The 71,713-nt window shown below is 38.0% G+C and overlaps 6 protein-coding genes across 6 annotated transcripts; 2 read left to right on the top strand and 4 right to left on the bottom strand.

Annotated features, from left to right (window-relative positions):
* The first annotated feature begins 15,980 nt into the window (after window positions 1-15,980).
* LOC146905360 (uncharacterized) lies at window positions 15,981-21,057 on the top strand. Its single transcript, XM_085728525.1, has 3 exons — window positions 15,981-17,344; window positions 20,708-20,801; window positions 20,977-21,057. Exons 1-3 carry the CDS (start codon window positions 15,981-15,983, stop codon window positions 21,055-21,057), a joined length of 1,539 nt encoding a protein of 512 aa, XP_085584651.1.
* Window positions 21,058-31,485: 10,428 nt separating this feature from the next.
* On the bottom strand, window positions 31,486-32,188 carry LOC146905359 (striatin-like protein). Its single transcript, XM_085723796.1, has one exon. The coding sequence runs from the start codon at window positions 32,186-32,188 to the stop codon at window positions 31,493-31,495; it is 696 nt and encodes a 231-aa protein (XP_085579922.1). The 3' UTR covers window positions 31,486-31,492.
* An 8,254-nt stretch (window positions 32,189-40,442) lies between these two features.
* Window positions 40,443-40,958, bottom strand: LOC146905358 (uncharacterized). The gene has a single exon (XM_085728524.1). It carries the CDS (start codon window positions 40,956-40,958, stop codon window positions 40,443-40,445), a length of 516 nt encoding a protein of 171 aa, XP_085584650.1.
* A 3,960-nt stretch (window positions 40,959-44,918) lies between these two features.
* LOC146905357 (uncharacterized) lies at window positions 44,919-47,219 on the top strand. The gene is made up of 2 exons (XM_085728523.1): window positions 44,919-46,515; window positions 47,125-47,219. The coding sequence occupies exons 1-2, from the start codon at window positions 44,919-44,921 to the stop codon at window positions 47,217-47,219; spliced, it is 1,692 nt and encodes a 563-aa protein (XP_085584649.1).
* Window positions 47,220-49,338: 2,119 nt separating this feature from the next.
* LOC146905356 (uncharacterized) lies at window positions 49,339-50,274 on the bottom strand. Its single transcript, XM_085728522.1, has one exon. The coding sequence runs from the start codon at window positions 50,272-50,274 to the stop codon at window positions 49,339-49,341; it is 936 nt and encodes a 311-aa protein (XP_085584648.1).
* A 1,555-nt stretch (window positions 50,275-51,829) lies between these two features.
* Window positions 51,830-53,833, bottom strand: LOC146905355 (uncharacterized). The gene is made up of 2 exons (XM_085728521.1): window positions 52,452-53,833; window positions 51,830-52,223 (listed from the first exon to the last, which is right to left on the bottom strand). The coding sequence occupies exons 1-2, from the start codon at window positions 53,831-53,833 to the stop codon at window positions 51,830-51,832; spliced, it is 1,776 nt and encodes a 591-aa protein (XP_085584647.1).
* Between the last annotated feature and the right edge of the window lie 17,880 nt (window positions 53,834-71,713).

Raw genomic sequence — 71,713 nt, 5'->3', positions numbered from 1 at the left:
AGTAAAATATTTTTTTTTTTGGATTTCGTCTTAGTAATTTGAAGATTTTTGGTTTTGGACCTTCATGAATAGCAATATGTGATGAATAAATATTCAATCAAACTTAAAAGATACCGAAGTGCTCACCTAAAAATACCACATATTCAATCAAACTTAATGTTGTGCACAAAATCTACACCAGGAGCACAAAGGCAGATACCAAAAACAAAACAAAAAAAAAGGACCATCCACCTAATGCATGCAGAATTGGATCATGGATAATTGAATAATTGAGAAAAAGAGAGGTGGAATTACCTTATGGAAGGTATCACGAAGAGATGGATCTAGAAGGGATTGATTGAGAGATTGAAGATCGATGATCAAGTCATTGACCTCGATCTCCATCTCTCAATGTTGAATTTGAGCAAAACCAAATGCTTAATTGAAAATGTAGTTGAATGTTGAAACGTGAGCTGAACCAATTTTTTATTCCTTCTCCGATACTGTAATTATTGTAGCGTATATATTCTCCCCTCACGTTAGTAAACGGCAAATTACGTTCATTTAACGTCGGGCCGGATCGGGCCGAACCGGAAAAAATGAACCGGGTATTAACAATGAAACTTTGAGAGTTTTGATGATAACAAGGTATTAAAAATTGTCAATTGGATAAGCTAATATTTGTTCAAATGTACATGACCATAAACAAAATTTGACATCTTAAATAGGTTCTGGATGAACAAAAGAGAGCTAAGGAATCAACAAAAAGGAAGCTTAAAGGAAGCAAGTTCATCAGAAGCATCTCATCAGAAGCAAGTTCATCACCAGAAGCTGAAGTTCACCAGGAGATGCAAGACTTAAAGCTTCAAGGGTTGTTCAATGGATTTAAACTCATCTAAGCATTGCAGAAGAGTAGAAGTGTAAAGCAACGGTCATTTTGAGAGGATTGGAATGCATTGGATGCTTATCTTCAAAAAGTGTTGACAAAGTACAATTGTACGAAGTGTACAACCACTACCTCCACTACTCTGTTTTTTGTTTCTGCTACAAGAAAAGAAAAACAGCTCTGCCTGCAACGATGTTCCTTCACAATGGGAATGGATTTGAAATTGATCCTTCATAGGACAACTACCATATCAGGCAAAAGATCATTGGTGATTGATCAAAGCTTCAAACGACTCTTTTTGACGTGCTGGCAATTTCACAACGTCTCTTTCACACCTCTACTGATGGATCTGAGTACTCAGCAGCTGGTGGCAACTTTTCTAACATTGTGTGGATGAAAGAAAATGTAATGTTGAACAAGGTGTTCCAACATTACGTTGGGTCAATTTGAGTACAATTGATATTCTCAAGAATATTATTCTGAATAGTGGGACAAAGAAAGTTGATGAAGGAGTTTCTAGTGTATATCTTTTATGATTGTGACCATCCTCTTAACAAGGAGGTCCATAAAGCCTATGTTAGAAGAGAATATGCCCTCACAACACCATCAGCAAGTTTCTTGGGGTTGAAGAGATCAATATACCTGAGCTAGAGGTGTCTGATAATCAGGTGTGCAAGAAGATAACTGCCAATCAGATCAAAGTGTGGCCTGAGAAGATAAAGATTTTCTCTATGAAATATGCTATTCTCAACAGGATTGCTGCAGCAAACTGGTTCCCTACCACTCATTCCATTGATATTGCCACATGGTTGGGTAAGTTTGTTTATGTCATATGTTCTATGGCTAAAATGGATTTTTGTGCTTATATCTTTGAACAAACTGTTAAGCATGCCGAACCTGATGTTGTTAAGTCCCCCATAGCTTTTCTACCTTGTTGAGTAGTATTATTTTAGACCAGCACCCTAGTATTAAGACTGCCATTGTTATTGCTAAGAAGAGGGAATCTCCTCTCATGTTGCACTATAAGTTGTTTGGTGCGGATTATGTTCCAAACATTGTTGGAACATCTGGAAGTGCTCTTGCTGCAGGTTTGATATCTTATGGAGGTAGATGGTTGAAAGTATTATGTTCTGTCATTTCTGCATTTTTGTTGCATGGTAGTATTCTATTTGTGTGCACTCTGGAAAATTCATGTTTTTCCTGATGCCATGTTGATGTGCCCAATGATGTTGAAACATCTCATCTGTCTAAATTTCGTTTTGGCTCATGAAGTTCTTCCTGTAGCATGTCTTTGGTCTGTAATCCTTATGGTATTTTGTACTTTGATTGACCTTCTGGTTCTATGCATTTTTTGGACGATATGGTATTATGCTAATTTGTGGTCTTCTGGTACCTCCTGAAGTATATATGCATGAAGAATTTAAGAAAGACTTATAGAATTCTTGATCAATCAAGGATACATAAAAGGAGGGACAGACAAGACTTTGTTTGTCAAAGAAGAAAAGGGGAGACTTATGATAGCCCAGATATATGTAGATGATATTGTGTTTGGAGGAATGTCGAACCAGATAGTCCAACGTTTTGTTTATCAAATGCAATCTGAATTTGGAATGAGTCTTGTAGTCAAACAGATGGAAGACACCATATTTATTTCCCAGAGTAAGTATGCAAAGAACACAGTAAATAAGTTTGGCATGGACAACACTAGTCACAAGAGAACACCAGCTGCCACTCACTTGAAGTTGTCAAAAGATGTAAAAGGGGTTGATGTTGATCAAATCATGTACTGAAGCATGATTGGAAGTCTGTTATATCTTACTGCAAGCAGACCTGATATAACCTTTGATGTAGGGGTTTGTGCCAGATATCAAGCTGAGCCAAAAGATGAGTCATCTGACTCAAGTGAAAAGGATTCTGAAGTACATCAATGTGACCAATGACTATGGCATTCTATACTCTCACAGTGAAATTCCAAATTAATTGGATATTGTGATGCTGACTGGGCAGGCAGTGCAAATGACAGAAAAGTACTTTTGGAGGTTACTTCTTTCTTGGGAATAATCTTATTTCTTGATTCAACAAGAAACTAAATTATGTGTCTCTATCAACAACAGAAGCAGAATATATAGCAGCTAGGAGTAGTTGTTCACAACTTGTTTGGATGAAACAGATGCTGAAGAAGTATTATGTTGAAATAGATGTTCTAACCTTATACTGTGACAATCTCAGTGCTATCAACATTTCTAAGAATCCTATTCAATATAGCAGTTCAAAGCACATTGACATTAGACATCATTCATCAGAGATCTTGTTGAAGAAAAGGTTGTGACACTTGAGCACATTGACACAGCGGAGCTACTGGAAGACATTTTTACCAAGGCTTTAGATGCCAAACAATTTGAAAAAGGCAAGTTTGGAGTTTTCCTGCATGAGGAGGCCTGATCATCTGTGTGTTGAGACGTGCTGTCCAATTCTACTTATTTGCACGTCTTTGTATTGTGGAGTATACAAGCAATGATGTACTCCTGATGTTCTCAACAATTTTTATTTGGCATATTTTATGGCTAAAAAGGGGGAGAAAAAATGGGTATCTATACTCCCTATGTCTTTATGTATATGTGCTCTTCTGCATATATCTATATGCCTGTGTGTGTATGCCAGAATGTTATGACTGTTATTCATGTTGTTGCATTTATTTTGCAACTATTTCAGGTTATATGTAGATGTTGGCACTCATGTTGCAACATCTTGATGGTCTTAATGATGATCTGAGAATCTGTTCTCAGTATTTTTGAATGTACATGTTCCTTGCTGATGTTCTTTGGAATGTTGGGACATGTCTAAGAAGACTAGTGTAGATGTTAGCACTTGTGCTAGAACATCTCTATGATGCTTCTGAGAATCATTTTTTCTCAGATGATGTACATGTTCCCTGAAGCTGATAAATAGAAGGTTGGAACATGTCTGTGAGACCCTGTGCAGATGTTGACACTAAAGCTGCAGCATCTTGACGAAATTTTGAGAATTTATTTTTCTTAGAATTCTAAGTGTACATGTTCCCTGCTACTTCTTTATACTATGGAACATGTCTGGATGACTTTTTAAAGTCTTAGTTTGTGTGACCTTTGATAGGTCTGCTAGCATGTATCTGCTGATAGGTTTGCTAGCTAGTGAATATTCCTTGAAAGATGTTATGCCCAGATCCTGAAGTTGTTATGTCTATGCATTAGAAGTTTTTATCTGTTCAAAATATCTGTATGCATGTATTCAGGGGGAGTAATGGAATATTCCTGTAAGTAGTCACTCATAAGATCATATATTCAGGGGGAGTGATACTTCTATGTGTGCTTGTGCTAGTCCAAGTTGGGTGAAGGATGTTGAGTCAGAAGTTTAAACATCTGTGTCTGTCACTTGTAAGTATGGGAATTTATTTTTCCCTTGCTTCTAAATGCTGTTGATGACAGTAATCTGAAGATATCCAAGTCTGTCACTTGTAAGTATAGGAATTTTTGTTTTTGTGCTTCTATGGTTGGTTGGTGACAATACTCTGTAGGTATGAGAAATTTATTTTCCCCTTGCCTCTATGTGTGGCAGGTGCTCCTGTCTGACGTACTGAAGGATGTCGGAACATCCTATGTCTGTAGCATTGGAACTTAGTTTTCCTCTGCTCTTGAGAGAACTTGCATCTCTCTACTTCTGTGTGGGAATTTTTTTTCCCTGAATGTAGCATAGGAATTTATTTTTCCTCTACTCTAGTGGTGAAGGATGTTGGAACATCCTCTGTACATGAACTTATGTTCCCTAGTTGTAGCTTAGGAATTTATTTTTCCTTAGCTCTTGAGCTATGCTATTGATCTGATTCGCTGCTGCTTGTCTCTGATCTAGTGTAATTCCTCTGCCAGCTGAAGCTGTGATTGAAGACTCGTGAGGTATTCTATGTATGCACACTCTTGCTATCTTTAGAGTGATACTACATGCTTCTCCTTCTTCTTGAATATGTGTTCGTGATGACTTGAGGAAGTGTATCTTAGGTATCTTTTTAGATTCTGTGTGCTAGCTGTTTCTTCATAGGTGTGTGTTCATGCTCTTGGAGAAATGGTATTCTGTATCTCTCTGTTTTATAAGTATTAGCCTTAATTGTTTTAGCCAAAAATTTGCCAAAGGGGGGGATTGTTGGGTATTTGTGTTGGCTGCATTGTTGCTAAAACAAATATTCTCGTTCTGTAAGTTGGAACCAATGTTCTAACATGTGGTTAGGCATCTCTGCAAGATGTTGGATAAATGTGTTGGATGATGATTCAACATGTCCATTTGCAGTTGTGATACTTTTCTTCATGGTTGCGGATGAAGAAATGTATGTGTGGTATCTCTCTACCTTGTCTGAATGGCCTCATGTTATTTTAACAACAAATAAATCCAAATGGGGAGATTGTTGGGTATTTGGGTATTGGCTTCATTGTTGCTAAAACAAATACTCGTGTATGTTGGATACGATGTTCCAACATCTTGGCACGGTTCAGTGTGCCCTGTTTGCGCTGCTTGGTGAACAAGAAATAAGGCGTGGTTTTTTTTTTAATCTCAAAAAAAAAAAAGAAACCACGCCCCATTTCTTGTTCACCAAGCAGCGCGTTATTGCCCAGAATCAGCTGGAAGATTTGTTTCTAAATTATAAACAATATTGTAGGATTCCTTGGTGGTGTGCTTGGTGGTTCCTACAAATGTTCCTACTTTTTAGGAGTTACCATAATTGTAAAATATATTTTCATAAGAGATTTTGGAAAATATATTTTCTACAGAATATTTGTTTCAATATATTTCTGAAGAGAATATTTGATACAAATATATGTTTAGCCTATGACGAAAATGCCCATGCTTTGAAAGGCTATATAAGGAAGACTTGTACCCTAGTTTTATTCACCAATTCAAGAATATTGGATTGAGTCTTTAGGGTTTCAACTCGTGCTATGTTTTTGAGCCTCTCTTTTTATCACCTTGATGCATTGAGATGGACCTTTAGTTGAGTTGTAATGTATCAAAACCATCGATTTGTAAAAGAATAGATTTTTAGGGTTTTGAGTCGTCTTCCATGTATTCTGCTCTTGTATCATGTTGATGCAAGTTTAGAATATCTACTGTGTGCCTTACTTGTATCGCCTGTGATGCTTGTTTAGGACTGTCTGTGTGAGTTTGATACTCTTGTACTACACCAAAATTGTGAAACAAGGTGTTAGGTAGTGTGTTTGAATTATTTAGTATGTTTAGAAATGAAGAGACGTGTTATCTTTCGCTAGGAACTTTAAACAAGTTTCACTTTTGTTCTTTTGAAGCTGATACATTTTTCTCCATTTTCAGCTATTAATAAATTAGTTCTTTGGAATATATTAACATAGGAAATTTGGAATATTTTTGTAAATCATTTAAAAAAAATGCAGTATTTTCTTAAAAGAACGAAGTAGATGAAATGTCTTGGATTTTTAAAAAATCTGGGATGTTACAAGTAACCATCTGACAGCCCCAAAATGATGAGAACCTATGCACCAAAAACTATCCCTCACTAATTGATGTATTGCTTTTGTAGGTAATAATAGAAAAAAAAAGGATCATATAGTAGATCATTATCTCATTCACCAATTAGGTAATAAAGATGCACACGTTAGATATTAACACATAATACTACAATTAACACCACTAAAAGTCTGGGCATAAATTGAAAATCGCGACATAGTCATGAATACATTTCACACCAACTAAATTCAAACAATTTGGGCATTAAGTAATTAACACATTGTAGTGTAGGCAGAAATTGAAACTTAGTCATTAATGCAACTTTAAATACCAATGTTAACAAGCATCAAATAAAATAACAAGCTACCATGACCCATTTTCCCCTTGTCCATCTTACAGTCAGATGCTTTGATTTCGTACACGGTCATCAAGGAATTTCCTGCTTGATATTGTCTTTCAACTCATATTCTACATATTAGATAAACAAATATATCAGTATGTTGCAACTTAATTTCTCTTCAACAAACACATTAATAAAATTTATTAAACATACCATGACAATGTTACACTCATCTTCATCTTCATCAAAATTTTCACCCTCATAAAGAAAAGACTCCATAAACATATTTTGTGATTGAAGAAGTGATTCACTCCTGATGTGACACAACTGCCGGTTGTGACCAACAACAATACCACATAAACCACACTTATTTTCTCTTCACTTAAACTTGTTAGATCCCTTTACTGATAACGGTGCACACCCACCACCCTTCTGTCTCATCTGTGGTGGATTTACTACTGAACAATCTATTTGTAAACCCACCCCATACTGGGAAACTTCTTCATCCCTAGCCACTGAAATTTGTACGTGTTTCTACCATTTCTATTGAACTACACAAATATTCTGGGTTTCTACATTCAAAAGCTGCATTCACCATTCTTTTACATCTTTCTACAAACGTAATATATGATGTTCTAAATGCAGGGTTGCACAGACATGGATTATTTGCATTCGAGGCGTTGACTACATCCTTTGCACCTTTGGTCCATCTATGTAGCACAACACAATAAGGCATGTTAACAATATTCAAGATAATCAAAATAGACGTCACATGCTCACAAGCAGTGCCTAACGTCTCAAGTCTCTGACATGTACATTCAAAGTAGAGTCTTCGTTAACAATAAGAAACAACTTATTCAATATCTTGTCTAGGATATTTATTCACAGTGTAGTTAAAAACAGAACCACTTTGCGGTACCCTCTCTACCTTACAATGACATGCTCTGTCCAGCACGAAACGAACATGCCTAAAAATTGCTTTTGTGTACAACTTAGAAGCAATTCTCTCTAGATGTCGGTGTTGCGTTTAAAGGACAACTTCATAAAAAGAAGATGAAAAATCAGCCTCAATATCTCGGAATCTCATGTAATTCAACCAACGGAAAAGTTGTTGTAAAACATCTCTCAAATTAGTAGGAACCGAGACATATTTTCAAAATTCAGAATGCAAACCTTTTGCATCTAGAAGATTTCCCAATACCCGCAAAAAATTTACCTCGAATACGAGCAGTGTAACACATGATAGTCGGATATGGCAAGTGTACCAAATCGTTTACCAAGTAATAAAGTGATAAGTAGAATATCATATCCACGGATTGTCGTTTCGTCCAAACAATTTGCGTTACTTATTTTTGTAATTTGACGGTATAAAAGATAGGTTGCAATTTTTATCTATTTGTAACAGAGCAATTTTACCTATTTTTGGAAGCTGTAAATTAAGCAGCGGTTAGGATTCTTCGAATCCCCCTGTCTATATTGTTGGATATATTAAATAACAATAATGTCGCCTTTATTTATCTTCGGTAGACTATACAAGTGATGAGGCTGATGGGACGTTACTAACCTACTTTGGTCTATCTCTCCGATGGCTAACTGCACCTGCTGATCGCACAGTGATCCATACGTGTGGGGTCTTGCTAATTCAAAGGTAATTGAAACATAAAATTAGATTGGCTTTTTTGTGTTTCCCAAGGCAATGAAGGCCAGGGTCCCTTAGGTCTACCCAGCTATGAATCTTAGGACACTTATAGCACATTCTCTCTACGCTTTCTTAGTAGTTCAACAAATGGGCATACCTAATCTACGTCTACCTTACTAAGGGTTTCAAGAGAATGGTTCTATTAGTCTACGACTTATTTCCTTCAGTTAGACACTTGTTCCCTTATTACTAACCAGTTAATCCCTAGGTTCGGTAGGGCACCACCCAGTCTTAATAGTTTCACCTACTAAGTACCTACAACTAGGGTCAACAATCTTTTCAGTATCTTTGGCCAGTTAATAGTCACTTACTTCATAGATAGATAATTATCAGTAAAAGGATATAAATATCAAGATATAAGCATCTAGTTAGTGACAACAGTATTAGGCCCTGTCACAATCTAAGTACCTAATCTATGGTTGCATCTATCACAGAAATAAATTATTTCCTAATAAAACGTAATAGCGAACGAAAAATAAATAAATTATAAACGACATTAAATTAAATAAATATCCAACAAAAATAAACAGGGGTTCATCTTAGAACTCTAACCTAAAAAGATTTAGTTAAACATGGTAACTAAAAACAAATTACTAAAGATAAAAACATACCATAGAAAGCTGCCTTCCTCTTGAACTACCACAGTTCTGAACGAGAATTTCTGAATGAGGAAGACTGGTATTTATAGTGAGAGTTTTTACCTAGGTTTGGGCTAAAAGTGTGGGCTTTACCCAAAATAAAAGCAGGAAAAGACGCTTATGCCCCGCATTTTCAGATGCACGGGGAACATTTTTAGTGTGCCTAGCGCATGAGTGAGGGCAAAGCCATGCCCTAGGCGCATGACTCATGTGCTATGCGCATGACATCTCTTCCTGGACCCAAATTCTCCGATTTTCCGTCGTTTTAGGTCTTCATCTTCAAATAACTTGCCTCGGAACTTGGGAACAAAATTCCTCTCATTTGTAAGTCTCTTGAGGCCTCTTCAATCTTCATTATTTGTTTATTTGAATCTTCACAATTCTTCAAATGTTCGTGATTTACCGATTTGCATGATTTCTTCGTGAATTACTTAAAAAACCCCCCTAAAATTGCTATGTTTCGGGAAAACTAGAATTACATACTCAAATATAGAAAACATTACAAAAGTCTCGAAATCATAGGCAATTGTTCTAATACTCCTCCTTTTTGCTGCTAAATCCTATTGAAAATATCTGAAAAACATGCTAAGAATAACATAAATAATACAAATCATACAAAGGATTTAGATGCTACTTCTTCTATGAGTTCAAACATGCATAAGTAATTTTTCAAAACATCGAAGCGGAATAATATCATAATATCTCATCAACAACTAAATAAAATCTCCAAGTAGCCATGTCACATAACTCACAATACATCACCAAAATAAATCTGACATCTTAAAATAATGAGTGATAAAATCTCATCAAGTCATAAAACATCAACAACAGACATACACTCTAATCAGAGCGCGACACTAAGACTCCAAAGCAAAGAAACGAGGTAGCTCCAAAGTTAGCCTCCAACATACTCACAAGCAAAGTAAAGAAACTAATCCTGCACGCCGTCTACCCATCCATACGAATTAGTTAGGCGATCAACCAAACAACCACTGGGGTTAGATAACATTCAACAATCAAAATATAATCAAATGAAACTAAAATGACATAACTAATTTCAAATGATTAAACTACGATTAGTTAAATCATTCACAACAACTCAACATCATTAATAATCGTCAAGCATACAAGTATAACAATATAACAAGTCCACTTTCACATCTTCACATATTCACCAAATTTCACCAAGTATAAAAATCATCAAGTTTCGCCAATGCACATATACACCAAGCACAATCACAAGTATGACACTTATCAATTTTATGCAATGCGCTCTAGACACGACTCTATATGCATGTGGTACCGGTCATCGCCTATGGTTATAACTGTATCATATACATAGCCTCTTGATACGAAACCGTATCACAATCATCGCCTCTTGAATACAAAGTATTCTAGTCATCGCCTCTGGACACTTATGAATGCATGAACATATGACTCAATAATGCATACGTTCATTCAACCAATCATCACCATTAACATCAACATTTTTCATACATGCGTTCATCACCAATATCATCACCATTTTGCTTGTAAGAATTCGTCAAAACATCATCATCATAATCATGATCATCATCATAATCATCATAATAATCATCATCAAAACATCAACATAAATCACCATCAACAACTACCACCTTAAAGAAACAATACCATTTCAAATTTACATTTTTGCATAAACGAAGGACAAGCAACACCATCATGACATCCATCATATTAAACACCTAATCATCATTGATTCATCATCATTCCATCATATAAGCATGAATATAAACCAATTACAAGATTTGAAACCATAAATCCCAATTTCAGTAAAATTTGTCTCTCTTTCACAAGATCGCCTAACTTCCATTTTTATCCATAAAATAAAGTTCCATGTTCTTACATGTCATCAAAAACATCCCTACATATCATCTAACATCTAGGGTAATCATTCAAAGCATTTTGGTTTCACAAAGTTCGTTTAATTTCGCAAAAACTCAAGGTTCGTCTCATTTTTAACTTGTTTAAAAACTAAATTCAATCCTTATGATCATCAATGTTTAGACACCCCTAGAAGTCCAATTATACATCAATACCTTAGGTTTAGGTGTTTGGGATCCATTGGCATACTTAATAGTACACGAAAACACAAGAAAACAGCTTTTCCGGGCACTGCAGGACTGGCACGGTCGTGTCATCAGCAGACACGATCGTGTGACCTAATCAGAAGGTTCAGACATGGTCGTGTAACCTAGACACATGGCCGTGTCACCTATGCAAGCCAACAAAATTCGCTTTTATGTTTTCGCGCGTAAAATCTCGTTTTCAAATCCGATTTCGATTCCTTTTTTCACCAACGCATCCCTAACACTTGGACCATTCAAACTACACTTTAAAACTTGATATTTCAACTTAAAACAACTTATTCAAACTCTCCCCAAAATGACTTATTTTCAAAAGTGCTTAAAAATGACTTTTACTCAAAAACCTGATTCTTATCCAGAACGATTTCTCACCAAAACAAAGTTATTAAAAACAGAAATTCCATCACCCTAATTCATTCTAACTATTTCACCAATTCATTGAAAATCACTAAAATCAAACTTCTTCATTTTCAACCCATATTCACAAAAACTCATAAAACAACAACTTAATCACAACAACACAATTTGCAACACCAAAAGTATGAATTAGCATCAACACACAATTCAACAACATTCTAACTATAAATTCTTGAGTTCATCAACAATCAACAACCACAACATCACTTTTCATCATTTTGATGAGTCAATAATTAGTTATTTTTATATAATATTTAGTTTCGTTTGATTTAGATTTAAGTTGATTTTATTTTAATATTATTTCCTTTTTGAACTATTTTACTTCAATTGCATATTGTCATACCCCAAATTTTGACCACTTTGCTCTGCTTTTACCCATTTTTGTCTATATTTCAAAACGGCTTAATTTCTTTTTTTTATTCGCTTTAACCAGTTAAAATTTCTTCAGTCGTTGTTTAGTAATTTAAAGTCTTTTATCTTGCAAGTAAAATTTTGTTCGCGCTTTATCTAGTTGAAATCGCTTTATTTGTTTTTTAGACATTTTAAATTTTTACGCGTGCTTTTAAAGTCTTTTATTCATTTCTTTGATAAATAGACCTTTTTAGGTAAATTCCTTTTGTCCGTATGATTAAACTGTTTAAAAAGTTTTGTTCGTGTTTTAAAACCACCGCGAGTTTTAGTCGTCTCAGTCGAAGTTTCGACAGCTTTAAATTTTATTACATTTTTTTATCACTTTTATATTATTTTACAATTCTATTTTATTTTATTTCATTTTAACCATTTATTCTTTTTGCTTTTAATGTCATTTTTATTTTGTTTTATTAATAACTTGTTTTGTCTTAAGTCCATGTGTCCTTTGTTAATTGGTCCAAAAAGCATCTAATTCTTTCCTTTGTCTCCAAGTTTCTTCAAGGGTAACTTGGTCTTTAGTCCATTCATCTTTCATAACCTAGTTTTTTTTACTATAAGTAGTGTTGCCAATCATTGGCAAAAGGGGGGCTGCACAGAAATCACTATTCATTGACACTGACAACAGCTGCAGCAGAGTCTAAAAACCCACACAAACACCATCCAAATCGGCAGTCATCGAAAAAATGAATCAAATTACAAAATTCTCATGAACTCAGTATAAACATTCCATGAGTAATTCCCAGAAAATGCATATCACATAAACTCACATAACCAATTCAACCAAAAACCACAAATCAAACACAACATCGTTTCAAGGTTCATCATTCCAAATCCATTTTCATAACAATCCAACACAAACACTATAAACCTCAACCAACAACTCCTTTTCGGATCTATACCTCCAACAACACAAATTCGCTTCTGTTTCGGATCTGAACCAAAAAGGGAGAAAGAACCGCATCTCAAGCAAATCAGCGTGGCTTTTCACCACCAGTCGGAACCGAATCGGAACCAAGTCGGAGCTGAAGTTTCGAGTTAGAGGAGAAAGAGTAGACCGAATCAAAGTTAAAGAAGCCGATCTGTAACGATCTAAAAGGAGGACGTGAGCAAACCGGATCGAACTGAAGCGGGGTTACGTGGAGAGGAACGAAGCAGAATTTGTTTCAAGGAAGAAGACACGTTTGAAGTCTGTGAGTTGTTTTTATGCTTTGTCATGATTTCCTTTTGAAACTTATATGCTAGATCCAGGACATGTTATGGCTTTTCTTTGAAAACTAAGTGCAGATTTGAATAGAGGAGGTGAAATAGAGTGGTTTGGTATAAAAAGTTTTCAAAAAGAGAGTAAAAAATTACTCCGGCACGGCGGTGCTCCGGCAAACCACCGCGCCGGAGGTACTCCGGCCACTTCATGTTCATCTTCTCCGATAGTGATAGTTATAGAGAGAAGAGAGTCTGAAACTGTTTTGTAGGGAGAGTTTTGAATCGTGAAAATGTTTTTACAAGAAGGAGCAACCCTTTTATACTTGCATCTAACCCATGGCTTTAACCCGCTCCAGTTTTTTTTGACCCATACCCATGCCCATTTTCAAGACTGGTTCAGGCTTAACCCATAGGCCCACTCTCTCTACATCTACAAGGTTCATTTTCTGCTTTTTGTTGCTAATACTACTTGCTGAACATACCTTCAGTGTGCTACTGCATTCCCTTTGTTTCTTTGAAAACCGTTTTCCTTACATATTAATTTTGTTCATACTTTCATGCATTTCTATTCAAGTTATTTTCCATATCATGCTTTATTTTGCTACATAGTTTGCTTAATTTCATGCATTTTAATTCAAAATATCGTTTATGTCATGCATCATTTTATTTTATTATATAATTTGTCATCACATTGCATTTGCAAATCAAATAATTTTTAATTTTTTTTTCGTCATGTAGTTGCCTTTATTACATGGCTATCTAATTCTTAGTAGTTTGTTTTCCATGCATTTCAACTTAAATATTCTTCCCATGCATTCGGCTTGTTTACTTCTTGATATTTGTTTTCATGCATTTTAGTTCGATTTTTTTTTTCTTCTTTATCATGCATATTCTAAGTTCTGGCCATTTATTTTTAATCATAAACTTTAGTGTGTATGATAGGCTTTGATGTAATTTATTTTGCACATTTTTATTTCTTGCCTTAGAAATCATCTAGGAAGGGTATGTAATAGCGTAGTAATTGCACACACCGACACAAGCACCGACACTACACCATTTTATTTGTTGCTCTACTCTCGCTTTATTTTTTCGCGTCGTTACGCTAGCTTTCCGTTAGCTTAGAAAAATCTTTTTATCTCAAAGATCTAATAAGCAAAAGTCAAATTATTTTCTTAATAAACCTTGGATCCAAATCCAAGAGATTTTTCCTTTATTTTCTTAATCAAATTCCTAAATGAATCTTAATTAAACTTAAACTAAATTTCATAAATAAAATGAAACAACCTCACTTCTATTTTATTCTTCTATACCTTGAGGTCTCGCAACCCTTCTTAAAACCATTTTCAAAATAATTAAAATCAACCTAACCCACAAAAAAATATTTTTTAAGAGAGAACTACGGCGGTTTTGATCCCTTTTAAGGGTACGTAGGCAGAGGCTTTATTCCTTTCAAATCGATCAAATGAAAATAACAAAAACTCCCACTTCTTCTCCCTCCATTCTTTCACTTCAACTTTAAACAACAAACTTTCAAATAAAAATAAAGTTAGAAAGAGGTTCTCACGGAGTACCGTGAACGACTCGGGTGCCTAACACCTTCCCGAATCGTAACCGACCCCCGGATCCAAAAAAAGGGTTTTTCAATCTCATTTTTCCCTTCCCAAGAATAAAATCGAGCAAGTCCGGTAGATTGAAGGTTCAAGTCCAATCAATGGATTGACACCCGAAAATCTTGGTCTACAAAATGGCGACTTCACTGGGGATCCTATGCGGGTTAAGCCCACCTTTCTTCCTTTATTTTTGCTTTACTATTTTGTAAATATTTTTACTTTGTTACGTGAGGGGTGAGAAAAATAAAAGTCCTACTCCCGGACTTGAGTGAAACATAAGATAGGACGGAGTACGATCATAGTGCCATACCAGGAGCGGTCCTGCCTATGTGTGCATGTGATATAACTCCACTCAACGTGGGTTCAAGAGTAAATATACGTCACCATGAGCAGTCGTGATTGGCGATATTATTTTTGAAACCCATCAAGCGTTGAGAACCTTTAGATTACCTTTAACCCATCTTGGCCTTTCTAGGACGTAATGCGGTGGCTAAACCAAGAGCGGTCTTGACTTTAGTCGTCACGCGATACTACACTCAAACTAGACTTCCTTACGAATACTGTTGGTCTATGAGCAGTCCTACGCACCGATAAGTTCATGAGGGTAGTTTTAATTTGGGAACTTGGTAGAACCCTTGTTACGAGTGAAATTCAAACCATAGTCCTTACCAAATGGCATTACCTTAAACTCCAACATTATGAATCTAGCCCCCATGTATTCTATGTATTCTAGCATTACCATACATACATGCATTCATCCATAATTTTTTTTTTTCATCCATTAAAAATGTTGAAGGATTTAGTTAAGTTTTTTGTAAACATCAAAGGAATGGACCTTGTAAGAATGAACACCAAGCAATACAATTTGAAAAAAAAATCTTAACTAAGCTTTTGCTTTTATTGAAGAACTTTGTCCTTGGTTTCGTTCTTACCTTTTGAAAAAGGAACCGATTGTGATATCTTTACAATTTTCAAATGAAACCATGTTCATCTACAATGTTTACAAATTAGCTTCGATAAGTCCTTCAAAAAAATTCACATTTTTGCATAAAACATATCATGCATCATTTAGCATTCATAGTTTCTAGCATGTGTCTCATACTTTGGTTCTTTCTACAAAAGGCCAATCCATCAGTCTACCCGCATCTACAACACTCGAGCAAATCAGAATGGATCATCTTGAACAAGAGAACTACAAGCTTCGTGAAGAGGTGACAACCCTCCGGGCCGAGAATGAGATTTTGAGGAACTTAGTGTCTTTGATGACGGTTGCGCAGAGTCAGCCACTATCTCTTCTAGTTGGCAGCACTCAAGCTCAGACGGTTGCTTCCACTACCCCAATTTCAACAGTGTTTGCTAGTACTCCTCAACATGCTATGCTGGAAGGTTATCTCTGGAGTACACCTTTAAGTTCTAGTGAAGTATTCCATCCTGGTGTCTCTAAGGTTCAAGCTCCTTTTGTGCAACAGACAACGTCTATCCCTCAATCAGGCCCTTTGATCCCTCAAGCCACTATGACTTGCTCATCACCGTTGATTCATACTACTCAGCAGGGCCCTGGGCCAATCTATCACTCAGAAAATGTGGTTGCATACGACCGGATAGCTGAACTGGAAGAAAAGTTTGACAGAACACAATTGGAATTGAAAGCTCTTCGTGGGAAAGAACTGTTTGGGAAAAATGCTTATGATCTTTGCTTGGTTCCCAATGTCGTGATACCACCCAAATTCAAGGTCCCTGATTTTGAGAAATACAAAGGGAACATTTACCCTGAGCGTCATTTGGTAATGTACGTGAGAAAGATGTCTGCTCAAGTAGGCAATGATGAGCTCCTTATCCACTGTTTCCAAGATAGTTTGACTGGTGCCGCACTGATATGGTATATGAGTCTGAGCAAGGATGATATCAAAACTTTCAGTGATTTGTGTGAGGCTTTCGTTCAGCGGTATAACTACAACTTGCACTTGGCCCCAAACAGAAAGGAACTACAGGCCATGACTCAGAATGATAATGAATCCTTCAAAGCTTATGCCCAACGTTGGAGAGATTTCGCTGAACAAGTTCGTCCACGTCTAGTAGAGAAAGAATTGACCGAGATTTTCCTGGAAACACTGTATCCGTTCTATTTTGAGCATATGCTTGCAAGTGCATCTGGCGATTTCGTGGGTATGATGACCGCGGGCATGCGTATTGAAGATTGGGTTCGAAAAGGACATTTGATCAAAGAAGTTGTTCCCACTAATGGTTCAGAAGAGGAAGACCAGGAAATGAGTGTGGCAGAAAGTCAGCCTCAACAACAGTATCTGGCTTATCATCCTGTGGCCGCTGTTATGCCTGTCACAAATGCTCTGCAAAGTTCGGGTTATCAACCCCAATTTCAGCAATATCAACAACAACCCCGTCAACAGACTCAGAAAGCACCACAGTATGATCCGATTCCTATGAAGTATGAAAGGTTGCTTCCCTATTTGCTTGAGAGGAATCTTGTCCAGACCAGGCCACCTCCTCCAACACCGAAGAAATTGCCAAAGCGGTGGAGACCTGACCTCTTTTGTACTTTCCATCAAGGGGCACAAGGTCATGATGTTGAGCACTGTTTCTCTTTGAAAATGGAAGTCCAGAAGCTGGTCAAAGATGATCTCATACCTTTTGAAGAGTTTGGAATTTGAATATGCAAGTTAATCTGCTATCGGATCTTGGAGCCTGATGTTGATACATGGAATGTTTAGCTGCAATTGGGTCGTTGCTGATGTTTATTTCTACTACTCATTTGTTCAATTAATATGTTTGTTTGTTGCTTTATGTTTTTCAAAAAAAAATCCTTTTGTCCCACCCGAGACGGAAGTGAACTTGTTTAGGGCTTTTTGCTTTATGTATTGTCATCATTAATTAAAAGGTCGTTTTGATCCCGACTTTGTTTTTATTTTGTGCTTTTTCTGGAAAAATGGTAATACAAAAAAACCAAAAAAATTCTTTTTCTTTAAATCATTTCCACATGTATGCATAATCAAAATGTTTATATCAATAATCAAATCATGCATTAATAAACCCGTTGAACACTTGAACCATGTGCTCTCTCTCGACTTTGAGTTCCTAGTATCTGAGGTTGAAGAGGAGGATGATGAAGAAGTTTTCAATGAGATTTCTCGCCTACTGGGGCATCTTGGCCATCGAAACTGCAAATATCGAGAAAGATTGTCCTGAAGAGGACTTTCATACACAAAGACTGGCACGAGATGCTTCCATCTGCCTTGCAGGGATATTGTACTTCAAGTGCACAGTTTAACAGGGGCAACCCCCCCACCATCCCTCAATATATAAAGGCAGTACTCTACAGGGAGGTCAAAGTCCTGTCGACAGAGGTTCCAATGAAAGCTAAGCTTGGTTGAATTCAAAAGTGTTATTGTCGTGTGCCACCGACAGTTATATCATGTATTTGACAAAGAAGGCTCGTCCCCGTGAAAGTCAAGAAAGTGGCTTTGTGCTAAAAAATGTGTTACCTGATTCCAGGGGCAATGTATGCCTAATTACCAAGGATAGTGATGAATTTGTGTGCCTTATGAATGCCAGTGCAGTCAAGAAATACTTTGTTAAAATGAAAAGCTCGATAAGTCGCAAACTGGAAAAAGCGGCTTAGGCAAAAAAGAGAGTCTCGATGGATTGAAAACCTGAAAGGGCGGTCCATGCAAAAATTAGAGACATGAAAAAAAAAAGAAATCAAAAATCAGCTCGATAAGTCGCAAACATTAAAAAAGCGGCTTAGGCAAAAAAGAGCGTCTCGATGGACTGAAAACCCGAAAGGGCGGTCCATGCAAAAGTTAGAGACATGTAAAAAAAAGTGATAAAAAAAAATGTGTTTATCCTGATAGGTTGACACCCGCAAGGGTGACCTACACAAAAGTTAAGGATTATGACAAAGTAACTGCATCTGGTCGGACATGACTCACTTGGGGCAATTCAGCCGTCAAAATGCGTCCGATTTATGGCAAGGTAACTGCATCAATTCAGATATGATTCATCTGGGGCATTTTCAACTGTCAAAAGACCTTCGACATGAAGCATCTGCAAATCAAAGACTCGGAACAGTGGAATTCAAAGTTGTTAGAGAGCATAGCGGTTATCGTGTTCAATGTACCTTTTCCAATATAATTACCATTTTCCAAACTTTTTAAAATCTTTGGAACCACGCCTTTGGCAGGTCACCACTCCTTTACATCTAATTTGAGCCTGTGCCCATTTATTTGAAATTCTCATTTATTCTGTTTGCATAATTTTCTTCTATTTTTGATGTGAATACTTACAGCAAAAAAAAAAAAAAAATCTTTTTTAATGTCCTTTGAAAAGCATAAACAACAGGTACATATTCTTTGAACTTATGAGTAAGAGAAGCATACATCAACATTCGTCCCAAGGACAGTTAAACTCTGCAAGATAGTTATGAACAAGTGCTGTGCGATGACCTCTGTCAAGAAAAAAAAGAGAAAAAAGAATACAAAAAAAAAAAGAGCTCGCTAAATCGAAAACCCGAAAGGGCGGCTTAAGCCAAAAATGAGCGTCCCGGTGGACTGAAAACCCGAAAAGGGCGGTCCAGGCAAAAATTAGGGGCATAAAAAAATATATATATACTCCCGGTGGATTGAAAACTTGAAAGGGCGATCCAGGCAAAAGTTAGGGATTTTCAAAAAAAAAAAGAGAAAAGCAATACAAAAAATGAAAAAGAAAATAAAGACAGGGGCATCACAGTTCAAGTGGGCCAAATGGAAAGAATGCACTTCGTGCTGGTTTACAAGTGGCGACTTCTGCCAAAATGATTGATTGATGTATTTTATCCCTTAGAGATGGCGACTTCTGCCAAATTGTTGATTGATGAGCTATTTCCCCAAGTGGATCGATTATTGGGCATTCTCCTTTTAGCGGTTTGATTAATGGGTTGTGTCTCCCTTAAATGTTTTGATTATCGGGCTCTTTATCCCATCAGCTGGTTTGAACGTGGGCTTTATCCCCATCAGTGGTTTGTTTGAGGGGCTTTACCCCAACAATGTCTTGATTCATCTCCAGTAATGTTATCCCAAAGAAGATTGCCGAGTGTTTGTACTGTGGTGTCAGCCCATCTCTCATCTTACCTATCCTGTTTTCTTTCATCAAGTCCACCTGTCATATACAGTCATACATTCATACATTCATGTACTCATACATTCATTCATACACATATTCATGCATATAAACATCCAAGCACACATAACTTGCATACAAATATCATTCATACATGATTGCATTGACCACCTTGTGTCTTATTTCAATTGTATTTCAAAAGTGTCATCCCCAGTTGTGTCTGATCCAGAGAGGTCACCAATCAAACTTTTTTTTTTCAAGTGTCGGTTTCTACAAATGACCATTCTGTAAATACATTTCAATTTCCCCAGCATCTGTCCAATTTTATTTGGTTTATCTTCATACAACTATCTTACAGATAGTAGACAACTATTCATTTGTCTTCATACAACTATCTTACAGATAGTAGACATTGTTTCTCTCATTTGTCTTCATACAGCTATCTTACAGATAGTAGACACTGTTTCTCTCATTTGTCTTCATACAGCTATCTTACAGATAGTAGACAGCCATTCATTTGTCTTCATACATCTATCTTACAGATAGTAGACATTGTATCATTCATTTGTCTTCATACAACTATCTTACAGATAGTAGACAACTTTTCTCTCATTTGTCTTCATACAGCTATCTTACAGATAGTAGGAAACATCTCTTTCATTCGTCTTCATACAACTATCTTACAGGTAGTAGGCGATGTCTCTTTCATAATTCTTACCTTCATACAGCTATCATTGTGCGATAGTAGGTATTATCTGTCTTTTTGACTTCATGCTGCTATCAGTGCGATAGTAGACAACCCTTTGTTCCCCAGTGAACCTGTTCTACCCCCAGAAGAGTCGGAATCCCTTCCTTCTGTTCGTCTTTGCCCAGTAAAGGTAATAAACATGTGTTTATCTTTTTTGTGATGTCGTCTTTATCACGGGCTGTTGGTATTAGACAAGCTTTATTTTCCGTGTCAAGCTTTATTTTCCGTCTCAAGCTTTATCTTCCGTCTGAGCTTTATCTTCCGTTCAAGCTTTATCTTCTGCATTTTCGTCCTTACCACGACAGTTGGTAACAGACAAGCTTTATCCTCCGCATGTTGTCTTTACCACGGAAGTCGGTAATAGACAAGCTTTATCTCCCCAGTGATACTTATCAGTTTGTTCCCCAGTCAGTTTATTTTTGTCGTCTTTGCATTCATGCTTGCATCGTTTGCATTCATATCATTATATTCATTGCATTCTCAGCTTTTCAACTGGTCAAAATTCGGTGTACTTAGTATTTAAGTCTCTTCGACCCATCGATTTAAAAGTCTTCTTTCAAATCTTCGTGACGAAGAAACTTAAATAGGGGCATCTGTCATACCCCAAATTTTGACCACTTTGCTCTGTTTTTACCCATTTTTGTCTATATTTCAAAACGGCTTAATTTCTTTTTTTTATTCGCTTTAACCAGTTAAAATTTCTTCAGTCGTTGTTTAGTAATTTAAAGTCTTTTATCTTGCAAGTAAAATTTTGTTCGCGCTTTATCTAGTTGAAATCGCTTTATTTGTTTTTTAGACATTTTAAATTTTTACGCGTGCTTTTAAAGTCTTTTATTCATTTCTTTGATAAATAGACCTTTTTAGGTAAATTCCTTTTGTCCGTATGATTAAACTGTTTAAAAAGTTTTGTTCTTGTTTTAAAACCACCGCGAGTTTTAGTCGTCTCAGTCGAAGTTTCGACAGCTTTAAATTTTATTACATTTTTTTATCACTTTTATATTATTTTACAATTCTATTTTATTTTATTTCATTTTAACCATTTATTCTTTTTGCTTTTAATGTCATTTTTATTTTGTTTTATTAATAACTTGTTTTGTCTTAAGTCCATGTGTCCTTTGTTAATTGGTCCAAAAAGCATCTAATTCTTTCCTTTGTCTCCAAGTTTCTTCAAGGGTAACTTGGTCTTTAGTCCATTCATCTTTCATAACCTAGTTTTTTTTACTATAAGTAGTGTTGCCAATCATTGGCAAAAGGGGGGCTGCACAGAAATCACTATTCACTGACACTGACAGCAGCTGCAGCAGAGTCTAAAAACCCACACAAACACCATCCAAATCGGCAGTCATCGAAAAAATGAATCAAATTACAAAATTCTCATGAACTCAGTATAAACATTCCATGAGTAATTCCTAGAAAATGCATATCACATAAACTCACATAACCAATTCAACCAAAAACCGCAAATCAAACACAACATCGTTTCAAGGTTCATCATTCCAAATCCATTTTCATAACAATCCAACACAAACACTATAAACCTCAACCAACAACTCCTTTTCGGATCTATACCTCCAACAACACAAATTCGCTTCTGTTTCGGTTCTGAACCAAAAAGGGAGAAAGAACCGCATCTCAAGCAAATCAGCGTGGCTTTTCACCACCAGTCGGAACCGAATCGGAACCAAGTCGGAGCTGAAGTTTCGAGTTAGAGGAGAAAGAGTAGACCGAATCAAAGTTAAAGAAGCCGATCTGTAACGATCTAAAAGGAGGACGTGAGCAAACCGGATCGAACTGAAGCGGGGTTACGTGGAGAGGAACGAAGCAGAATTTGTTTCAAGGAAGAAGACACGTTTGAAGTCTGTGAGTTGTTTTTATGCTTTGTCATGATTTCCTTTTGAAACTTATATGCTAGATCCAGGACATGTTATGGCTTTTCTTTGAAAACTAAGTGCAGATTTGAATAGAGGAGGTGAAATAGAGTGGTTTGGTATAAAAAGTTTTCAAAAAGAGAGTAAAAAATTACTCCGGCACGGCGGTGCTCCGGCAAACCACCGCGCCGGAGGTACTCCGGCCACTTCATGTTCATCTTCTCCGATAGTGATAGTTATAGAGAGAAGAGAGTCTGAAACTGTTTTGTAGGGAGAGTTTTGAATCGTGAAAATGTTTTTACAAGAAGGAGCAACCCTTTTATACTTGCATCTAACCCATGGCTTTAACCCGCTCCAGTTTTTTTTGACCCATACCCATGCCCATTTTTCAAGACTGGTTCAGGCTTAACCCATAGGCCCACTCTCTCTACATCTACAAGGTTCATTTTCTGCTTTTTGTTGCTAATACTACTTGCTGAACATACCTTCAGTGTGCTACTGCATTCCCTTTGTTTCTTTGAAAACCGTTTTCCTTACATATTAATTTTGTTCATACTTTCATGCATTTCTATTCAAGTTATTTTCCATATCATGCTTTATTTTGCTACATAGTTTGCTTAATTTCATGCATTTTAATTCAAAATATCGTTTATGTCATGCATCATTTTATTTTATTATATAATTTGTCATCACATTGCATTTGCAAATCAAATAATTTTTAATTTTTTTTTCGTCATGCAGTTGCCTTTATTACATGGCTATCTAATTCTTAGTAGTTTGTTTTCCATGCATTTCAACTTAAATATTCTTCCCATGCATTCGGCTTGTTTACTTCTTGATATTTGTTTTCATGCATTTTAGTTCGATTTTTTTTTTCTTCTTTATCATGCATATTCTAAGTTCTGGCCATTTATTTTTAATCATAAACTTTAGTGTGTATGATAGGCTTTGATGTAATTTATTTTGCACATTTTTATTTCTTGCCTTAGAAATCATCTAGGAAGGGTATGTAATAGCGTAGTAATTGCACACACCGACACAAGCACCGACACTACACCATTTTATTTGTTGCTCTACTCTCGCTTTATTTTTTCGCGTCGTTACGCTAGCTTTCCGTTAGCTTAGAAAAATCTTTTTATCTCAAAGATCTAATAAGCAAAAGTCAAATTATTTTCTTAATAAACCTTGGATCCAAATCCAAGAGATTTTTCCTTTATTTTCTTAATCAAATTCCTAAATGAATCTTAATTAAACTTAAACTAAATTTCATAAATAAAATGAAACAACCTCACTTCTATTTTATTCTTCTATACCTTGAGGTCTCGCAACCCTTCTTAAAACCATTTTCAAAATAATTAAAATCAACCTAACCCACAAAAAAATATTTTTTAAGAGAGAACTACGGCGGTTTTGATCCCTTTTAAGGGTACGTAGGCAGAGGCTTTATTCCTTTCAAATCGATCAAATGAAAATAACAAAAACTCCCACTTCTTCTCCCTCCATTCTTTCACTTCAACTTTAAACAACAAACTTTCAAATAAAAATAAAGTTAGAAAGAGGTTCTCACGGAGTACCGTGAACGACGCGGGTGCCTAACACCTTCCCGAATCGTAACCGACCCCCGGATCCAAAAAATGGGTTTTTCAATCTCATTTTTCCCTTCCCAAGAATAAAATCGAGCAAGTCCGGTAGATTGAAGGTTCAAGTCCAATCAATGGATTGACACCCGAAAATCTTGGTCTACACATATTATTATATTTCAGGAATGAATATTTGATGGATTGAGTCTTGGAGCAAAAGAAAGGAGTCTTGAGCTGATTCGGAGCAAAAATACGAAGATTTGGAGACAAAAATAGGTCTCCCCCAAGTGTGAAGCTTGGCACAACCCGTGCTAACAGTTGGCACGGCCGTGCCACCTCCCAGGACAACCTTTTGCTGCTTTTGCTTAGATTTTAAGCTACTCTATTTTAGTTTGACCAAAAAGCCCGCAGTTTCTTGTGGAACATTCTAGTGATGTAATTGCTTAGATTTTAAGTCGAATGTAAACTATATTTTGTTCTTGGAATTCAATAAGTGACAATTGACTTTCTTAATGAAAGTTATGCCTTTATTTCTTTACTTTCTTGTTATTTACTTTATGCTTTTCTTCTTCTCCATGTCTACGATGAACAAGAGTGAGTAGACTTCTCTTGTCATGGGATTGTTGGATAAGTCTAATGACATAATCCTAATCAAACCAAGCTTTAACCTTAATCTTATGTAACCCTAAATTCTAATCTAAATTCACCGTTTTAACATGAATTAACCATTATCAAACTGTGGAAATGAAAGTGGAGGGTTTGATAATTGTTAATCCATCATCTCAAATATCAATTCATAAGGTGAACGTGGAGATTTGATATTGGACAAGTGAATTTAGACAAGAATTGCAAAGGCATCGAAATAGTCTTTGCAATTCTTGAGACATTGGTAGTTTTAATCCTTATAAGCTTCTTCTAGTAATCAAATCAGCGAAATAGGTTTGATTACTATAAGAGAACTCTCACTGGACTTGGTCGGAAAGGTGAGGGGCTAAAGGGAAACCGGTCTTTAGAAATTAGGTCTAACGTAAAGTTATAAGTTAAGGTTTTGGTTTGTGAAGGACTTGTCATTACGATGAACGAATAATCCCAAGGCTCTTTTTATTATTATATTTTCTTTCAACCAATTGAAAACCTCAACTTTGCAACTTAATTCTCTTCTAATCATCTTCTAAAAAGTTAGTTAAATTGAACAACTCCCTGTCGTAACGATACTCTCTTTTATTACTACATCGGTAAACCGTGCACTTGCGGTTTATCCCATCACATTTTAAGCTAAAAGTTCAACATAATCATTTTAACACATAATCACCATGATGTTTAAGCACAATCAACAAGTTTATGACCAATAACACATACCAAAATTTATCACATAAACATGAGCACGAAAATAAACTTGTAAAATCAACAAAATCATAATTCACAGATAATCACTTATGACTCATAATAGAAAAATGAAATTATATCTTAATTGGTGAAAGAAATCTACCCCCCTGACCTCTTGGTCTTAAATCCACTAGCTTAAGCTTCAATCTCCCCCTAGCTCTTCAAACCCCAAACTTTCTCTAGCTTCCTCTTCTATACTCTTCTTCAAGTTTGTGATCTACTTTCTCTCTCTACCTCTTAAGTTTGTGAAATGAAATAATGAATGGTTTAACCTAATTTTCTCATAAGAGTTAAGTATATATGCCACTTTCTAATTGGGTTAGGTTTCTAATTGTCATAACGGGGTCAACATTCTTACTAACTAATTCTCAAAAGTTACTACTTACTTAATCCACTAACACACCGAATAATTACCGTCTCTAAATAATTACCCCAACTCACTAGAAGCTTAGTGATGAAGTAGTTTTGCATCAAACAAGATAAGTATTTGTGTATCGTCTCCACAGGGACTAGTGCGATATCAAGGATAATTCAACATCAAATATCATTCTAAGTATTAAGAGTACTTGTTTGTTTGTTTAAACTAAATTAACTAAAATAATAAAATAGAGATTAATAAGGCGAGAAACTTGTTAGGATTAGGATTCCTTGATCAAGCATAACATAAATAACTTAATGATCATATATGAATTCTAGCATATTAGACAATATTATCACAATCATTTCTACAATATCCTTCGTGTCCAAAGTGATATCATTATCTCTAAGGTATCGTTTAAACATTCGTGTCCAAATCCTTTAAACGATCACAAAGACGATTGGATAACTTAATCGACTGTGTCCAGCCTGACTAAATGTCCAAAAGCATTAAGTTCTTGATTTATTGTGATTATCAGAATTAGTCAAACGTGTCAAGAGTGATAATTTAAGATAGATTGTTATTCTAGTTCTAGATTCAAGAGTTCGTGTCCAAATCATCTTGAATCTCAATGAAATTATTAAGAACGAGAATAAAAACAATATTGAATAATTAAACTAGAATCATATATTAAAATAAAGAAATTACATGTTTAACTATGATCAAGTAACTCTAATCCCAACAGAGGATTTAGCTACTCATTGTCATGGAAGCCTTGCAAGAATGAATGGAAGGAGAGAATTACAACTTTGCGATGTCTCAACAAAGGAAGAAAAACACACCCTCTATTATTCTCACTCTATATGCACAAGCCTATATCTCTTACTAATATGTAACTAAGAGGCAGCCTGCTATCTGCAGAGCTGGTTCTCTATATTTTTCACAAACTCTTTGCCAACTTAAATAGGTGAAATTCTAAGTAAAATAATGTGGCAAAGTTTTCCACTCAATTTCCACTCCAAGAAAACCACTGGTTTTGGCCCAAATCTGTGTACCACAGCTCACATATCACTTCCAATAAACCATTAGTTAGGTCACTTTTGCTCTCCACCATCCAAGTGCTGTCAAGTTACTTTCAATATGTCTGCTGCACTTTACTCACCATTGCGAGTGAATGAACTCGCCATTGCGAGCTTGAGTGCGAGCGGAACATTAGTTTCTGACCTTTAACTCGCCATTGCGAGTGAATGGTCTTTTTCTTGTATTTTCCTTCTTTGTTCCATGTTCTGGTACATTCCTGCACAAAAGGATAAAGTATGATACTTAAAGCGTAACATAGGCAATAATCAATTATTCCTCGGCTTTTCCTTTAATTACTTACAAAACAAGTAACAAATGTGCTTTAAATATTCACTTAAATTACATCTTTCTAGCACTTATCAAACTCTCCCCAACTTAACTCTTTGTTTGTCCTCAACAAAGGAATGAAAACTAAACAAGTTAAGAGGACAAGACATGAAAACAAAAAGGTTTGAAAAGTTTTTCCAGATGAATGATTCAAAGTGAAAGTGCGAGTAAGTCTTAAACTTCAACCAATCTAGAATTCTACCATGAATATGAAATGATTCCTAAACACAAATTTTATGTTACCTAGTTCAAGTTAATAATGCATTTATTTACAAACCACACCTAACACACTTCTATGTAAGTAGATAAATAATTTGAATCAAATGAATGAGGATTTATGAACACACATCCGACAATCAAGCTAACATTCCAATCAAGTTATGTGTCCATCTAAAAATTATTTCAAAATAGTACAAAAACATGGATCAAAAGGTCTTTGAGGGTTATAACTTGGCTTGGCTACAAAAGAAAGGACATTTGATGGTCAAATTGAATTCAAATGGCCAAGCATAAGGGAACATTCTTTCTATTTACTTTAAAAGACAAATTTACATGAATCCCCCTTAATTCTCAACAAATCTTTGGTGTTTGAAACATGACATACCTTGATCTTGACAACTTGTTATATTTTTGGATTTTTCTTTTCTTTTGGTATTTGAAATACCATGTTGTCTTTGATCAAAAATTAAAATTACACCAATTTCTCTTGACAATTGATTTACATCTACCTTTTCTCCCCAACTTGAATACAACATACCCTGATTTGAATGTTCCTCTTTTCTATGGCAAAAGGGACAAATAATCAATGAATGTTTTAGGGTTCAACAATTGAAAAAAATATCAGAGTCCTTAAGTGGTTCAACAATGAACTGAATTTTTAAAACTTTGGAAATTTTCATTAAGCATCGTGCTTTATGATTTTGACAGTTCAAAATAAAGGACTTCCAATTCTTTTGGCTCAAGTGGGTTATCAAATTCTCACTCTTCTTACAAGGTAGGTTTATTTGTGGTCAAGTTTGTTTCTCTCAATTTCAAAAATGTGCCTTGATCCTTTCCATGTTTTTACACAATTTAAAACAAAAATTAGATTTAACATAAAGCGATCGAGTTAAACATTGAATGTCAGTCTCCTTGCATATAGTACAAACATTTGAGGTCTCCTCACTTTTTGGCTAGAACTAAGTGGTTTACAAATAAACATTGTATTAACTTGAACTTAAATAACTTAAAATTTTCACAAAAATATTTATTTCATATTCAAGTAAAACCTAGAAAAACTGAAAATTTTTACCTTGGCTTTGCACTTTATCTCATTTATGTATCATTACCGTTCATCTGAGACTTTTGAAGCTTTTTGTTGGAATTTTTGGAGCTTTGAGCATCATTCTTTGAAAATCAAGTAAGAGTAATTAACTAAAGAAACTTCCATATTTTCAAATTAATTCCAAAATGAAGTACTTTAAATCACAAAGTGCTAAACATAATATTTTAAAACATACTAAAAACAATATAAAAATGAAAATCATAATTCAACAACATAATATAACAAACATTAATATCCCATAATATTTTAAAACAAAGTACTAAAATTAAAAGTTAGAGTCATTATGCCAATTTAAAACTAAAAACAGAAGCAAATATTGTTCAATAATAGCATAAATAAAAGAAAAAAAACTGAGAAAGAGAGAATTGACTGAAAAGCTTTGATATTAATCATTTGGGATGAGCTTTCAAGTCTTTTTCTTCACTTTCAACCTTGCATATCATCATCTGATCCATCTGAAGTAGCACTAGGTACGTTTTCTGGATCGTCTTGCTCATCACTTTCTCCTTCATTTCCATCACCATCATCCTCAACCATGTTATCACCATCATCCTCAGCCATGTTCTCTTCTCCACCTGCATAACCTGCATGAAATTCTGCCCCGCCATAAGGTTTTGGCGTGTCCTCAGGCCAATTCACATACTCTTGAAAAGCTGTAGGTGTCATGAATTATGCCATAATCTCCGGAGGGTATCCAACTTGCTGCTGCATCAGATATTGAGACTGCTGGAAGTACATGTTTTCCCGGTTAATGGCTGACAGCATATTATAATTGTATAAATTATTCTCATGTTGCCATTGAACATAACTAGCAAAATCAAAACCAGCAGCTGGTGGGAATGGAATATGTCCTTCTTGAGGCTCGGATGGAGGTGCTCTAGAGGATGAAGCTTTCTTTCCCTTACCTTTTTCCTCCTTTGTGTCATTCCAAATCCAACGGGTAATAAAAGCATCGTTTATGGGGTTTCAGATGAATTCATGAACAACAGTAGGCATCCTCATTGTGGTGTCTTTGATAAGTCCCATAATAAGACCAGGAAAGGAAAGTCGGGTTTTTGGTTCACCGTGCCCTTGGAGTGCAACCAGCTTTAGCTCCCAAGCAATTGTTCGGGCAATGTCAACCTTTTTGCCTTTGAGAATGTAGTATATCAAAGGACATACATTTACGGTGCAATCGGCTAAATGGCTTTTAGGCTTGACATTGTGTAGGATAAACCTAAGGACAAGCTTGGCTGGTTTTTTCATGAGTCTGTATTGGGATATATTCTCTCTCCCCACATCACTTTTGTCATAGTTTTCTCCCTCTAACATGATGTACTTCTTAATCCTTTCATGGTTTTTATCAAGTAAGAAGTGACCCTTGTTTTGTTTGTCATGAAAGTCATCCATGACACCCTGGTCATCTAAAGGAAATGGGTTTCCTAAGAATGTGTTTATGGCTTCTCGATCAAAACGAATTGTCCGACCTCTAACAAAGGTTTCAAAGGGAAATTCCTCGGTGTGGGGATGTTCTGGAAGGGCATTAGCATAAAATTCCCTGACCAACTCAGCATTGATCTCAGTGATAGGATTTAGAAGTCTATCCCACTCTTGGTTAAGGAAAAGTTGGAGTATATGCCGGTATGGTCCTTCAGGATTAATTTGGACTACTCTCTCAGTCCACATGGTCTGTTTGAGTAACTGGTTATATTTGTCCTGATGGTACCTAGACCTAAACTTATCTCGGTCAAAGGATTGGTTTCTAGATGAAGCTTGGGGTGTGGGTGTTTCTTTCCTAGGGCGTTTACCGGTGTTAGTTGAGTTTTTTGGAGCCATTCCTGCAAAACAACCAGCAAATACCATATACAAAAGGATATAACAGTTAAATAACAGTATGGAGCAATAAAAATCACATGACAGTTTGTTTTACAGGCTCTGGTGTTGGTTCCGTTGTAACTCGCAACGGCGAGCTGTTTCACTCGCAATGGCGAGTTGGTATAAACACTCGCAATTGCGAGCTTATTTACTCGCAATTCCGAGTAACCCAGAACTTGCAAAAACGACCCAATTTCAAAACCTGCATCAATTTCATGGTCTCTAAACCCTAATACAGTGATTACGACCCTTTTGATGACTATAGATGAACTAAATCATGCTCTTAATTTGAAAATCGAATTGTTCCACAAAAACCCAATTAATTTGAAAAAATTTCACAAAGGTTGACAAGGGATGTGGATTAGAACGAAAAACCTTATGAATCTGTGCATGATTTCATTTCATTATAGTCATGTGGGTGTTTTAATTTAAACAGATTGAGAACAACAATAAGAGTCTTCTACCCTAAGGTTTCGCATGTTTTTCAAGAAATTTGCAAAAAATGATTAATCATTCATACCTGTTGATTGCTGTTTGTCCAAGTGTAAAGATGAAGAATGAAATCTGACTTGCTTTGACCTTGGTTGAATTGATTTAGAAATTTCTTTGAATTTTAGGGTTTGAGAGAAAAAGTTTTGGAATTTTTGATGAGAGAGAAACAAAAAAAAAACGAAAATGAAATGATAAATGATGATAATGGGTGGTTAAGAGTATTAATGTGGAAGTTTATGTTTTAAAAAATTCGAAACTGCCAAAAACTGCTCTTACTCGCAATGGCGAGTTACTTCACTCGCAACTGCAAGTTAAATGTTGGTCAACGCAGTCAAGTTCAGTTTACTCGCAATTGCGAGTTCCTTTACTCGCAGTTGCGAGTAATGCAATTTCATGAATTTTTTTCTTGCTTTTCAACTTCTGTTTTGGATATATTGATGGATGCACATGACTCTAATATTATTATGCATTAAAAACAATAAATAAACTTACAAAATTGGGTTGCCTCCCAACAAGCGCTTGGTTTACGTCTTTAGCTTGACGCCTTTTTGGTTAGGGCGGCCAAAATGAAACGGAAAGCACATCATCTTTTGTACTCCTTTTCTTTGGGAGGAATCCCATGAATTTGAGATATAGTTGATGTGGAATCCATATCCTCCCTAACTTTGGTTTGTTGAACAAGGAACATATTTCATCTATGACCCGATCAATTTCAACCTTGTTCTCTTTCTTCCCCTTTGCTTCCATTGATTCTTCCTTGCTTATTAACCATTCCTTTTTCTCTACCACCTTCATCACTTCTTCATTTTTAACATCTTTGGCCTCTTCAATATCTGACCTTTCTTGAAGAAGTTCTTCTTGGTGTGGTATTTCTTTTCCCAAACCCAGTTTGTCACATTCTTTATCAACAACAATATCAACAATATTTTCCTCTGGTTCATCAATACTTTCTTTAACAATCTCTCCTAAATTTTTTTCATTATTTTCATGATAGGATTGATTGTTGGTTTGAATATCCATGACAATTTGTGTAGAATTAAACTGTGCTTGCATAAATTCCAACTGAAGTGATAAATTTTGTAATCTTTGGTTGGTATTTTGCATGTTTATCATGGATTGATGCATGAACATATTCAAAATATTTTCCATTTTTGTTATTCGTTCATTTTCAGAGGGATATTGTTGATATTGGTGATGTGGTTCATATTCAAATTGAGTGAAGGAATTGAAATAACCATGATCAGCCATGATTTTTTTATGTAGAGAATCTGAAACGGATATTAGTAACAAAAAATTTTTCTTTGTATAACAAAGAGGGGTTAGTGTAAATAACTATACAAAAATAAAAAAAAATATTGACAACATTTGTACAATTGCTTAAAATGATAAAGTAGTCGTACTATCTTTGATAACTAAACGCCAGTCCCCGGCAACGGCGCCATTTTGATGAAGTAGTTTTGCATCAAACAAGATAAGTATTTGTGTATTGTCTCCACAGGGACTAGTGCGATATCAAGGATAATTCAACATCAAATATCATTCTAAGTATTAAGAGTACTTGTTTGTTTGTTTAAACTAAATTAACTAAAATAATAAAATAGAGATTAATAAGGCGAGAAACTTGTTAGGATTAGGATTCCTTGATCAAGCATAACATAAATAACTTAATGATCATATATGAATTCTAGCATATTAGACAATATTATCACAATCATTTCTACAATATCCTTCGTGTCCAAAGTGATATCATTATCTCTAAGGTATCATTTAAACATTCGTGTCCAAATCCTTTAAACGATCACAAAGACGATTGAATAACTTAATCGACCGTGTCCAGCCTGACTAAATGTCCAAAAGCATTAAGTTCTTGATTTATTGTGATTATCAAAAATTAGTCAAACGTGTCGAGTGATAATTTAAGATAGATTGTTATTCTAGTTCTAGATTCAAGAGTTCGTGTCCAAATCATCTTGAATCTCAATGAAATTATTAAGAACGAGAATAAAAACAATATTGAATAATTAAACTAGAATCATATATTAAAATAAAGAAATTACATGTTTAACTATGATCAAGTAACTCTAATCCCAACAGAGGATTTAGCTACTCATTGTCAGGGAAGCCTTGCAAGAATGAATGGAAGGAGAGAATTACAACTTTGCGATGTCTCAACAAAGGAAGAAAAACACACCCTCTATTATTCTCACTCTATATGCACAAGCCTATATCTCTTACTAATATGTAACTAAGAGGCAGCCTGCTATCTGCAGAGCTGGTTCTCTATATTTTTCACAAACTCTTTGCCAACTTAAATGGGTGAAATTCTAAGTAAAATAATGTGGCAAAGTTTTCCACTCAATTTCCACTCCAAGAAAACCACTGGTTTTGGCCCAAATCTGTGTACCACAGCTCACATATCACTTCCAATAAACCATTAGTTAGGTCACTTTTGCTCTCCACTATCCAAGTGCTGTCAAGTCACTTTCAATATGTCTGCTGCACTTTACTCGCCATTGCGAGTGAATGAACTCGCCATTGCGAGCTTGAGTGCGAGTGGAACATTAGTTTCTGACCTTTAACTAGCCATTGCGAGTGAATGGTCTTTTTCTTGTATTTTCCTTCTTTGTTCCATGTTTTGGTACATTCCTGCACAAAAGGATAAAGTATGATACTTAAAGCGTAACATAGGCAATAATCAATTATTCCTCGGCTTTTCCTTTAATTACTTACAAAACAAGTAACAAATGTGCTTTAAATATTCACTTAAATTACATCTTTCTAGCACTTATCACTTAGTAAAAATAACTATTCTCACTAAAATACCAAAATAATCTTCTTACTAAAATGACTAATTTACCCTTACTCGCCAAATGACCAAAATACCCATTAGTCTAAAATGATGAAAATACCCCTCTAGGCCAAAAATCCACTAATCCCCAAATAAAATACACACAAGGACAAATAAGCACACATAAACACATATAAACACGTATAATAATAATTAAAATAATTATAGCTAAAAACGGGTTGTTAGAAGCAGTAACCCAATACTTCAGCTTCTCATACATATCTAACATCCATATATTTCCTTCCAATCCAAACTCAGTCACTAGTTCATCCCACTTACGCTCAAACAAATCAACATCTACATCTATGTTTCGGAAAGAATAGAATTACAGACTCAAATATTGAAAATACTACGAATGTCCCGAAATCATAGGCAATTGATCTAATACTCTTCTCCTTTGATGGTAAAACCTACTAAAATAATCTGAAAACATGCTAAGAATAACGTAAGATGACTCGTCATCAACATTCACGGAAATAATCTTCATTAAATACCTATCCCACCCCACCACTCACTACCTCCCTCACCTAACACCCACCACCACTTCACAAACCCCCTCCTTTCCACCCACCAACTTATTCGGCCCCAACTCCTTTCCTCGTCCACCTTTTTTACCTCTTCTCCCTACTCTTGGCAACACACCAAACATATTAGTTTTATCCCAATTGAGCTTAACACCAACCGTCTTACTTATACCCCAAATAGCTTCAATATCAACCTCACTATTACCATGCAAAACTGCCCAATGTTTCCAGTCATTATTAACTGAAGGTTGTTAACTATTAGAAGATTTAGACCTTGGAAAAAAATTTTCTTGAAAATATTTATTTCTAATAGCATGTCGTCGTTTACAGACATTCTTTTTCAACACATGAAGCACCTCTTTTCTATCCTTACACGGTAATCGAGCAACCCTTTTCAAACTGTGCACCGAATGTCTTAGCAAACCACCTGCTTTCCTTCTAGTGAAATGGTGTCCAACATTATTATTGTTTGAGTTTTACGCTTCTTTTTAGTTGAACAAATAATTCCGGCATCGCCATGGTTGTGATCATGTAACCACTTCAAATTTCAAGGACCTGAAAACACCAATCTAGTTCGACCAGGAGGAGAATAATTGGTGCGTTTACCTTGTTTAGGAGCACTTCCATTATTTTGACCTGACAACAAGTTGTTCGTATTGTGTTAACCGAAATCTTGACCATCATTTTTTGACAAACGATTTTCGGAGACATTTTTGTTTAAAGAGTCAACAACTTGTTTGTTGTTAGCATTATCATGGTACACTTCCTTTTATTAAAAGAAAACGTTATTAAAGGAAGAAAGTGTAGATTTTAACATAAGAGGTGATCGTACCTGATCAAAATGTGACTGTCGGTGCTTTAAATGAGGTGGTGGTGATGGTGGTGAAATGTGTCAGAATGCTTCTTGGAGCGGATGGGGGGTGTGTACCTGCATGCACTCCGACGCTCAAGTCAGTAGAGATCAGAGAGTGAGGGTTTAGAGGGAGGAAAAGATTCTACCTTGGGGACTGCAGTGAGTCCCCTATTTATAGAGGTGGAGGGCTGTAGAGCCACTGTAATGGCACACCTGGCTCCGACAGTTACGAAATCGTGGGAAGTGTAACCGCTAGAGAGTTTATTGCTGGAACATGTAGAGAGACGTTGTGGTTCGTTTGAACCAGTCTCGCTCGCTCCGTGCACCCCCCTCGCGGAGAGGGGGTGTGTCGCAAGTAACGTTGCCAAGCGTGGAGTTTGGGCTTTGGATTGTATTGGGCCTAAGTAATGGGCCAAAGATCCTTTTGGTCGGTCTAGAACACTAGCCCCCCAAGTCGTTACTCTTGCTGAAGAGTGATGACTTAAGTGCGGGCGTTTTCATCATTCGTTGCCGACCGCAAGAGTAAGTTTGTTTCACGTGCCCTCTTGCTCAAGGGTGAGACGAGTCTTGCTCGCCAAATTTGAATGTATCATTGACCCGGGGAGTCGCTTGTGAGGACATTTGAAAATGTTAAGAGGATTGAGCGAGCGGGCTCGCTATCCTCAGAATTTCGTCCGCCCTCTAAGTGAGTGAGTCTAAGAGATGAGTCATGTCTGTCATTTGAGTGTTCGGCGACGCAAGATCGGACAGAAGGATTCCCTCAACAGGAAGTTTGGTCGGATATCATTCCGTAATAAATGCCCAAGTCTCGAGGGAAAAATTGAAGAAACATGACCTTTGGTTCCTGCATGACACGTGTAAAGGCTATTGTAGTACTTGAGTACCTATAGCCTTCAGAGTGTTCTCGGTTTGTGTTTCCGAAGTGTCATCATCACCGTTGATTTAATCCTGACGTTCAGAGAACTGCTATGAATGATGAGGGCCATCAGATGAATTGTTTGATTGAATCTGGACCATAGAAGTGTGACTTGAGGAAAGAGTTGTACGTGAAGGGATGTATTGGATAGAGCAGCGTGACTTTTGAGTGGTTTATGAAACGAGTATAAATAGTCCAAATGTTTTTTGAAACATCACTGCGTTTCACTTTCTCAGAGACTTAGAAGTTTTTCTCCAAAGTTCTTTCAAAAGGCGAAGTCACTCTAAATCCTTCAACTTCTCGTTTTCAAGTTCCATTCATCCATCGTAACAGGTAATGCTCTGATAAATCCATCTCTGTGTGTTTTTTTGTTTTTGATTTCCTTAGTTTCTGTTGTTAGAAACCATAGTTATATAGGGCAGAAGTAACTCTGACTCGGTGGTTTCCGTCGTTGGCTATGGCGGCTTCCACCGTGCATCAATGGTTTTTAGATTTGTTGTCTATTTTCTGTGTGTATTTAGAGAAACATTAGCGACAGACTTTAACTTCATCCATAAGTTTTGGGTCTGTTCGCCGAGAGTTGGTTTCCTCGATGTGTGAACTAGATCTATCGTTGTCTTTTGTCTTCCGACTGTGGTGCCTCACCCCTTCCTCGCCGTGACCAATCTGATGGGTGAAGGAAGGGTGGATCTGAATGTTGGATTCACTTTTTCCCTTGCTTTTTCAGGTCTTTCATGGCGAACGAGGGAGTTGTGGCGCCTGATGCTTCTTGGCTGGGAGAAGAGCCTTTGGAAACAGAATCTGTTTTTGCTGCCGATGGTGTGGGTGAGGCTCCCTTCGAGACCATCGGTGAACTGCAAGATTGGGAGTTGGTTCTTCCGAGCACATCCAATCGGGTGTGTTCGAAGTATGAAAACCACGTCTTTCCCATGTATGAAGTGGTTTTTAAAGACATGGGTTTCCGGCTTCCTTTCTCAAACTTCCAGCGAGAGATGCTTCGTTGGACCAAATTGTCCCCGACTCAGATTCACCCAAACTCTTATGCCTTCATGAGGGCCTTTGAGTTGCTATGCGACTACCTCTGTATCCCTGCTTCTAAAAATGTCTTTTTCTCCTTCTTCACCGTGCAACGGGGGGTGGATTGGGGTTCCTTCCGTCAAACCCAGAAGGTGTTTGAGATTTTTGCTGGCAAAGTTTAGAGTTTCAAAGAACGTTTCTTTTTTATTCGGCCAAGGAGTGCGGTCGCTTTAGATAATCTTTTGGATGCAGCGTAGGATGGTGCCCAGGAGCGCCGTCCTTTCTTCCATCCGTGTTGGTCTCAGGACCATTTTGCCTATGAGCCGAGAGATTTTGGCAGAACTATTGCCAACCATACCGATGAGGAAAAAGGCATGCGTCAACAGCTTTGGGCGTTTGTTCAGTCTCTTCCCCGTAGGGTCAAAAATGACAAACGGGGGAACCCATTGATGAGTGCGGACGGGACCCCAGTAACAGAGCCCCGCCTCATCAATACCTATGTGTTGTTGACTTCTGAGGACTTTGAAGATTGCCTTGGTAGTTTACATTTTTATTTTTGTCTTCTGACTACTTGTCCTCTTGTTTCGTTTCCCCTATTTGACGAAATTTTCCTTTCTCTGTTTTGCAGGAAAAATGAAAGCCTTGGGGGCTCTCGTGAATGAGGCGAGCAAGAAAATCTCCGCCAAGAAGTGGCGCAAGAACGTCCAATCCCTGGAGCACCTTATAGCTGGTTTTGGTCCTGGCTCATCCTCTCATCCTTTCGTGGACTTGGAAGGTGAGGACCCTTCTGAAGAGTTGGTGTAGGAGTCTGCGAAGAGGCAGAAGGTGGGAGCACTCTCTGAGGACCTGATCACGCCGATCAAGGCAGTTCCCGTCCGTTCTGAGAATGGAGACTTCCTCCAGCTTCCGAAAGTATGGTCCGAGGCGGAGCTGTGCGGCCCCCAGTCGACCCTTTTACTGGATGACCCTGAGTTGAAGATCATTCAGGACCTGGGTCCAGCTGGCCATAGTAAGGCTTTGGAGGTCGCTGCTGCCCTGAACAACGCTTCGCTGGAGAGTGAAGTTCGGGTCGATGTTTTGGCGCAGGAGATGGATGCTCTGTTTGCTAAGGTCGCTGCTCTTGAAGAGGATCAAAGGAGCAAGAGGTCTGTTGTAGAGGAGCGTGGCCGTCAACTTGCTGCTTTGAAGAAGCAGTTGTCAGAGGCTCAGACTGCTCTTGAGCAAGTGGCCGAATCTTCACGAAAGCTGGCTAAGGCGAAGGTGTCCTTAGAGGAAGCTCTGAAGAAGGTGGATCTTCTTGGGGAGGATGAGGCAGAAGACCTTGCTGTCCTGTGGCGCGCCGACCTTGTGGACAAGATTGGTGAGCTGGAAGGAAGTTTGGTGGACGCTGTCAAGCTTGGCTTTGATCGGGCGGTGGCTCAGCTGAAGGTAGTGAACCCAGATATCGAGCTGAACGTCGAAGGAATTCATCCTCTTAGTGAAGTGAAAGACGGGGTGATCACTTCCCCCCCGGTCTCGAGGAAGATGACAGGCATGTCGATGAAGCCCAAGCCTGATGAGGCCTTGTAATTAATATCTTCTTCATTAACCATGCTTGTAATGACATTGTGCGCCCTTTGGGGTTTTAGCACCTTTATAATATAATCAGCTTATTCTCAATTACACTTGTTTGAAAACGTATGATTTATTTTCAAGTATAATGTTTTGAATTTGTTTGCTTGTTATGTGAGGCTTTATACTGTTTGAAGTGTATTGAGAGCGAACTGTTTATCTTGTATGCTTTACAAAATGTGACAATTTGCATGCTCTTTGTGATGATGCTCGCCTTTTGGATGACGAGGCTTGTAGTCGAGGTGGGATGGCCTACCCCCCGGCAGTAATTATTTCGACATAGTGAATTAATGGCTGGGGAGTTTCGCATGTGCACCCGCGAGCTTGCTACTTTGACTTGTTAAAATCAGAGTTTTGCCTGTTTCTTCCTAGGTACTTAGTTACTTTGCATGAAAAGTTTTACCTTTGTGTTGTTTTGCAAGGAAGAGTTCGGGCAGGAGAGTTCTAACTGTTATGCGGAGTACTTAGTTAGAAATATTTCACATCCAAGAGATCGTTTATCTGAATATGTGTCCAAAGTTGTTTTTCGGACGTGTAACAGCGGATGAACGAAGAAATAATTCTAAGTTCAACGCACTGAGGCGTGAATCACCCATCGCGAGCTGGGGTTCTACCAAACATGCCGAGCAGTGATGTCGCAGAGATAAGCGTACATACTGAGGAGTAGGAGAATTTGATTTGTAAATTTTTCTTATCCTTTTTCTTTTTGGATTCGAAGTGGCACGACATTCCTCTTCCGTTTATTTGCTAGTTTGGAGAGCGAGAAGTTCGTTGTATAGAACTGTGTATATATGTTAGAGTAGTTTGGTGTTGTTTGCCCTCTAAGTATAATACTTTTTGAGTTTTTTGACATTCCAAGTCCTTGGAATTGCGTTTTGGTGGAGATCCTCGAGATCTTAAGCTCCTGTCCCAGTTTTCATCCGGATTCAGTAGGGTCCGTCCCAGTTGGCGGCGAGTTTTCCCACTTCAGAATCCTTCTGGTTTCGCCGGAGGACGAGGTTGCTTACATCGAATTCTCTCTTTATGACTTTCTTGCTATGGCGAGCGACTATCTTTTGTTTTAGCGCTGCTTCTCGCAAGGAAGCGTCGATCCTGACTTCGTCAACAAATTCGAGCTCTTCACGTAGATTTGTCGTGTTGGCTGGGAAGTCAGTGTTGGCGTCGGTACGCCATGTGAGTTCAGTTAACTCAATGGGTATGATCGCCTCTGTCCCATACATGAGTCGAAAAGGTGACTCGCCAGTTGTGGAATAGGGAGTAGTTCTGTAGGCCCAAAGGACCGCGTGTAACTCTTCAGCCCATTGAGTTTTGGATGTCTCTAACCTTCTTCGTATCCCTCGTAGAATGACTCTATTTGCTGCTTCGATGAGGCCGTTGGCCTGAGGGTGTTCAACTGAGGTGAAGCTTTGTTTGATGTCGATATTCCTTAGGTAGTCCTGGAACCTTTGGTCTGTGAACTGTGTACCATTGTCGGATATCACCAGAGCTGGTACTCTAAATCTTTCTAGGATGTTTCTTTTGAAGAAACGGAGTATGTTTTTAGCTGTGATCTTAGCCAATGGTTCAGCTTCGATCCATTTAGTCGAGTAATCGATGGCGACCACTAGATATTTTAGCTGCCCAGTGGCTTTGGGAAATGGTCCCAGAAGGTCGATGCCCGACCATGCAAAAGGCCAAGGGGAAACCAAGGATGTTAGCTCAGCGGGGGGTGCTAGGTGCATATCCCCGTGTCGCTAGCATTTATCACAAAGGTTCACATAATCTTGAGTGTCCTTCAACAAGGTAGGCCAATAGTATCCCGCTCGTAGGACCTTTTTTGCGAGAGCTTTGGCGCCAAGGTGTTGTTCGCATATGCCGTCGTGAACGTCAGCGAGGACTTCTTGGGTCTCGTTAGGTCCTAAACACTTGATAAGTGGGGTGATGAAGCCTATTTTATACAAGGTTCCCTCTACCAAAGTGAATGAGCAGGCCCTTCGTTTCAGCCTTGTTTTTTCGTGTGGGTCGGAAGGGAGTTCTCCATTCTCTATGTATCGAGAGATAGGTCCTCTCCAGTCTTCCATTCCGATGATCGAGTTGATCTCTTGAGATTGAGTTCCTTTGTCTTGGATGTTTGGTTTGTTGAGGACTTCTTGTATTACGGTTTTGTTCCCATTTGCAGTCCGCGTACTTGCGAGTTTTGAAAGAATATCTGCTCGAGTATTCTGTACGCGGGAAACGTGAATTACTTTGACAGTTTCGAATTCTTTCATTTTCTCTAGTACCACTTGGACTTACTTTTAGAGGTGGTCTTCCTTCACTTGAAACTCTCATGTGACTTGGGAAGCCACGAGTTGCGAGTCGGTAAAGATTTTTACCTTTTTCGCCCCATATCTTGGGCGGTTCGTAAGCTGGCCAAGAAGGCCTCGTACTCTGCAGTGATATTATTTACAGGAAAAGATAAAGCAAGATAAATCTCGACAGTGATACCTTTGTTATATTCTACAATGATTCCAGCCCCGCTTCCTTTGGAATTGGATGATCCGTCCACGAAGACGGTCCATTCCTCGGAGTTATCTTTGGCTGGGAAAGTCATTTCAGTGAGGAAGTCAGCGAACACTTGTGCCTTGAGTGCCTTCCTGGACTCTTAATGTATGTCGAACTCGGATAGCTCGAGTGACCACTTCATCATCCGGCCAGCTACGTCAGGGCGAACCAAAATTTGTCTGATGGATTGGTCTGTCCAGACTATCACCATATGAGCTAGGAAATACTGCCTCAGTCTTCAGGCGGCTGTGAGGAGAGCGAGAGCTACCTTTTCAATTCTCGGGTACCTTGTTTCGGGCCCTAGCAAAGCTTTGCTGGTGAAGTATACTGGTTTCTGACCCTCCGCCGATTCTCTGATGAGGACGGCACTTACCGCGTCAGAGGAAACAGAAAGGTATAGGTACAGTACTTCACCTTGGTCGGGTCGCGAGAGCATCGACGATGTAAAGAAGGTTTCTTTAAGATGTTTCAAGGTGCTCTCGCACTCGTCTGTCCAATCGAACTTCGTTTCTTTCCTCAAGAGCTTGAAGAAAGGAAGTGCGTGTTGAGAGGACTTAGCCACGAATCTGGAGAGAGCAGTTAGCATCCCGTTAAGTGTTTGGATGCACTTCTTGGAGTGGGGTGTTGGGAGCTCAGTAAATGCGCGGCATTTATTTGGGTTCGCCTCAATTCCTCTTTATGTAAGGTAGAAACCAAGGAACTTACCCGCCTGGACTCCGAAGGTGCACTTCTCTGGTTTGAGCCGCATGTTGTACTTCCGAGTTTGTTCGTACACCCTTTTAAGATGAGTGGCATGATCCATCTCTTGTTGGGATTTTAACATCATGTCGTCCATGTATACGTCGAGAATGTCGCCTAGAAGCACCTTGTCATAGACCTTGTTCATCATTCGTTGATAAGTTGCCCTCGCGTTTCGGAGACCGAAGGGTATTACGTTGTAGTAATAGTTCCCTGACTCGATCATGAAGGTTGTTTTCATTTTATCTTCTTCAGCCATGGGTATCTGATTGTACCCAGAGTAGGCGTCCATGAAGGATAAAAGTTTGTAGCCGAAGGAATTATCCACGAGCTTATCGATGTTAGGAAGATGATATGTGTCTTTAGGGTAGGCCCTATTAAGATCGGTATAGTCGACACAAATACGCCATTTTCCATTAGATTTCTTGACAAGTACAACATTGGAGAGCCAGGTAGTATATTTGGCCTCAGAAATAAAATTTGGCTCTAGGAGGTCTTTTACAGCTTTTTCTGCAGCCTCTGATTTTACAGGAGACTGCTTTCTACGATGTTGGGCTACAGCACTAACTCCGGGATCTACTGTCAGTTGGTGACAAGCGACGCTAGGGTCGATTCCAGGCATATCAGCCGTTGTAACGCCCTATTTTTAATATTTATTATTTAATTGATTTATTGCATGTTAGTATAATATTGTGTGATTTATATATTTTGGTGGAATATATGTATTAATGGTTGATATTATAAGTATTAATATCATTATTATGTGGGGGAGAATTATAATTATTAGAAATAAATAGGTAATTAGGGAAGAGAGTAGTTTTTAGGGAGAAGAGATATTAGAGATAGGGTTAAGAGTCAGTTTAGAGAACAAGAAAAATCAGAACACGTACAATTGGAGGAAAGAGGAGAAAAGAGGAGAAGTCTACGAGAACCCTAAGAACGAAGAACGCAGCTGTTTGAATTCAGAAAAATAATCTAAGGTAAGGGTGAGACTAACTCTCATTAGTATCAAGTTTGATTCATGAAGTTTGGTCAATTGTGGCAGTTTTAGGAATTTGAAAATTAGGTAAAGAATCATCAAAAATGTAAGATTTAAGTGAACTTTTGAGTAATTTGATGTAAAAACGTGATATCGGTCATAGAAAACGTATAGATGTTAATTCCTGTCGAATTAGGGTTTGAGTGGGAATGGTTGATTAGATGATGAAAACCTGTTGAATTGATATAGGAAAACAGAGTTCAGACCTTCGAACTTTCATAGTACAATGATTAGAACCAGTTTTGGGGTTGGGTTGATGAAAATTGAGATTTTGAGAAAAAGTGATTTTAAGTGATTTTGAGAAATAAGTGATTCTGGGATAAGCTATTTTCGAGATTTAAAAATATGATTTTTCAGTAAAATATAATAGGATTTGTCTAATAGAATGCGTAGGCGAAAACGGAATCGGATTCGGGGTAACTGTTAGGTTTTTACGGACGAAACGATGAAACCGGAAAAAAAAAAAAAAAATAGGACTGCACAGAGCTGCATTGCAGGTCCCTGGCTACTGCCTGCCCACGCTTGGGCGCAGCTGGCCAGCGCCTGGGAGCAGCAAGGCAGCCCCTCATGGGTGACTGCTTGTTGTGCTTTCGTTGCGTGCTGTCGGAACTTTGATTTTTGCGTTCTTGTGTCTTTTCACCCGTTTCCGTGTTGAATTAGCTTTCGGTGTAAACATGAAAGTTGTAGATAATTGAGTTAGCTTCCTAATGGCTTTGGGTTGACTTGAAAATGATTTTTAGATCTTAAGATATTACAAAAATACTCTAAGGAGGTCTTAACGAAATTTTATGAAGACTAACCCAAAACTTATAGATTGTCTCCGAACTTCAAAGCTTGAGTACTATGGGTTTAATTAAGGTGTTTATAGGTATTTAATCTATGTTGTGATGTATCTAACTTGATTTGGTTTGAATGAATTTGATGTATAGAATTCCTTGTGAATAATTTGTTAATGAATTTGTCATTAAAGACGAAGTTGTTGCTTTAGAGTCGTGTCGTTGCATAGCATAGTCAGAGATGGGGGCTTAATGCCCGACATGTCCTTTATGACCTTAGAGATGGGGGCTTAATGCTCAACAGGTCCATTTATGACCTTAGAGATGGGGGCTTAATGCCCTGGTGGTACCACATGCATATTGAAGTTGTCTAAGATGTTGTTGTTTAAGATGAGGAGTTGTTGTTGCATTGTAGAGTCGTCTTAACATGAAATAAATGATGATTGCTTAAGATGTTGTTGTCGTTCTTGATGATGTTGTTGCTGTTCTGACATTAATGGATGCTATTAATTGATGTTATATAATGATGAATATATATGTTGTTGATTATTCTTTATGAATTTTTACTTGCTATTAATGAATGTGAAATCTCACCCCTTCTGCTTGAAAATGTTGCTCTTCGTATGAGTAACTTGCAGGTAGCGAAGAATAGTGCAGTTGCGAGTGGTCTCTGTCGTGTCGTCTAGGATGCTCTGATACGTAACGGGATGGGGATTGTTTGATGCATTGTTTTCCTTGTTACGTATTTCTTTTATTATTGTTGGACTAATTTCATGAAGACTATTTTGAGATGTTAAGTTTTGGCCTTTAGTGCTAAGGATTTTATAAGATGATGTAAAACTTTTCCGCTGCATATGATTATTGGATTTTTATAAAGGCTGGTAATTTTAATAAATAGTACTTTCTATTATTATAATTGTGGATAATGTTGTAAGATGAATGCGATGCTCCGTTTCTGATGAGAAACTCTAATATTCTTTATATTTATTTATATTGGGAATACGGGGTGTTAGAATTGGTATCAGAGCAGGTCGGTCCGTCCGGCCAAGTAGTTGAGTCCAGTAGTGTCGTCTAGCAGTTGGAATATCATTATTGTGTTATTCTGATTGTTGTGTGTGGTGCAGAGAACTAAGATGGCTGGAAGAAATGATGTTGCTCTTGCTGCTGCATTGCAAGGGATGGCTCAAGTTGTGGGACAACAACAACAACAGGCTGGTGGTAATGACGGTGTGAGGATGCTGGAGACCTTTCTGAGGAATCATCCACCTACCTTCAAGGGAAGGTATGACCCTGATGGAGCTCAGACGTGGCTCAAGGAGGTTGAGAGGATTTTCAGAGTCATGCAATGTATGGACATTCATATGGTGCGTTTTGGTACTCACATGCTGGCGGAAGAAGCTGATGACTGGTGGGTGAGTGTTCGACCCATGTTAAAGGATGGAGGTGCTGCTATTACTTGGGCTATGTTTAGGAGAGAATTCCTGAACCGATACTTTCCGGAAGATGTTCGCGGGAAGAAAGAGATTGAGTTTTTAGAGTTGAAGCAGGGTGATATGTTTGTGACTAAGTATGCTGCCAAGTTCGTGGAGTTAGCTAAATTCTATCCACACTACACTGCTGAGAATGCTGAGTTCTTTAAGTGCATCAAGTTTGAGAATGGTCCGCGTCCCGAGATCAAGAAGGCTATTGGTTATCAGAGGATCCGTAATTTTTCTGTATTGGTGAGTAGCTGTAGGATCTATGAAGATGATTCAAAGGCTCACTATAAGATTATGAATGAGAGGAGGAGTAAGCAGCAACAAAATCGTGGGAAGCCTTATAGTGTTCCAGCTGATAAAGGCAAGCAAAGTTTGAATGATGAGATAAGGCCTAAGAAGAATGAGACTCCTGCTGAGGTTTTTTGCTTCAAATGTGGAGAAAAAGGTCACAAGAGTAATGCTTGTGGTGCTAATGAGGTGAAGCGGTGTTTCCGTTGTGGCGTCAAGGGGCATACAATTTCAGAATGCAACAATGACGACATTATTTGTTTTAATTGCAGTGGAAAGGGTCACATTATTGCTCAGTGTACAGAACCAAAGAAGACCCCGACTAGGGGTAAGGTGTTTGCTTTAGCTGGTACTCAGACAGCTAGTGAAGACCGTTTGATCAGAGGTACTTGTTTCATTAATAGTATTCCTTTAATTGCTATCATAGATACTGGTGCTACACATTGTTTTATTGCTGCTGATTGTGCTTTGAGGTTGAGTCTTGATGTGTCACCAATGAATGGAGAGATGGTTGTCGAAACTCCATCTAATGGTTCGATAACTACCTCTCGAGTGTGTTTGAGTTGTCCTTTGTCTATGTACGGTAGAGATTTTGCTATGGATCTAATTTGTTTGCCATTGAGAGGAATGGATGTGATTCTTGGTATGAACTGGTTAGAGTATAACTGCGCTCACATAAATTGTTTCAACAAGACGGTGCGATTTTCTTCTCCAGAAGAAGAAGCAGAAGCGGAATTCATAACTACTAAGCAGTTGAAGCAGCTGGTGCTTGATGGGAGCCAACTGTTTTCTTTGATGGCGTTCTTGTCCGTTGAGAACCAGGCGAAAATTGATAAGTTGCAAGTTGTGTGTGAATTTCCAGAAGTTTTCCCTGATGAGATTCCTGACGTGCCACCGGAGAGAGAAGTCGAGTTTTCCATTGATCTTGTCCCAGGAACGAAGCCTGTGTCTATGACGCCTTATCGTATGTCATCTTCAGAGTTAGCAGAGTTAAAGAAACAGTTAGAAGATTTGCTTGATAAGAAGTTCATAAGGCCAAGTGTGTCACCTTGGGGAGCGCCGGTGCTGCTAGTTAAGAAGAAAGATGGGAGCATGAGATTGTGCATAGACTATCGTCAGTTGAATAAAGTAACGATAAAGAATAGATATCCCCTTCCAAGAATTGATGATTTGATGGATCAGCTAGTGGGTGCACGAGTATTTAGCAAGATTGATTTGAGGTCAGGTTATCACCAGATTAAAGTGAAAGATGATGATATTCAGAAGATGGCCTTTAGGACACGTTACAGACATTATGAATATTATGTAATGCCGTTCGGAGTTTCTAACGCACCAAGTGCGTTTATGGACTACATGAATCGTATTTTTCATGACTATTTGGATCGTTTTGTGGTTGTATTCATAGATGATATTCTGATATATTCAAAGTCTGAAGAAGAACATGCTGAGCATTTGAAGATTGTCTTGCAAGTATTGAAAGAAAAGAAGTTATATGCCAAGTTGTCTAAGTGTGAATTCTGGTTGAAAGAAGTAAGTTTTCTTGGCCATATTATCTATAGTAATGGTATTGCAGTGGATCCATCTAATGTTGATGCAGTATCACGATGGGAGACTCCAAAGTCAGTTACAGAAGTTAGAAGCTTTTTGGGTCTAGCAGGTTATTATTGAAGGTTTATTGAGGGGTTTTCCAAGTTAGCACTCCCGTTAACTCAGTTGACCTGTAAAGGTAGAGCTTTTGTGTGGGATGGTCAGTGTGAAAGTAGCTTTAATAAATTGAAGCGGAAATTGACGACGGCTCCAGTTTTGATCTTGCCAAAGTCTGACGAACCTTTTGTTGTTTATTGCGATGTGTTATTCTGGCACGTTAGACTTACGATGTTCCAAACGATGTTCCAACACAGTACACAGAAAAACCAGATGTTGTATATGATGTTTAGAACATTAAGCTAACAGACATAAACATAATAAAGTAAAAATAACAGACAGGAAAGAAAAGAGGCACAAAGAAATTTTAACCCAGTTCGGTGCAACGTCACCTACTCTGGGGGCTACCAAGCCAGGAAGGTAATCCACTAGTGCAGTCCGTATTCAAAAGCTCTCAGCAAACCACGTTTGCACTTAAGACCTAGGACATACTCCAACTAGACTTCAACCTAGGAACTCCTAGATCTGAGATCCCATCTCACTCCCTAACAACAGATCACAATCCCCTGCGATTCCCAAATTACAGACTCAAATCAAATGAGGTTATCCTCAAAAATAACAACTTGCAACCTTGCTTAAAAGCTTAGATGCAGTTCACAATCTACCTAGCTCCTTGCTTAAAAGCTTCGGAGTAGTGTACAGTATTACAACTTAAAGCACAGTCCTAAACATGTATCAAGATGATACACGAAAGGCTCACAAGATATAAGACTCAAAACCTAAACAAAACTCTATTTTATAAACCAATGTCTTTTATGATTGTTTAGGTCTTGCAGCCTCCTTTATATACTGAAGCAAGGCGTGTCATTCCTTCAATCATGCTTCAGGGATCAGTGACTTATTGATTAAGCAACATGGACGGATATGGAAACTCCTAGAAAGTAGGCTCATTAAAAGTCACCTTAAAAATACTTTCCTAAGTCATTTTAACAATTCCTTAATAAATCACATATGTTCTGATCTCATCATAATTGCACACGATTCATACCAACACATGCTGGTGTGGATTCCTTCAATTAAGCAAGCGCGTGCGTAAACATAGGCAAAGCACAGAACGTACAGACCAGGTCTGGATGTTAGAATATTGTGTTCCACATCTGAATTGAATATTTGTTTTAGGCAAAAGTAAAGCCAACACACAAATATCCAACAATCTCCCCCTCTGGCAAATTTTTGGCTAAAACAAATTCATCCCACACCTGTTAAAACAGAGAGATAGCATACGCAACCTTTCCTTCAATCTTCACAAATAAAATCTTCCTTGAAGAAAGGTTCACATTCTCAGATTTCTAAAAGATACCAAAATATAGTTCTTCAGTCACCACACATAATCTTCAGGACATGGAAGAAATATATTACAGGTCTCAGATTCTGCTTCCAATATTTTCACACAACAATTAACACATGGAATCAAGCAGACAAGAGAAACTAGAAGGTATCAGAGAAAAAATCAGAGTCTTGCAGCAAAGGACGTATAAGGAAAAATAAATTCCTGTACATCCTAGACAGACAGTCAACTGTCACAACACGCTACTTAGAGAAATATAGAAAAAATACTCAGTAGCTCAAACCATCAGGATGTTCCAACATCCACAAGAACATTCAGGGACACATGAAGTTTACTCCCCCTCAAAGAGTACAAACAAATATTTCTTACTCCCCCTGAATTCATGCATACAAAAAAAACTTACTCAACCTAGATCAATATGAAAACGTGCATGCATAAACAGATCTGTCTTAACAGGAAAGACTACACATCCCTCAGAATGTCTCAACATCAACAGGCACATATGACCACAATTCAGGAGGTCTTCATAAGAGCATAACAAACATGACAATCATGGCATAGATATTTACTCCCCCTTTTTAGCCATAAAATATGTCAACTTAAGAATACCATATACTTAGATGAAAAGTAGTCTTCAAATTGCAAAGATGTTCAACACAAGAGTACAAAGAAACAAAAAGTGCAGGAAAAGAACAATATGCTGTTACAGACCATAGCACAAAAGTGCTCTAATTATCCAGGGCATAGCCCATAAAACAAAAAGAATCCAAACATAGCAAAAGAAACAGAAAAAAATTATTCTTCTGCCTCAGAGCTGCTCCCAGAAGCTTCTTCTTCATCCTTGTTATCAGCTTCCTCATCTTCATTTTCTGTTTCTTCATCTTCTTTCTCAGATTCACCCTCATCATCATCTTCCTTTTCACTCTCAGCCTCCTTATCTTCTGTACCAGCGTCCTTTCCTTCCAGGGTATGGATCATCAGTTCAAACTTAGCCTTCCTCTCATCCAGCATAACACAGGTGTCTTTCAAGGCTGCAATGATCCCTTCCTTTGTCATAATAGCTGTACTAGGAACAGAAGCAGATGTTCCAACAAGATCTGGAGCATGATTATCTCCAAAAAGTTTCTGATGAAAAGTAAGAGGAGATTCCCTCTTCATTGGCATACCATCAGCAAAGATGAGACCAGGATGTTGACTAAGCATAATATTACAAAGCAAGGTAGGAAAAGCAATTGGGAACCTGACAGCATCAGTTTTGGCGTGCTTTACAGTTTGTTCAAACACATAACGACCAATATCCATATTTGTTTTAGTTCCTATGGCATAAATAAATTTACCCAAACCTGTTGCAATGTCTGAGGAGTGAGTACTGGGAACCCTGTTTGCAGCTCCAATTTGGTTCAGAACAGGATACTTCATGCTTAATTTTCCTGAGGAAATCTTCCCTTTCTTTGGCCAAACTTTCACCTTATTGGCTGTGATTTCTTTGCAAATCTGATTGTCAGTGGCTTCCACCTCAGCAGCACCTCCTTCGACACCTAGAAAGCTATTGATGATGTTCGGGGAGAAGTTGACACAATCTCCTTTAACGTATACCTTTTGATAATCTTTCCTAAGAGGATTATCACAATCCTTGGGAATATTTACCAGAAATTCTCGAACCAGCTTTTCATAGCACTCTCCTAGCTTGCACACTGTTTTCTCCAGACCAGCCTCTTTGATCAAACTCATTACCTCTTCAATCTTAAAGGTCTTTTCACTCAGTTCTCTTTCTAAAGCAAGTCTCTTGTGGTAAATAAATTTCCACCTCTGAGCATAGCTTGGAAGATGAGCACGTCTTCAACAACCTGTAGGTCTTTCTTATCAGTTTTCTTGAAGTCAGAGGGAATGATGTTTGGAACATCCTTCTCAACATCATACTCAGATTCACTTGAATAGACAACTTTTCTCTTTTTCGAACTTCCAGCAGTAGCTTTCACCATCACTTTACTCCAACTTTTCTTTGGGCCAACACCAGCAGACTTTGTCCTTCTTTTGGGTGTTTCAGTCACAGTGGTATCAGTCTTCTTTGAGGTTTGGCTAACAGCAGGAACAGCCTTACCTTTGTTACTTCTTAGTCTCTTGGCCATGTTATTATCAACATCTACCACATCTTTATCACTTTCTTCCGCTTCTTCATTATTTCTTTTAGAACCATCACCAGAGACACTACCTTCTTCTGTTTGAGCTTTCTCCACAGTCCTTTCGGGACCAATATCCTTTTCAGAGTCTGACTCAACACTAGGTACTTTTTCAACACTCACATCCTCTTCTTCACCAGATGACTTAGCAAGTTGACCCAGGGATGTGCTAACATCCGGTTCAACATTCTCTTGACCTAGGGTTTCTTTAGTATTTTCAACAGAGGCCTCAGTACCAGTTTCTTTTTCCGGTTTATCTAAATCCATGTTCTCATTACTTTCTATAGCATCATTCAGGTCTTCTAACCCTACTTTTCTATCAAATACAAGTTCACCAGGAATTTGAGTAGAAACGGGATTACCTTTCTCACGACTCGGTGTTGCAACATCTGAGGAAATCTTTGAATCGTCACCAGCATTAGTTTCACTAGCAGCAGAACCTTTCTCCGTCGCCTTAAAAGGATTCTCCTTATCATAGAGATCTGTCATGGTTAGGGCTTGCTTGGATTCACCCTTCTTTGTGATCTTCTTCTTCTTAGTGGAGGACTTCTCAACAGTTTTCTTCATAGATTTTGTAGGAGGGACAATGTTGAGTGGCTTGACCATCTTAGGAGCAGAGGAACTGATTTCATGTTGAGCGGCGACTTTCATTTCAGAAGAAACAATGGTGTCCTTTTTGAATTTCATGACGAAGTGAAAAAAAAATGATATCGAATGGGGTGAGAAAAGAAAATTGAAGATTGATTTGGAGAAGAAAGAGTGTGAACGGTTTTGAGAGGTTTTGAGAGAAAGAAGAGAATGACAAGGGTTAGGAGTGATATGTGTGATATGATTGCGGTTGGTAGAGAGAGGGAAGTTAATTGGGAAAAACCGCCTAAATATGCGTGCACTAATAAGTAACCTGAAGCACAACTTTCTTTTGCACGCTTTTCCCTAGTTAACTGCTATAACCTCTTCCTTAGAGTAAAGTCCAGTCTGTCCTTTAATTTTTTGAACTTTTTGAGATCCAACAACTCTTCAAATTCATCACTTACTATTTCTTCTATGGGGATGCAGCTGATTTCTTCTCTAGGATTTCCACTTAGATTTTTTTGAAGTTTATTAATTTATAGAGGTGAGCCTCTTTGTGATCCTCTTGTTACTTCTTGAGAGTGTGATGTCCTTTGATCTTTTTGATGTTTCAGCATCCTATCCAACATGTCAACATGTTCTTCTGGGATCCATTTGTAGCAGTCATTCTTAGTCCTTTTTCCTTTCATAAGAACTAGTCCCTCCTCATTTGTTACCCTGCATCCAAGTTTGTTGAATCTTACCTCCAGACCTTGGTCACACAGCTGACTCACACTGATTAAATTTGAGAAGAGTCCTTCAACAAATAATACATTATCAAGTTTGGGTAGCTCATTACTGATCAACTTACCTTTACCTCGTATTTCTCCCCTACCATCATCACCAAAGGTTACATACCCTTTCTCATAAGGTCTTATGTATTCAAAATATCTGTCATTCCCAGTCATATGTTTGGAACAACCACTGTCAAAATACCAAACTTCTTTTAATGTTGACTTTTTAGATGTGTGTCCTACCAAGCCAACATTGTCACTCTTAGGCATCCATTTGTGATTGAATTTACTTGGATAACCCTATAGTTTGTAGCAGAAAGGTCTAATGTGGCCTTTTCTCTTACAATGATGATAGATCCAAGGGCGAGTTCTCCTTTTCTCATACAGATGTTGTTGAGAAGGTTCCAACATAGTCTTGTTATCAGAGGTTCCATCATTCCCTGAAGAGTCTATAACCTTATTATGCCTTTTAGGTTCTTCTTTTCTTATCAATCCATGATCTTCCACAGCATATGCAATTTTTTTGTTGCGTTGTTTTCGATTTAGAGATTGATAATTGAAATCTATACCTTTTGTTTGTCTCTTGCCTTCACCTTCTGCAGCATTGTTCAGAAATATAGACTCATTTTCAACTTGTATTTTTAACTCTCCAATTTGTGAGTTTAAACATGTTACCTCATCATTGAGTTTAGATAACTTTGTCAGAAGAGCATTTTTATCTGCAATGAGTTGATTATTTATCTTCTTTTGTTCTCCTAACATCTTACAGATTTCAGTGCTTCTAGTATGCAGATCCTTATATGCAGTAACTAAATCATCATACTCCAATTCTTCATCACATGACTCATCATCAGAGTAGATTTTTCCTGTTAGAGCAGTTACTTGTCTAGAGAACATACCTTCATTTAATCTTTCACACCCATCTTTCACAGACCAAGCATTGTTGAAACTTTTCATGTAAGAGTTAGTACATTCTGTTGTTATGTGACCAAAACCTCCACATTCACGACATTGATCTTCCTTGTCTTTCTGCTTTTCTCTGATGTTGGATCTAGTATTCTGACTATTTGTTGCCAAACTCACAATTTTGTTGAACAGTTTTCCTAGGAGAACTACAGATTCAGTCAAGTTTTCATTATTTCCAGGATTCCCTTGAGTTTCTTTAATGCCAGTAGAGAAAACTTCCTTTTCAACCCTATTGTTGATGATGATTTCAAAATTCTGAAGAGATCCAATGAGCTCTTCTATCTTCATTTCAGAAATGTTCTGAGCTTCTTCAATAGCAATGACTTTCATGTCGAATCTTTTAGGGAGAGACCTGAGAATTTTTCTGATCAGTTTTTCTTCAGACATCTTTTCCCCAAGAGTATTAAAAGCATTAGTAATGTCAAGAATGTTCATGTAGAATTCTTGGATACTCTCATCTTCCTTCATGGTCAGTTTTTCAAACTGAGTGGTTAGAAGTTGTAATCTAGCTTTTTTCACTCCTGAGGTGCCTACATAAGTAATTTCTAGAATTTCCCATGCCTTTTTAGCAATATTGCATTGTTTAATCATTCTGAACACATTTTGATCAACCCCGTTGAAGATAGCATTTAGAGCCTTAGAATTTGCAAGAGAAGCTTCATCCTCAGCTGTAGTCCAATCTTCTTCTGATTTCAGAACACTAGTCTTGTTTCCATCTTTGTCAAGTGCTACAGGATGTTCCCAACCTTCTAACACTGCTTTCCAAGTTTTGCTGTCAATAGATTTAAGAAAAACACTCATTCGAGATTTCCAGTAATCATAGTTGGTTCCATCTAGCACTGGTGGTCTGTTAACAAAACCTCCTTATTTCTCCATATTGCAAGAATAGATCTCCTCTGGATCTCACCCAATAACAGGCAGGGTGCCTGCTCTGATGCCAATTGTTATTCTGCACGTAAGACTTACGATGTTCCAAACGATGTTCCAACACAGTACACAGAAAAACCAGATGTTGTATATGATGTTTAGAACATTAAGCTAACAGATATAAACATAATAAAGTAAAAATAACAGAAGGAAAGAAAAGAGGCACAGAGAAATTTTTAACCCAGTTCGGTGCAACGTCACCTACTCTAGGGGCTACCAAGCCAGGAAGGAAATCCACTAGTGCAGTCCATATTCAAAAGCTCTCAGCAAACCACGTTTGCACTTAAGACCTAGGACCTACCCCAACTAGACTTCAACCTAGGAACTCCTAGATCTGAGATCCCATCTCACTCCCTTACAACAGATCACAATCCCCTGTGATTCCCAAATTACAGACTCAAATCAAATGAGGTTATCCTCAAAAATAACAACTTGTAACCTTGCTTGAAAGCTTAGATGTAGTTCACAATCTACCTAGCTCCTTGCTTAAAAGCTTCGGAGTAGTATACAGTATTACAACTCAAAGCACAGTCCTAAACATGTATCAAGATGATACACAAAAGGCTCACAAGATATAAGACTCAAAACCTAAACAAAACTCTATTTTGTAAACCAATGTCTTTTATGATTCTTCAGGTCTTGCAGCCTCCTTTATATACTTAAGCAAGACGTGTCATTCCTTCAATCTTGCTTCAGATCGGATCAGTGACTTATTGATTAAGCAACATGGACGAATATGGAAACTCCTAGAAAGTAGGCTCATTAAAAGTCACCTTAAAAATACTTTCCTAAGTCATTTTAACAATTCCTTAAGAAATCAAATATGTTCTAATCTCATCATAATTGCACACGATTCATACCAACACATGCTGGTGTGGATTCCTTCAATTAAGCAAGCGCGTGCGTAAACATAGGCAAAGCATAGAACGTACATACCAGGTCTGGATGTTGGAACATTGTGTTCCACATCTGAATTGAATATTTGTTTTAGGCAAAAGTGAAGCCAGCACACAAATATCCAACACGATGCATCCAAGCTGGGTTTAGGTGGTGTACTTATGCAAGATGGTAAAGTGGTGGCGTATGCATCAAGGCAGTTGAAGATTCATGAACGTAATTACCCTACTCATGATCTTGAGTTGGCTGCCGTTGTTTTTGTACTAAAGATTTGGAGACATTACCTTTATGGTGCTAGATTCGAAGTGTTTAGTGACCATAAGAGTCTAAAATATTTGTTTGATCAGAAGGAGTTGAACATGAGGCAGAGAAGATGGCTTAAGTTACTAAAAGACTATGATTTTGGGTTGAATTACCATCCGGGGACGGCTAACGTTGTTGCGGATTCTTTGAGTAGAAATACTTTACACTTGTCGGCGATGATGGTTAAAGAGATGGAATTGCTTAAACAGTTCAGAGACTTGAGTTTGGTTTGTGAAGTAGCGCCACAGAGTGTGAAATTGGGGATGTTGAAGATCAACAGTGAATTTCTGAATACTATCAGGGAGGCTCAGAAAGTAGATGTGAAGTTGGTAGATTTAATGGTTGCAAGCGATCCTGCTGTAGACAGTGACTTTAAGGTTGCTGATCAAGGAGTGTTGAGGTTTCGAGGGAGAATTTGTATTCCTGATAATGATGAGATGAAGAAGATGATCCTTAAGGAGGCCCATAGAAGTAGTTTGAGTATTCCTCCAGGAGCTACGAAAATGTATCATGATTTGAAGAAAATGTTTTGGTGGTCTGGTTTGAAACGCGACGTAGCACAATTCGTGTATGCAAGTTTGACTTGTCAGAAGTCGAAAGTTGAGCATCAGAAACCTGCTGGGTTGTTGACACCGCTAGATATTCCAGAGTGGAAATGGGATAGTATATCCATGGATTTTGTGACAAGTTTGCCGAATACTCCAAGAGGATATGATGCTATTTGGGTGATTGTTGATAGATTGACGAAGTCGGCTCATTTCATTCCGATTAATATCACTTTTCCTGTGTCTCAGTTGGCAGAGATTTATATTTGAAATGTTGTGAAGCTGCACGGTGTCCCATCGAGCATTGTGTCAGACAGAGATCCGAGGTTTACGTCTAGATTCTGGAAGAGTTTGCATGAGGCCTTGGGTACTAATTTGAAGTTGAGTTCAGCATACCATCTGCAGACAGACGGAAAGTACGATTCAGTCGCTGGAGGATCTATTGAGAGTTTGTGTACTTGGGCAAGGTGGAACTTGGGATAGTTATCTACCGCTGATAGAATTCACATACAACAACAGTTATCATTCTAGTATTGGAATGACACCTTTCGAAGCCTTGTATGGTCGGAGGTGCAGAACTCCGTTGTGTTGGTTTGAATCCGGTGAGAGTGTGGTGTTGGGACCAGAAATTGTCCAACAGACTACCGAGAAGGTGAAATTAATTAGAGAAAAGATGAAAGAGTCGCAAGATAGACAGAAGAGTTATCATGATAAGCGCAAGAAGGATCTTGAGTTTCAGGAAGGAGACCATGTGTTTTTGAGAGTCACTTCTGTGACAGGTGTTGGACGTGAATTGAAGTCAAAGAAGTTGACTCCGAGGTTATCGGTCCATATCAGATTTCAGAAAGGATTGGAACGGTTGCTTATAGGGTGGGTTTACCACCACATCTTTCAAACTTGCATGATTTGTTTCATGTGTCGCAACTTCGGAAGTACGTGTGGGATCCATCCCATGTGATTCCAAGAGATGATGTACAAGTAAGGGACAACCTTACCATCGAGACCTTACCAGTGAGAATAGAAGGTCGTGAAGTGAAGAGGCTTAGAGACAAGGAAATATCTCTTGTGAAGGTCGTTTGGGAAGGAGCAACTGGTGAAAGTTTGACGTGGGAATTGGAGAGTAAAATGCGGGAATCTTACCCAGAGTTGTTTGAACAAGGTACATTTACGAGGACTTAAATATTCTAAGTGGGGGAGAGTTGTAACGCCCTATTTTTAATATTTATTATTTAATTGATTTATTGCATGTTAGTATAATATTGTGTGATTTATATATTTTGGTGGAATATATGTATTAATGGTTGATATTATAAGTATTAATATCATTATTATGTGGGGGAGAATTATAATTATTAGAAATAAATAGGTAATTAGGGAAGAGAGTAGTTTTTAGGGAGAAGAGCAATTAGAGATAGGGTTAAGAGTCAGTTTAGAGAACAAGAAAAATCAGAACACGTACAATTGGAGAAAAGAGGAGAAATCTGCGAGAACCCTAAGAACGAAGAACGCAGCCGTTGGAATTCAGAAAAATAATCTAAGGTAAGGGTGAGACTAACTCTCATTAGTATCAAGTTTGATTCATGAAGTTTGGTCAATTGTGGTAGTTTTAGGAATTTGGAAATTAGGTAAAGAATCATCAAAAATGTAAGATTTAAGTGAACTTTTGAGTAATTTGATGTAAAAACGTGATATCGGTCATAGAAAACGTATAGATGTTAATTCCTGTCGAATTAGGGTTTGAGTGGGAATGGTTGATTAGATGATAGAAACCTGTTGAATTGATATAGGAAAATAGAGTTCACACCTTCGAACTTTCATAGTACAATGATTAGAACCAGTTTTGGGGTTGGGTTGATGAAAATTGAGATTCTGAGAAAAAGTGATTTTAAGTGTTTTTGAGAAAGAAGTGATTCTGGGATAAGCTGTTTTGGAGATTTAAAAATATGATTTTTCAATAAATTATAATAGGATTTGTCGAATAGAATGCGTAGGCGAAAACGGAATCGGATTCGGGGTAACGGTTAGGTTTTTAAGGACGAAACGATGAAACCGGAAAAAAAAATGGGACTGCACAGAGCTGTATCGCAGGTCCCTGGCTACTGCCTGGCCACGCTTGGGCGCAGCTGGCCAGTGCCTGGGCGCAGCAAGGCAGCCCCTCATGGGTGACTGCTTATTGTGCTTTCGTTGCGTGCTGTCAGAACTTTGATTTTTGCGATCTTGTGTCTTTTTCACCCGTTTCCGTGTTGAATTAGCTTTCGGTGTAAACATGAAAGTTGTAGATAATTGAGTTAGATTTCTAATGGCTTTGGGTTGACTTGAAAATGATTTTTAGATCTTAAGATATGACAAAAATACTCTAAGGAGGTCTTAGCGAAATTTTATGAAGACTAACCCAAAACCTATAGATTGTCTCCGAACTTCAAAGCTTGAGTACTATGGGTTTAATTAAGGTGTTTATAGGTATTTAATCTATGTTGTGATGTATCTAACTTGATTTGGTTTGAAAGAATTTGATGTATAGAATTCCTTGTGAATAATTTGTTAATGAATTTGTCATTAAAGACGAAGTTGTTGCTTTAGAGTCGTGTCGTTGCATAGCATAGTCAGAGATGGGGGCTTAATGCCCGACAGGTCCTTTATGACCTTAGAGATGGGGGCTTAATGCCCGACAGGTCCATTTTTGACCTTAGAGATGGGGGCTTAATGCCCTGGTGGTACCACATGCATATTGAAGTTGTCTAAGATGTTGTTGTTTAAGATGAGGAGTTGTTGTTGTATTGTAGAGTCGTCTTAACATGAAATAAATGATGATTTCTTAAGATGTTGTTGTCGTTCTTGATGATGTTGTTGATGTTCTGACATTAATGGATGCTATTAATTGATGTTATATAATGATGAATATATATGTTGTTGATTATTCTTTATGAATTGTTACTTGCTATTAATGAATGTGAAATCTCACCCCTTCTGCTTGGAAATGTTGCTCTTCGTATGAGTAACTTGCAGGTAGCGAAGAATAGTGCAGTTGCGAGTGGTCTCTGTCGTGTCGTCTAGGATGCTCTGATACGTAACGGGATGGGGATTGTTTGATGCATTGTTTTCCTTGTTACGTATTTCTTTTATTATTGTTGGACTAATTTCATGAAGACTATTTTGAGATGTTAAGTTGTGTCCTTTAGTGCCAAGGATTTTATAAGATGATGTAAAACTTTTCTGCTGCATATGATTATTAGATTTTTATAAAGGCTGGTTATTTTAATAAATAGTATTTTTTATTATTATAATTGTGGATAATGTTGTAAGATGAATGTGATGCTCCGTTTCTGATGAGAAACTCTGATATTCTTTATATTTATTTATATTGGGAAAACGGGGTGTTACAGCCGCGCTCCATGCGAATAGGTCGGCGTTCTCTCTGAGGCAAGCGATCAGCTGAGCTCTGACAACTTCAGGGAGATCCTTGCCGAGCTTGAAGTTTTTCGAGGGGTTGTTCTCGAATGGGACTAGCTCGAATTCACCATCAGGAACAGGTCTAAGAAGTTTCGCGTTGAGCGGATCCTTCTTTTCCCGTTTTTGTTCCTTAAGGTCTTCCGTGGTGAACCTAGGATCAAGTTCTACCAAGTTGGCATCCAGAATGCTCGCAGCAGCTTTCCCTTTGTCTTCTGCAGGTTTGCTAGATTGGGAAACCAAGTTCTGGGACTTGTTATCCTGGAGGAAACATCTCTTTGCAGCTTCGATGTCTCCATTTAGAGAGACAATGATGCCGTCTCTCGCATGGTATTTCAACTTCAGGTGAGCGGTTGAACATGCGGCCCCAAGTTGGGCAAGCCCGGTTCTCCCTATGATGCAATTGTAGAGAGAAGGGCAGTCGATCACCAGGAATGGAATCTTTATTGTTTTCTTGGCCTCCTTTACGCCGAAGGTGACCAGTAGTTCTCCGTACCCCCATGGCTGAGTAGATGAGCCATTGAATCCGTAGAGTTCATTTCCAACGTAGGAAGAGAGGGTTTTCTCCGTTAGTTGGAGAGTTTTGAACAGGCTGGTGTACATGATGTCGCACGAGGCCCGTGTGTCAATCAGGACTCGTCGGACGTCCGTGTTGGCCATTGATGCTCGCACGAGCAAAGGAATGGCAGAATTTGAAGCTCCATCAGGAAGTTCCGAGTCATAGAATGCCAAAGGTGTCCTTCCTCCGTGGTTGGAGGAGGCCAGCGAGTTGATGCTCATGAGCTCCTCAAATTTCCTCTTCATGTTTCCCATGGAGACGTTCAGTGTTCCTCCCGTGATGACGTTGGCGGAGGGGGACTGTTCCTAGGTGCATGAGTAGGGGGTAATCTCCACGTTGTCCAGGAAATCACCAAGATGTTCTACGGATATGGCGATGGTTTTGCCAGGCTCGGAGCCGTAACCGACGAGCTCGACGGTCTTACGTTCCGCATCTGGGCCCTTCACGAACTGTTTGAGCCTACCTCTTTGAATGAGGAGCTCAATGGCATCCTTCAAGTAGATGCAGTCGTCGGTTGTGTGCCCGTGGCATTTGTGGAATCGACAGTATTTTGTTTTGTCGACCCCCTTCCTCTCTTGAGATGGAGCCTTTGGTGGCCTGATGCCAGCTTCTGTTAGATCGGCTACAGCAATCTCAGCGAGGATTCAACCTTAAACAATTTTCTGTGTAATTTTAGAGTCTGTATCTGTTTTGTATTGTGAGCACCTCTGATTGTATATCAAGTGTTCAACCTTAAACAATTTTCTGTGTAATTTTGTTTAGTTAGAAGTCTCTTGCAGTTGTGCTTGAGCATAGAAGTCTCTTGATTGTGTTCTTGAGCATAGGAAGTCTCTTGCAGTTGTGCTTGAGCAAAGGAAGTCTCTTACTGTGTGTTTGAGCATTTGTAATCAGATATTACATTCTAGTGAAATCTCCTTGGAAGTGCAAGGGGGACTGGACTACTTCCGGATTGTGGAAGGAACCAGTATAATTGCTTTGTGTCGTTCTTATTCTCTCTCTGTTTTATTCCGCTACGTTCAGATTCTGATTATCACTTCAGAAGCGGTATCACTTAGCTTCTGATCAGTGTGTTCAGTTTTTAGGAGAAACGAAGAATTTTTCAAAACACAATTCAATCCCCCTTCTTGTGTTTTTCTCACCTTCAATTGGTATCTAGAGCCTTGGTCTGTTGTTCAACACTTAACCGTGCAACAGTAAAAGATCTGAGAAAAACATGTCTGGTGAATCTCCAACTCCTACTCCTGGTCAAACTAGCTATAATAATGTCTCACATGATTATAGTGATAGTAAGAAATCCAGTGTTGGAAAGATTCCAAAGTTTGATGGAGATGCTGAAGAATTTTCTTGGTGGAAAACCAACTTCTATAGTTATATCATGAGCTTAGACGAAGAACTATGGGATATACTAGAAAAAGGAGTTGGTGACTTGGTTCTTGATGAAGAAGGAGCTGCTGTGGATAGAAAGAAACATACTCCTGAGTTGAAGAAACTATAGAAGAAACATCATATTATCAGAGGAGCTTTTGTCACTGCTATTCCTAAAGCAGAGTACATGAAGATGAGTGACAAATCCACTGCTAAAGCTATGTTTACTTCTCTCTGTTCAAACTATGAAGGCAGCAAGAAGGTCAAAGAAGCAAAAGCTCTCATGCTTGTACATCAGTATGAGTTATTCAAGATGAAGGATGATGAAACTATTGAGGAGATGTACTCAAGGTTTCAAACCTTAGTCTCTGGGCTACAGATCCTGAAAAAGAGTTATGTTGCTTCTGACCACGTGAGCAAGATACTCAGAAGCTTGCCTGCCAGATGGAGACCAAAGGTGACTGTCATTGAGGAAGCTAAAGATTTAAACACTTTAAGTGTTGAAGAACTTGTTAGTTCTCTCAAAGTTCATGAGTTAAGTCTCAATGAACATGAGTCTACTAAGAAGAGTAAATCAATAGCCCTTCCATCCAAAGGAAAGTCATCAAAAGCTTTCAAAGTAGTCGAATCTGAAGAAGAAGAACCATCTGGTTCAGACTCTGAAGAAGATGCTACTGAGATGGCTATGATCTCCAACAGACTTCAGTATCTGGTCAGGAAGAATAGAAAGTTTCTAACCAGAAGGAGTAACTCCAGAAGCTCAAGGAAAGAAGATCAGAAGGGATGCTTCAACTGTAAGAAGCCTGGACAGTTCATTGTTGATTGCCCTGATCTTCAAAAGGAGAAATCAAAGGACAAGTCAAAGAAATCAACTTTCAAACCAAGCAAATTCAAGAAGCAGATTAAGCAGAGTTTAATGGCAACCTTGGATGATTTAGGAAGTGAATCTGGGTCTGATAAAGAGGAAGCTGATGAAGATGCAATGGTAGATGTTGGGTTAGTAGCTACAACAGCTTCAGAAGCTGGATCAGAATCAGATTCTGAAGATGAAAACTAGGTATATTCTAAAATTCCCAGAGATGAACTTGTTGAGTCACTTAAAGAACTTCTTACACATTTTGAAGTAAGAACCAATGAGTTGAAGGATTTAAAAGAAAAATATGCTGATTTGGTAAAACAACAAAAATCAACTCTATTGGATCTGAAAGCTTCTGAACAAGGACTTAGGGGCTTTGACTTCATGTGTAAAACTTATGAAGATCAGCTCAGGTTCTTATGTCAGAAGCTACAAGAAAAGTGTAATGAAAAACCTTTAAGCAACCATGAAATTGCTCTTGAAGATTTTATCATATCTGGCATTGACAGAAGCAGAGTGGCTTCTATGATTTATAGCATTTACAGAAACAATGGAAAAGGGATTGGTTTTTCAGGAGGGAAACCTAATGAAATTAGTCTCAAAGCATGTTGTGAATGCATCAAGGAAGGATTGAAAACCTTCTTTATACCTGAAGGTGCTGAGTTGGAAACTGTTGTTCAATCAGAACCTGAAGCTTCTAGCTCTAAGACTAAGATTATTTCAAAGCCAAAGAACTCCAAGCCAAAGGCAATGATCAAATCTGATTCCAAGACTTCAAAGATCAGGATCCTGAAAAGATCAGAACCTGTTCCTCAGAGTCTGGTGAAACCAAAATCTGAGGTTCTGAAGTCTAAGTTTCAGAAGAAGACAGTTACTACTTCTGAAGTACCAAAACCTAAGGTGATGGTTAATCAGAAGCAACCCAACTCACAGCACAAGGTACATGAAGCGAAGAGTAAAGCCTTAAATACTAAACTTCCAGGACCCATAGGACAATGGGTACCTAAATCTGAAAATGTCAATGATGCAGGTATGTCTAAGAGCAGTACCAAAACAAAGATCATGGTACCTAGACAGCGGTTGCTCAAGACACATGACAGGAGAGAAGTCCAATTTCCTCAGCCTAACAATGAAGGAAGGAGGAAGTGTGAAATTTGGAGGCAACTAGTCTGGCAAAATCATAGGTACAGGAACTATTGGTAATTCCTCTACCTCTATTAATAATGTATGGTTGGTAAATGGTCTTGAACATAACCTTTTGAGCATTAGTCAATTTTGTGATAATGGTTATGATGTGCTTTTTGAGAAAACCAACTGTACTGTAATCAACAAGGAAGACAAATCTATTGTGTTCAAGGGAAAGAGAGTTGATAATGTCTACAAAATCAATTTTTCTGAACTGCCTGATCAGAAGGTGATTTGCCTTCTATCAGTGAATGATAAGAAATGGATGTGGCACAGAAGGTTGGGACATGCTAACTGGAGATTAATCTCTAAGCTTAGTAAGTTACAACTTGTCAAAGGGCTACCAGACATTGACTATCATTCAGATGCACTCTATGGTGCGTGTCAGAGAGGGAAAATTGTGAAATCATCTTTTAAAACCAAAGACATTGTTTCAACCTCCAGACCATTAGAACTACTTCATATTGATTTATTTGGACCAGTTAGTACTGCATCCTTATATGGAAGTAAATATGGATTAGTCATTGTTGATGATTACAGCAGATGGACTTGGGTAAAATTCCTAAAGAGTAAAGATGTTGCTTGTGATGTATTCAGTAGTTTCTGCACTCAAATTCAATCTGAAAAAGAATCAAAGATTTTGAAAGTCAGAAGTGATCATGGTGGAGAATTTGAAAATGAGCCATTTGAAGCTTTTTGTGAAAAACATGGAATTGTCCATGAATTCTCTTCTCCTAGAACTCCACAACAAAATGGGGTTGTAGAGAGAAAGAATATAACTTTACAAGAAATGGCCAGAACCATGATTCATGAAAACAATTTACCAAAACATATTTGGGCAGAAGCAGTGAATACAACATGTTATGTCCAGAACAGGATCTATATCAGCCCTATTTTGGAGAAAACAGCATATGAACTCTTTAAAGGAAGGAAACCCAATATCTCTTACTTTCATCAATTTGAATGTACATGTTACATTCTGAATAACAAGCTCTACCTAAAGAAATTTGATGCCAAGGCCCAAAGAGGAATCTTCTTAGGTTACTCTGAAAGGTCAAAGGCATACAGAGTGTATAATTCAGAAACACTATGTGTTGAAGAATCTATGCACGTTAAATTTGATGACAAAGAGCTTGAAGATAAAACTTCAAAGAAATGTGAAAGTTTTGCAGAGATACAGGTTCCTAAAGTTACTCCAGAACCTGATCAGATAGCTGAATCTGAAGAAAGTCTAGAAGCTGAACCCACATCAGAAGCGCAAGATAAAATTGCTTCTGATGAAGCACAAGATGGCTCACATCAAGCAGATCCTCCCAGAAACACCTTCAAGCATAAGTCTTCACATCCTGAGGAGCTAATCATGGGAAACAAAGATAGTCCAAGAAGAACAAGATCATACTTTAGACAAGAAGAGTCAATGATTGGACTGATCTCAATGATTGATCCTACAACAGTTGATGAAGCACTTTCAGATGATGGATGGATCTTAGCTATGCAAGAAGAGTTGAATCAATTTCAAAGAAATGATGTGTGGGATCTGGTACCCAAACCTCAGCACAAGAACATTATTGGAACAAAATGGGTATTCAGAAACAAGTTGAATGAGCAAGGAGAAGTACCAAGAAACAAAGCAAGACTTGTTGCACAAGTCTATAGTCAATAAGAAGGCATTGATTATACTGAAACATTTGCTCCAGTTGCAAGATTGGAAGCAATCAGGTTACTTCTTTCCTATGCAGTTAATCATGGCATAATATTATATCAAATGGATGTCAAGAGTGCATTTCTTAATGGTGTCATAGAAGAAGAAGTGTATGTCAAGCAACCTCCTGGATTTGAGGATATTAAATATCCTGACCATGTTTTTAAACTGAAGAAATCACTATATGGCTTGAAACAAGCTCCCATAGCTTGGTATGATAGACTAAGTAATTTCTTAATCAATAATGATTTTGAAAGAGGCCAGGTTGATACAACACTCTTCAGAAGGACTCTTGGGAAAGATATTCTTGTTGTGCAGATATATGTTGATGATATAATATTTGGTTCTACTAATGCATCTCTTTGCAAGGAATTCTCTAAGTTAATGCAGGATGAATTTGAAATGAGCATGATGGGAGAGATGAAGTTCTTCCTTGGCATTCAAATCAATCAATGCAAAGATGGAGTTTATGTTCATCAATCAAAGTATACAAAGGAGCTTCTGAAGAAGTTCAAGCTTGAAGAATGTAAAGTGATGAACACTCCAATGCACCCTACGTGCACCTTAAGCAAAGAAGATGAAGGAGCTAAAGTAGATCAGAAGCTGTACAGAGGTATGATTGGTTCTTTGTTATACCTTACTGCATCTAGGCCAGATATTTTATTCAGTGTATGCTTGCTTGCAAGATTCCAATCAGATCCTAGAGAATCTCATATGACTGCGGTCAAGAGAATCTTCAGGTATTTGAAAGGAACAACTAATCTTGGACTCCTTTATAGGAAATCCTTAGATTATAAGCTAATTGGATTCTGTGATGCTGATTATGCTGGTGATAGGATTGAAAGAAAGTCAACCAGTGGCAATTGTCAATTTCTGGGTGATAATCTTATGTCCTGGGCTAGCAAAAGATAAACAACTATTGCTATGTCTACAGCAGAAGCAGAATACATTTCAGCTGCAAGTTGTTGTACAAAACTACTTTGGATGAAACATCAGTTGGAAGACTATCAGATAATTGCTAACAGTATTCCCATTTATTGTGATAATACTGCTGCTATTTGTTTGTCTAAAAATCCAATTTTTCATTCAAGAGCTAAGCATATTGAAATCAAACACCATTTTATCAGAGATTATGTTCAAAAAGGAATTTTAGATATACAATTCATTGATACTGAAAATCAATGGGCTGATATATTTACTAAGCCTTTAACTGTTGAAAGATTTGATTTTATAAAGAAAAATTTGAACATGCACTTCGTGTCTGATTAAAGCTTGCTTGCTCCTGAATAGAATTTTAGGTTCTGAAGTCAGTTCAGAAGCAGTGGTCCATCAGAAGCTCTTTATTGAGGTTCTGAGGAAAACTCGCTTCTGATGATGACATCAGCATCTGAAGTTCAGAAGCTGGATTTTATGCTCCCGAATAGTTGAGTTAGTGGAAACGTTTGGAGTTACTTTATTTGGTAACTCCTGGCCCACTAACTTGGTAGTTACTCTGAGAACTTCTGACGTGGCCTGTCTGTATTGGTGTATAACTTAAAAGGGCATTGATGATTCAATAGCTTTGAAAAGTAATTTCACGCGCCCCCAATGTCATTAATGTTATGTTTGTTTGTCTCTTTTGAATTACAATCATTTTACTTTTAACACTTTGTCAATTCACACACTACTCACTCACAACAAACACTCTCTACTCTCAAACCTCTTGCGAAGTAAGCGCAAAAAATCCTAGAACCCTAAATTCTCTAAATCTTCTTCAACCATCATCAATGGCAACCTCAAGCTCAAGTGTTCCAGAATCATCTTCAAGTATGCAACAAAGAGCACCAGGATCTGGGTCAGTAAGCAAACCTAGAACAATGTCCATCCCTTTAAAATCACTGATCGTCCAGATAGAATCACCAGTGGATTTCGTTTCACTCAAAAAGTATGATGTGGACATGAAGGCGTTGGTAGATGCTCAGAAGCTGTCTGAGTATGTCAAGATGTTGAATGGGCCGACGTATATGAACTTGGTTAAAGATTTCTGGGTTAGGGCTGAAGTCTACGAAGGAGATAGTGCAAAGGTAAACTCGCAAGCTGCATCAAAGAAGGGAAAGTCAAAGATGGAGATGAATCCTACTTGTTTCAGTAGCTTGGAAATCAGGTCCGAAGTGATGGGTATTCCTGTAACCATCACTGAGGAGGTTATTGCTAAAGCATGCAGAGTGGATGCTGAAGGGAGATTTCAGGAAATAGTAAAGAAGGAAGATATTTTGCTGAAGAGCTACTACAACATGCTTTTGAATGGAAATCCAAAAGCCAAAACTTCTGAAATCGAAATTCACAATAGAATGTTGAAGTTCTGCACATACTGCTTCTTTCATAGAGGAGGAGGGTCTGATCAACCCAATAATCAACAGAAGCTGGCAATCTACTTCATGGCTACATTTGAGAAGATCAATTTCCCAAGATACGTCATGGATCATCTTTGCTGGGCAATTAATGAGGGCATCAATAAAGGGAGAAAGCAAGTACCCTATGGGAGATTGTTGTCTGAAATCTTCCACCAAGGTAGATTGCTGGAAACTCTGAAGAAAACAAGGAATGCTTCTGATAAATGCTTCAAGGCTTCTACAGCTAAGAAAACTATCAGTAGCAAATCCTTGCATTCCATGCATCTTTTCAAGAAAGCCCCTCAAGATGAGAAGTGGATGGAGATGACTACAGCAGACTCTGAGATTATCATGGACTTTCCTTCTATCTTTAAGGAAAGTAATCCTGAAATCTTAGCTGAATCAGTTGTTGCCTATGTCGTAGGATCAGGTGACAACTCTCAGGAGGAAGTTGCTCATGTTAAAGTAAAAGGCAAGAAAGCCAAAGTGGTTACTGTATCAGAAGCCACTGATGTAAAGGCAAGCAACAGAAGAATGCAAAGAGAAAAAAGGGAAAGGCTGAAACGGTATTCACTAAGGAGAAAGTGGATGAAGCTCTTGAGAGGCTAGAACAAGAAGAAGTGGAGCCTAAGAAGAAAAAGAAGAAAGCTGATGCATCTAAATTTCTTCCCATGTTTGAAGTTACTCCTGACATGGAGAAAAGGGCTAAAGAGCAAGTTGACCAGTTCTTAGCTGATAGGAAGAGAAAGAAAGCTCAATACAAAAAGGAGAGGGATGCAAAGCTTAAGGAGTCTAATCAAAGTTTGAATGAAGACTATTTTGCTAAGAAAATGGAGGAAGTAAAGGAGATTGCTGATGAGACTGCTGAATTAGCCAAGAAGAAAGTTGGCACTTCTGTTTCTACAAGTCCAAAGCCTACTTCAGAAGCTGTAGATAACTCAGCAACGTTATCTCAGGTACCTCAATTTTCACACACACCTTGTATCTCTTCATCTATTCCCTCTGAAGACACCTCTCTCTTAGATCACCTAGAAAGCCATTATCTAAGTGAATTACCCAAATCCAGCTTTAACTCCAACTCACAAACAGCCTCTGAAATGGCTTATGAAGCATCTGCTTCTGAAAAGGTCATTTCTAAAAGCCCCCAACAACCAGAACCACAAAAGACTTCACCCCCACAACAACAACAATCTTTCGTTCCTGAACATGTTCCTGAACCAACTGTTCCTGAACCTGAACCTACCCCTGAACCTGAACCTGAACCTATTGCTCCTAAACCATCTGTTCTTGAGCCAAACCCTTCTTCCACAACTCCTTTACATGTATAAATTGTCAAGGTCACCCACTACAATGGTGCGTGTGATATGGATTTTGATTCTGAGGATGATCAAGATGATCATTCCTCTGACATGATCATTGACAATGACTCTGACCAACCCTCAACCAGTCAACCCTTAACTACAAATGGCCAATCACCAACTACCTAAGCCATTGTACCCATAGCCCCTCCTAAACCTTCCAAACAACCTTCACCACCCACCATTTTCTTGGACTCTCATATATTACAAGGTGTGTGGGAAGACATAACTTCTGAGGTACTGAAGCTGATAGAAGGAAGAAGTGACTTGGGTCACAGAATCAGCTATCCGAAGCAATGGAAGAGGATCAATGAAAGGGTCATCAATCTGATTTCAACTCTGCATGATTCTTGTCTACAAGCTCAGGAGGAAGCCAAGCAGCAGTTGGAAAACTGGTTGAATAGGATTGATGAGAATATGGAAGATGTAGAAGTCCTAGGTACTTGGGTGAAGAATCCACCAAGCATCAGAGGAAGAGAACCTGAAGATTTCCTTCCCAATTATATTCATCCCAAGGATCTGGACTTAACATTCCTTTTTAAGATCAATCTAAAAAATGCTGCACCTGACCTGGCTCTAGTTCAGGAGAACAAGGTGCTGAAGGAAAGGAATAGAGAGCTGGAGCAGAAGCTACAAGAGCAAGATCAGAAGCTAGTGAGAATTGAAGCTGAAATGGAACAAGCTAGAATCAGGGAAGAGAAGAACAAGTCAGAGATGAATAGGAAATACGAAGAAACTCAAGAGTTGCTGAAGAAGATTTTAGAGAGCCAAAATAAGCCAAACCTTTAGTTGCACACCTTTAGCTTTTTTTTTCTCTTTAGGCTTCTGATTTATATGAGTTTATTTCTGTTTCTGACTTAGTTTTCACTTCTGACTATATATGTTTCTGAACTTTTTTAGCTTCTGAATAATATAATTGTTTATATCATGTGTATTAGTATTTGCTCTGATTATATTGTTTACTATGCTCTAATTAGTTTGTTTTAGAAGATGGTTAATATGCTTTAATTATATGGTTTAAATGCTATGAACCTTTATCTTATGTTTTTCTCATCTCTTCTTTTGTTTAAATTCTTTTTGCTAATGACAAAAGGAGGGGGGGTATATGTGATAGTATTTAAAGGCTCTGAGCCCTATTAATAATATTTGAAATTTTTGAAAATTCTATCCTTTTGTTTTACCTAAAAAGGGTGTATCAAAAAGGGGATGTATCAAAGTTCAAATAAAATTAATTGAACCATTCTTCTTATCTCTAAAATAATTCTTTCAATTTTTTAAAGCTCTGATATTATTGCGCACTCAATGAATTTAATTAACCTGGATAGAACTTAGGGGGAGCTTACAAACCTCACCTTAAAGACTATCAGACTCAGGGGGAGTTAGAGCTTACAAACCTCAGACTCTGAGCTTACAAACCTCATAACCCCAAAAGTCAACTCGTTAATTAGATTAAAAACAATTGATCAATTTTAAATACTATTGTTTGTCATCATCAAAAAGGGGGAGATTCTTGGAACAAAATATGTTTAACAATGAACCATAAAGAGTTTTGATGATAACAAGGTATTAAAAATTGTAAATTGGACTAGCTAATATTTGTTCAAGTGTACAGGACCACAGTTAAATTTTTACATAATTAATTGGTTCTGAATGAGCAAATAAAGAGCAAAAGAAATCAACGAAATTGAAGCTTAGACGCTCCTGAAGGAAATATGCTCCTCAAGAGAAAAAGCGCTCCTGAAGTCAAGCTGCTCCTGAAGAAAGTGAAAGTGCTCCTGAAGACTAAAGCGCTCCTGACGGAATAATGCTCCTGAAGACTGGAAGTCCTGAAGTGCCACGTCATCATCAAAAGTTACAACATCAGAAGCTGCCTCATCAGAAGTCATTTCACCAGAAGCTGAAGATCAACTGAATTTGTGAAATTCAAGGATTCAAGAGTTGTTTCATGGATCAAAATTCATCAAAGGACAGCAGAAGATTAATGGAACTTTGCAACGGTTATTTCAAAGGTGTTTGAAGGCATGTGCTTGCAATTTGGACGAAAGCGTTGACATTGTACTGCTGTACGAAATGTACAACCACCTTCGCCACTACTCTGTTTTGTGTCCACGCTACAAGAAAAGAAAACTGCTCCAGAATACGGCTTCGCCTGCAAAGATGTTTCTTTGTATAAGGAATGGATTTCAAATTTGTTCTTCATAGGACAACAACCAAATCAGGCAAACGTTCATTGGTGAAAGATCAAGCTTCAACAACGACTCTTTGATGTGCTGGAAATTTCACGACGTCTCTTTCACACCTCTATATAAAGGAGTGAAGACCTAGAGATTTGGTAATGCTGAATGAAAGACTCTCAACATTTTTACAAGTGTCAAACCTCTGCTGAAATTGTTCTGCATTCACTTAGAATTTCTGTGTCTCAAGTTTTATCTTAGAAATTCTTAAGTCTTAGAGTCTGTATCTGTTTTGTATTGTGAGCACCTCTGATTGTATATCAAGTGTTCAACCTTAAACAATTTTCTGTGTAATTTTGTTTAGTTAGAAGTCTCTTGCAGTTGTGCTTGAGCATAGAAGTCTCTTGATTGTGTTCTTGAGCATAGGAAGTCTCTTGCAGTTGTGCTTGAGCAAAGGAAGTCTCTTACTGTGTGTTTGAGCATTTGTAATCAGATATTACGTTCTAGTGAAATCTCCTTGGAAGTGCAAGGGGGACTGGACTACTTTCGGATTGTGGAAGGAACCAGTATAATTGCTTTGTGTCGTTCTTCTTCTCTCTCTCTTTGTTTTATTCCGCTGCGTTCAGATTCTGATTATCACTTAAGAAGCGGTATCACTTAGCTTCTGATCAGTGTGTTCAGTTTTTAGGAGAAACGAAGAATTTTTCAAAACACAATTCAACCCCCCTTCTTGTGTTTTTCTCACCTTCATTTACATGTTGGCACTCCGACGCTCAAGTCAGTAGAGATCAGAGAGTGAGGGTTTAGAGGGAAGAAAAGATTCTACCTTGGGGACTGGAGTGAGTCCCCTATTTATAGAGGTGTAGGGCTGCAGAGCCGTTGTAATGGCACACCTGGCTCCAGCGGTTACGAAATCTAGGGAAGTGTAACCGCCAGAGAGTTTATTGTGGGAACGTGCATAGAGACATTGTGGTTCGTTTGAACCGGTCTC

Source organism: Medicago sativa, chromosome 7, assembly GCF_051527215.1.
Source record: "Medicago sativa cultivar Bolivia chromosome 7, Bolivia_mono, whole genome shotgun sequence".
NCBI classification, from domain to species: Eukaryota; Viridiplantae; Streptophyta; class Magnoliopsida; order Fabales; family Fabaceae; genus Medicago; species Medicago sativa.
Note: the sequence above shows the minus strand (reverse complement) of the source record. Positions and strands in the feature narration are given on the sequence as shown.

What these genes read in the sequence shown, in the direction of transcription:
- LOC146905360 (XM_085728525.1), top strand. Translation starts at nt 15,981, where the DNA reads ATGGATCATCTTGAACAAGAGAACTACAAGCTTCGTGAAGAGGTGACA. An exon ending in CCGAAGAAATTGCCAAAGCG is followed by an intron (nt 17,345 to 20,707) that starts GTGGAGACCTGA and finishes TGCTGCTATCAG; the next exon opens with TGCGATAGTAGACAACCCTT. An exon ending in TTCGTCTTTGCCCAGTAAAG is followed by an intron (nt 20,802 to 20,976) that starts GTAATAAACATG and finishes TTACCACGACAG; the next exon opens with TTGGTAACAGACAAGCTTTA.
- LOC146905359 (XM_085723796.1), bottom strand. Translation starts at nt 32,188, where the DNA reads ATGGCTGATCATGGTTATTTCAATTCCTTCACTCAATTTGAATATGAA.
- LOC146905358 (XM_085728524.1), bottom strand. Translation starts at nt 40,958, where the DNA reads ATGAAAGAATTCGAAACTGTCAAAGTAATTCACGTTTCCCGCGTACAG.
- LOC146905357 (XM_085728523.1), top strand. Translation starts at nt 44,919, where the DNA reads ATGGCTGGAAGAAATGATGTTGCTCTTGCTGCTGCATTGCAAGGGATG. An exon ending in TGTGTCTATGACGCCTTATC is followed by an intron (nt 46,516 to 47,124) that starts GTATGTCATCTT and finishes ATGGTATTGCAG; the next exon opens with TGGATCCATCTAATGTTGAT.
- LOC146905356 (XM_085728522.1), bottom strand. Translation starts at nt 50,274, where the DNA reads ATGAGTTTGATCAAAGAGGCTGGTCTGGAGAAAACAGTGTGCAAGCTA.
- LOC146905355 (XM_085728521.1), bottom strand. Translation starts at nt 53,833, where the DNA reads ATGAGTGTTTTTCTTAAATCTATTGACAGCAAAACTTGGAAAGCAGTG. An exon ending in GAACCTTCTCAACAACATCT is followed by an intron (nt 52,224 to 52,451) that starts GTATGAGAAAAG and finishes TGGGAATGACAG; the next exon opens with ATATTTTGAATACATAAGAC.